At 34.5% G+C, this 68,982-nt stretch overlaps 18 protein-coding genes across 18 annotated transcripts; 9 read left to right on the top strand and 9 right to left on the bottom strand.

The window, feature by feature from the left end:
• Nucleotides 1-763: 763 nt before the first annotated feature.
• LOC119606071 (cuticle protein 38-like) lies at nt 764-1,399 on the bottom strand. Its single transcript, XM_037959456.1, has 2 exons — nt 1,359-1,399; nt 764-1,292 (listed from the first exon to the last, which is right to left on the bottom strand). Exons 1-2 carry the CDS (start codon nt 1,368-1,370, stop codon nt 831-833), a joined length of 474 nt encoding a protein of 157 aa, XP_037815384.1. The 5' UTR covers nt 1,371-1,399; the 3' UTR covers nt 764-830.
• A 2,528-nt stretch (nt 1,400-3,927) lies between these two features.
• Nucleotides 3,928-15,524, bottom strand: LOC119606106 (calphotin-like). The gene is made up of 6 exons (XM_037959491.1): nt 15,481-15,524; nt 14,977-15,414; nt 11,314-11,756; nt 7,894-7,954; nt 7,397-7,827; nt 3,928-4,355 (listed from the first exon to the last, which is right to left on the bottom strand). The coding sequence occupies exons 1-6, from the start codon at nt 15,490-15,492 to the stop codon at nt 3,992-3,994; spliced, it is 1,749 nt and encodes a 582-aa protein (XP_037815419.1). The 5' UTR covers nt 15,493-15,524; the 3' UTR covers nt 3,928-3,991.
• Nucleotides 11,240-11,891, bottom strand: LOC119606072 (cuticle protein 16.5-like). The gene is made up of 2 exons (XM_037959457.1): nt 11,821-11,891; nt 11,240-11,756 (listed from the first exon to the last, which is right to left on the bottom strand). Exons 1-2 carry the CDS (start codon nt 11,830-11,832, stop codon nt 11,307-11,309), a joined length of 462 nt encoding a protein of 153 aa, XP_037815385.1. The 5' UTR covers nt 11,833-11,891; the 3' UTR covers nt 11,240-11,306.
• On the top strand, nt 12,280-12,951 carry LOC119606070 (cuticle protein 38-like). Its single transcript, XM_037959455.1, has 2 exons — nt 12,280-12,350; nt 12,417-12,951. Exons 1-2 carry the CDS (start codon nt 12,339-12,341, stop codon nt 12,876-12,878), a joined length of 474 nt encoding a protein of 157 aa, XP_037815383.1. The 5' UTR covers nt 12,280-12,338; the 3' UTR covers nt 12,879-12,951.
• Nucleotides 15,525-15,799: 275 nt separating the features above from the next.
• LOC119606082 (vitelline membrane protein Vm26Ab-like) lies at nt 15,800-16,463 on the top strand. The gene is made up of 2 exons (XM_037959465.1): nt 15,800-15,955; nt 16,023-16,463. Exons 1-2 carry the CDS (start codon nt 15,944-15,946, stop codon nt 16,407-16,409), a joined length of 399 nt encoding a protein of 132 aa, XP_037815393.1. The 5' UTR covers nt 15,800-15,943; the 3' UTR covers nt 16,410-16,463.
• A 3,870-nt stretch (nt 16,464-20,333) lies between these two features.
• LOC119606089 (cuticle protein 21-like) lies at nt 20,334-20,921 on the top strand. Its single transcript, XM_037959471.1, has 2 exons — nt 20,334-20,453; nt 20,529-20,921. Exons 1-2 carry the CDS (start codon nt 20,442-20,444, stop codon nt 20,862-20,864), a joined length of 348 nt encoding a protein of 115 aa, XP_037815399.1. The 5' UTR covers nt 20,334-20,441; the 3' UTR covers nt 20,865-20,921.
• A 2,498-nt stretch (nt 20,922-23,419) lies between these two features.
• LOC119606087 (cuticle protein 16.5-like) lies at nt 23,420-23,860 on the bottom strand. Its single transcript, XM_037959470.1, has 2 exons — nt 23,849-23,860; nt 23,420-23,785 (listed from the first exon to the last, which is right to left on the bottom strand). The coding sequence occupies exons 1-2, from the start codon at nt 23,858-23,860 to the stop codon at nt 23,426-23,428; spliced, it is 372 nt and encodes a 123-aa protein (XP_037815398.1). The 3' UTR covers nt 23,420-23,425.
• A 610-nt stretch (nt 23,861-24,470) lies between these two features.
• LOC119606078 (cuticle protein 16.5-like) lies at nt 24,471-25,112 on the top strand. Its single transcript, XM_037959462.1, has 2 exons — nt 24,471-24,555; nt 24,628-25,112. Exons 1-2 carry the CDS (start codon nt 24,544-24,546, stop codon nt 25,021-25,023), a joined length of 408 nt encoding a protein of 135 aa, XP_037815390.1. The 5' UTR covers nt 24,471-24,543; the 3' UTR covers nt 25,024-25,112.
• Nucleotides 25,113-27,534: 2,422 nt separating this feature from the next.
• Nucleotides 27,535-28,106, bottom strand: LOC119606083 (cuticle protein 16.5-like). Its single transcript, XM_037959466.1, has 2 exons — nt 28,088-28,106; nt 27,535-28,016 (listed from the first exon to the last, which is right to left on the bottom strand). The coding sequence occupies exons 1-2, from the start codon at nt 28,104-28,106 to the stop codon at nt 27,631-27,633; spliced, it is 405 nt and encodes a 134-aa protein (XP_037815394.1). The 3' UTR covers nt 27,535-27,630.
• A 574-nt stretch (nt 28,107-28,680) lies between these two features.
• On the top strand, nt 28,681-29,265 carry LOC119606079 (cuticle protein 38-like). Its single transcript, XM_037959463.1, has 2 exons — nt 28,681-28,740; nt 28,805-29,265. The coding sequence occupies exons 1-2, from the start codon at nt 28,729-28,731 to the stop codon at nt 29,195-29,197; spliced, it is 405 nt and encodes a 134-aa protein (XP_037815391.1). The 5' UTR covers nt 28,681-28,728; the 3' UTR covers nt 29,198-29,265.
• Nucleotides 29,266-31,689: 2,424 nt separating this feature from the next.
• LOC119606086 (cuticle protein 38-like) lies at nt 31,690-32,255 on the bottom strand. Its single transcript, XM_037959469.1, has 2 exons — nt 32,181-32,255; nt 31,690-32,117 (listed from the first exon to the last, which is right to left on the bottom strand). Exons 1-2 carry the CDS (start codon nt 32,190-32,192, stop codon nt 31,758-31,760), a joined length of 372 nt encoding a protein of 123 aa, XP_037815397.1. The 5' UTR covers nt 32,193-32,255; the 3' UTR covers nt 31,690-31,757.
• A 530-nt stretch (nt 32,256-32,785) lies between these two features.
• On the top strand, nt 32,786-33,424 carry LOC119606077 (cuticle protein 16.5-like). The gene is made up of 2 exons (XM_037959461.1): nt 32,786-32,870; nt 32,938-33,424. The coding sequence occupies exons 1-2, from the start codon at nt 32,859-32,861 to the stop codon at nt 33,331-33,333; spliced, it is 408 nt and encodes a 135-aa protein (XP_037815389.1). The 5' UTR covers nt 32,786-32,858; the 3' UTR covers nt 33,334-33,424.
• A 5,399-nt stretch (nt 33,425-38,823) lies between these two features.
• On the top strand, nt 38,824-47,463 carry LOC119606107 (cuticle protein 21-like). The gene is made up of 4 exons (XM_037959492.1): nt 38,824-38,911; nt 38,989-39,335; nt 46,917-46,992; nt 47,064-47,463. The coding sequence occupies exons 1-4, from the start codon at nt 38,900-38,902 to the stop codon at nt 47,376-47,378; spliced, it is 750 nt and encodes a 249-aa protein (XP_037815420.1). The 5' UTR covers nt 38,824-38,899; the 3' UTR covers nt 47,379-47,463.
• Nucleotides 46,053-46,535, bottom strand: LOC119606090. Its single transcript, XM_037959472.1, has 2 exons — nt 46,482-46,535; nt 46,053-46,408 (listed from the first exon to the last, which is right to left on the bottom strand). Exons 1-2 carry the CDS (start codon nt 46,491-46,493, stop codon nt 46,115-46,117), a joined length of 306 nt encoding a protein of 101 aa, XP_037815400.1. The 5' UTR covers nt 46,494-46,535; the 3' UTR covers nt 46,053-46,114.
• Nucleotides 47,464-55,963: 8,500 nt separating the features above from the next.
• Nucleotides 55,964-56,346, bottom strand: LOC119606108. The gene is made up of 2 exons (XM_037959493.1): nt 56,335-56,346; nt 55,964-56,260 (listed from the first exon to the last, which is right to left on the bottom strand). Exons 1-2 carry the CDS (start codon nt 56,344-56,346, stop codon nt 55,964-55,966), a joined length of 309 nt encoding a protein of 102 aa, XP_037815421.1.
• A 483-nt stretch (nt 56,347-56,829) lies between these two features.
• Nucleotides 56,830-57,444, top strand: LOC119606080 (cuticle protein 16.5-like). Its single transcript, XM_037959464.1, has 2 exons — nt 56,830-56,899; nt 56,975-57,444. The coding sequence occupies exons 1-2, from the start codon at nt 56,888-56,890 to the stop codon at nt 57,362-57,364; spliced, it is 402 nt and encodes a 133-aa protein (XP_037815392.1). The 5' UTR covers nt 56,830-56,887; the 3' UTR covers nt 57,365-57,444.
• Nucleotides 57,445-61,133: 3,689 nt separating this feature from the next.
• LOC119606074 (A-kinase anchor protein 14-like) lies at nt 61,134-61,834 on the top strand. The gene is made up of 2 exons (XM_037959458.1): nt 61,134-61,212; nt 61,290-61,834. The coding sequence occupies exons 1-2, from the start codon at nt 61,201-61,203 to the stop codon at nt 61,722-61,724; spliced, it is 447 nt and encodes a 148-aa protein (XP_037815386.1). The 5' UTR covers nt 61,134-61,200; the 3' UTR covers nt 61,725-61,834.
• Nucleotides 61,835-65,326: 3,492 nt separating this feature from the next.
• LOC119606109 (cuticle protein 16.5-like) lies at nt 65,327-66,174 on the bottom strand. Its single transcript, XM_037959494.1, has 2 exons — nt 66,163-66,174; nt 65,327-66,082 (listed from the first exon to the last, which is right to left on the bottom strand). Exons 1-2 carry the CDS (start codon nt 66,172-66,174, stop codon nt 65,516-65,518), a joined length of 579 nt encoding a protein of 192 aa, XP_037815422.1. The 3' UTR covers nt 65,327-65,515.
• Between the last annotated feature and the right edge of the window lie 2,808 nt (nt 66,175-68,982).

A 68,982-nucleotide genomic window follows, 5' to 3' on the forward strand; every position in this document is an offset into this window, starting at 1 on the left:
TCTATAGTCTAGTCTATAGTCTAGTCTATAGTCTAGTCTATAGTCTAGTCTATAGTCTAGTCTATAGTCTAGTCTATAGTCTAGTCTATAGTCTAGTCTATAGTCTAGTCTATAGTCTAGTCTATAGTCTAGTCTATAGTCTAGTCTATAGTCTAGTCTATAGTCTAGTCTATAGTCTAGTCTATAGTCTAGTCTATAGTCTAGTCTATAGTCTAGTCTATAGTCTAGTCTATAGTCTAGTCTATAGTCTAGTCTATAGTCTAGTCTATAGTCTAGTCTATAGTCTAGTCTATAGTCTAGTCTATAGTCTAGTCTATAGTCTAGTCTATAGTCTAGTCTATAGTCTAGTCTATAGTCTATAGTCTAGTCTATAGTCTAGTCTATAGTCTAGTCTAGTTTAGTCTATAGTCTAGTCTATAGTCTAGTCTATAGTCTAGCCTATAGTCTAGTCTATAGTCTAGTCTATAGTCTAGCCTATAGTCTAGTCTATAGTCTAGTCTATAGTTTAGTCTATAGTCTAGTCTATAGTCTAGTCTATAGTCTAGTCTATATAGTCTAGTCTATTGTCTAAATTAGTCCAGTCTATCGTTTAGACTAAGTCTTGCCTATAACCTATAGTCTAGTGGAAAATTAGTTTAGTACTTTAAAACACAAACGGTACTCTTCTTGTTTTAAGTTCTACTAAAATACTATTCTAAATTTTCAAATTCCCCTGCCTGAAATAGGTCATAAAAAGTAGGAAAGACACAGAAAGACAAAGAAATTATTTTAAAAACATTAGATCAGAGATCATATATTTTAGATCGAAATATCATTAACAAAATCTAGATTTACAACAAAACGGGGGCAGCTGTGTATTTAAGAGGAGCTACGGCAGCAGCATAAGTGGCAGGAACGACGGCAGCATTGTAGTTTTGCTTAAGGTCAACACGGCTGCTGGCATAAGCGGCATCCAAATGAGCATTAGCATAAGCCAAAGGAGTGGCGGCATAAGTCAAAGGAGCGCTGTAAGCAGCGGCAACGGGAGCAGAGTAGGCCAAAGGAGTAGAGTAAGCAGCAGCGTATTTGGCTACAACTGGGGCGGTGTAAGCAGCGGCAACAGGGGCAGTGTAGGCAGCAACGGGGGCAGCTACTGGAGCAACAACGGGAGCGGTGGCAATACCATTGTAGTTACGAGCAATAACTTGGCTGCTGGTGGCGGTAACAACACCGGCGGGAGCAGTGTAAGCTAAAGGAGCTACAAAACCGGGTTTAGCAGCAGCACAGGCAATGACAGCGAAGATCACAACGGCCTAAAAGAATAAATACAAAATTATTAGTTTTCTTATTAAGTGAAAAGCAGATTTCAATTAACTTACGTATTTGAACATTTTGTTTTGATTTAGATTTACTTTAGTGAGAAATTGTTAATGATACTTTTAGCAATTGATGTAAACCTATTTATACTAAATTTGATTTGAAATTTTACATATTAATAACGGTTTAAAAGTAAAATGACCATCATAGTAGCAAAACCATGTTCTTGAGATAAAATACAAGAATTCCCCATAAAATAACGCTAAACATTAACAGCTGTTCACACTTACAACAAAAAACTAAAGCATTACTCAGTTGGAATTACTAAGCAGTATGAATAATTTGATAGTTGTATGCTTAGTGCATAATTCAAACATGTTTTATATAAAATCAATTGAAATTTTAAATGCTTATATGCAAAATGTATTAAGTAGCTTTGATGATATTATCTCTACTCCCGATATTGCTTTTGTAGCTGCTTCTATATTTCGAAAAACGAAGGGATTTACTCAAGCAAATTTTATCTGTGAGTTGGTTTAACAATTACACAGAAAAAAGTTTCAATACAAATACTATGAAATGTTGCATTGTTTCAAGTTCATACTATTTAAGAATAATTTCATTAATAGTATGAAATTTTTCATTATATAGTTTTCTTAAACTAAATCTAGAAGCCTTTTGTTGAAAAATTTTGGAAATTTTCTTTACAATAACGATTTTTTATGATTTTCACACTAAAAATTGGGACACATGAGTGTTATTTTTAGAATTTTATGAAAATTTAGATTTTCAGTTTTTGTTTTTCATCTTTTCTAGATTTTTTTCTATTTTTCTACAAAATTGCAATATATGTTTATTTTAAGAAATTATATAATCAGTTTAATATATAATGGACATTTATTGGAACTTTTTGTAATGTAATATCAAAGCAAATAAATAAATTACATACTATTTATGAAATTTTCATATTCTCAATGAAAATGTTTTGTGGGAGAAAAAGTCATGTTCTATTCGAGGTTAGATTAGGTTACGTGGGTTGCTCGCTAGCAAGCGAGTTTACTCGGAGGCCTTGTGGCCCATTGTGATACCCTTAGAATAACCATTCCCTAATACTGAGAGAATGGTTTCCCTCCCTAATTTCATTGAGTACTTGATTCGTTCGGTCTCCGTGAAAACTAGCCGGTGCTTCTAATAAAACCGATCGATCATGTTTATTAGTGACGCATCTCTGAGACAGTCCAGATCATGAAAAAGAGCTTTACCAAGATAGAGTAGTCTGTGATCTTGTAAGCCTGGGCAGTCACATAGAAGGTATTATACCGATTCCATTCTTCTTCGTCAAAGCAGCTTCTGGTAGCCCATACTTTCCGACATATGTCCAATTATACAGTGCCCAGTAATCATACCAGTTAGAAGCCTAATCGAGTTCTTAATAAGAGACAAGAGAGTCCTATCTGTTGTCCGAGTGGGACAGATCATTCTCGATATTCTACATGTGGTGATATTTGACCACCTGAGTTTCGCCTCACTCAAAGCCCATTCATCTATCAATTTTGATAGGATCGTCAGGGGAGTGTGAATATCCTTTTGCTCATGGATTAAGTCCGGGGACGATCCTTTGGTTGCGCATTCATCAGATAGTTCATTTCCGCAGATGTCCTCATGTCATGGAACCCATATCAACTCAACGTGATGTTGTGTCAGTTGTGCTTGAATGATTGAATACAATTGAGAAGACATTTCCACTTAATAACATTGGAGTTAAGAGCCTTCATTGATGCAAGGCTGTCCAAGTATATATGTATAGTCAATTTTTCAAATTTAGTTCCCGGCTTTTTCTCGCGGCTGTATAGATGACATGTATCTCTGCCTGAAGGACCGTGCGGGTGTTAGGTAGTCGCAGAGACAGTAGAAAATTTAATTTTTCGGAGAAGATTCCCAATATTTGAGCTATCAGTATAGATTGAGATCACGTCGTCCCTAAGGACAGTGTTCGCGGCCCATTCTGGTCTGGTTGGTATTAAAATTCAGTGTAGATAGAATGTAGTCTGTTTCCTGTCCCATGATTGATCTGCTTATCTTTTGTAGGATGGTGCCATGACCTATGCGGTCGTGCTTCAGTCCGTTCGACTGTTCGATTAGAACTATTTATAAAATTGAAATTTAATTTCGACTTTAGAATTTGTCTTTATGTATCAAAACAATGACATTTATATAATCATTAGGATAGGTTTAACTATGGACCGAGTTCTATAGAATTCAAAGAGTAAATTATGTATATTTTTAAGACATTTCAGAAGGAAATCTTAAACTACTCTGTCAAGCGCTGCAAGCTTCGTTTCATAATTGACCTAAGCCACCATAAATGGACTTTATTAAAAAATCTATCTGAGGCTTAAAAAATGTATGTTTAAGGCAACCTTCAGTAATGTCAATTATGGGACTTGGACCCTCATATTAAAGACATACAAAAATCACTTATGACTTTTAACAAACTTTTGGGATGTTATACGCTTTCAAATATTAAAAATCCACCAGTTTTGTCAAAACTTAAGTTATCTGACAAGATTTTCCTTACTTTCAATAGAGAACTAAAAATCGTATAATTTAGAACAAAAAAATATATTATTTAAAATTCGCTAGATCACAGATCTTTTATTTCGATTCGTAACAAGATGATTAACAAAATCTAAATTTACAACAAAACTGGAGAAGCAGTGTATTTAATGGGAGCTACAGGGGCAACTGGGGCTACGGGAGCAGCCAAAGGAGTAGCTACGGGAACAGCAGCGGCGGCAGCATAAGTGGCAGGGACGACGGCAGCGTTGTAGTTTTGCTTAATATCAACACGGCTGCTGGCATAAGCGGCATCCAAATGAGCGTTAGCATAAGCCAAAGGAGTGGCGGCATAAGTCAAAGGAGCGCTGTAGGCAGCGGCAAGGGGAGCAGAGTAAGCCAAAGGAGTAGAGTAAGCAGCAGCGTATTTGGCTACAACTGGGGCGGTATAGGCGGCAGCAACAGGGGCAGCTACTGGAGCAACAACGGGAGCGGTGGCAATACCATTATGGTTACGGGCAATATATTGGCTGCTGGTGGCGGTGACAACACCGGCGGGGGCAGCAACAACAGCAGCGGAAGCAGTGTAAGCCAAAGGAGCTACAAGACCGGGTTTGGCAGCAGCGCAGGCAATGGCAGCAAAGATAACAACGGCCTAAAAGGATAATTTAAAAGTTATTATTTGTCTTTTCTGTTTAAAGGATAATCCAATTAACTTACGTATTTGAACATTTTGTTTTGCTTTAGATTTACTTTAACAAGTTAGAAATTGTTAATGATATTTTAAGCAATTGATGTGACCATATTTATACAAAAAAAATTTAATTCAAATTAATGAATTTTCAATAAAACTAAACTAACCTCAGAAATAAGGTTTATGTTCTTGAATTAAAAATTTTAAAAGAATTTCATATAAATATAAAATAGCTGTTCACACTTACCTATAACAAAATGACTTGGTTTACATTAAATAATACTAAGCAGTATGCAGAGTTTGAGAGTGTTATGCTTAAAGCATAATTTATACATGTTTTACATAAAAATTAGCTCAAACTGTTAAATTTATTTAAAATTTTTAACCAGTACATAAATAAAGGTATTGTTATTGTTTTAATTGTAAATTATTTTATTAACAAAATCAAATTATTAGAAATAGTTTTTGTTTAAAACAAAAAAGTACCAAAGAGTTCCCTTATATATGTACATATGACTCATTCAATCGGTACCAATTATGTTGAAATTTTTGTAATTGCATTTTATACCCTACACCACTTTAGTGGGGAGGGTATGTTAGGATTATGCTGATGTTTGTAACACACAAAAATTTGTGTCCTATAAATGAATAAGAATAATTTTCTGAATAGATTTAGCTATGTCCGCTCGTCTGTGTGTCTGTCAGTCAGTCTGTCTGTCTGTCCACCCATGTAAACCTTGTAATCCAAATAAAGGTCGCAATTTTCAAGATAATTTGATGAAATTTGGCACATAAGGGCGAAGCTTATTAAAAATGGTTAAAATCGGTTCATTATTTCACCTAGCCCCCATACAATCGTACCTCCCAAATAGAGCTTTTGAGTCCATAATTATGTTAAAGGTTCTAGTATCTCTATAAAAATCAGTAAGACATTGTTTTATATAAGTCTAAATGATGCTGTCGATTTTCGTTATGATCGGGCTTCATTTGATCATAGCCCCCATAAAAAGTCCCCTTCAGCAAATGACTTGAAGTTCAATAATTAACTTATAAACACTAGTATTACGATGAAATTTTGCATAATTAACTTTAATGTTAGTGATAAATCCCTCTATGAACATTTATAAGGATAGGCTTATATTTCCCTTGTCACCCATATAACCTCTCTTCTATAAAATAGTCAGCCATGACCGACTATACATTCTGACTTATTATTACTACAAAGTCATTTGTACAAAAAGAACGTTTTTTAAAACAGGTTCCAAATTATTTACCCGAATTTGATTGGAATCGAAATTTTAAAATTAAATCCAAATTTGATCAATAAGTGAAGAGAAAGTGTTGACAAGTTTAGGTTTAGAATTTGATCCGCAAAGTAGGACACATCGGTTAGGTTACATTTTTAAAACAATCTTATTTCTTCGTTTGTATTCCGATTAAAGATATCATTTATATAATCTCTTTTTCGATCACTATAAGCAGCTATCAGTTATCTCATATAGCTTAGGAGATATTCGCATTTGAAAATTACATTTTTATACCCACCTTCTAAAAGATGTTTATGTCATTCCGTTTATTACACATTGGAATATTGGTCATAGATTAGGGGTCCTTATTAAATTCTAAGAAGATCTGCCCATGTCCGTTTGTCTGTCGTCTGTCTAGCTGTATATCTCTCTGTCCGTCTGTTTGTTGAAAGCACGATTGTGTCCGAACGGAAAGATCTAGAGAGTTGAACATTTAACACAAATACCTATTCCTTATAGGTACGGTTTGAAAATGGGCAATATCGGTCCACGTTTTCGCATAGCCCCCTTACAAATTGTTTTAACAGTCATAATTGTTTGAAAAGATGAATATGGCGATGAAATTTGACACAAATAAGTTTCATATGAGCCAAAATCTCTCTAACAAATTTTTTTAAGGAGCGGTCCATAATTGACTCTACCCCCCATATAGGGTCCCCTGCAGCAAATGACCTTAACGCTCATTTATTACCGGCTTTTAAAATACGAATGCAGAAGATAAATATAAACCAAAATTTCTGTACAAATTTTTATGAGTGCAGGTCCATTATTTACTCTACCCCCCTTGTAAGGTCCCCTTAAGAAAATAAGTCATTATTGGCTTAAAAATACGAGTACAGTTATCTTCTTACCGAATGCTAATTACTGGCATACAAATTCGATTACAGCGATGATATTCGATATAAACAAGTTTTATATGATTCAAAAACAGTCTACAAAATGTTATGGGGATCGGTCAGTAATTGACCCATCCCTAATTACTGGCTTCTAAATACAGTAAAGCGATAAATTTAGACATAAACATGTTTAATATAAACCAAAATCGGTCTATAAATTTTTATGAGGATCGGTCCAGAATTGAACCTTCCCTTCATATATACAACCAGCTGCAGATTACGACAATGAATTTCAACATAAAAAGGAACATCATTTTTCATTCCGATTTTGATGAGGATTTATCTATAACTGATCACAGACCCTATATAAGGTTCCCTTTAGGAGAGGGATTTACTTAAAATTCGAGTATTTCTTATTTAAAAAAAAATACGAGAATAGCGATGAAATTCGACATAAATAAGTTCAACGATGAAATTCGAAACAAATAAATGTTATAAATACCGAAATCTTTCTACCAAATTTTACGACTACCGGTTTTTAGTTGACCCTACCGCTCATTTATGTATGTATGGGAAGAATACAAGAAATTTGAATAAAAATACATTCATTTCTTTTAAATCGCTTAATCACAGATCATATTTTTATTTCGCTAATATCGTTTAACAAAATCTAAATTTACAATAAAACGGGGGCAGCTGTGTATTTAAGAGGAGCTACGGCGGCAGCATAAGTGGCAGGAACGACGGCAGCATTGTAGTTTTGCTTGAGGTCAACACGGCTGCTGGCATAAGCGGCATCCAAATGAGCATTAGCATAAGCCAAAGGAGTGGCGGCATAAGTCAAAGGAGCGCTGTAAGCAGCGGCAACGGGAGCAGAGTAGGCCAAAGGAGTAGAGTAAGCAGCAGCATATTTGGCTACAACTGGGGCGGTGTAAGCAGCGGCAACATGGGCAGTGTAGGCGGCAACGGGGGCAGCTACTGGAGCAACAACGGGAGCGGTGGCAATACCATTGTAGTTACGAGCAATAACTTGACTGCTGGTGGCGGTAACAACACCGGCGGGAGCAGTGTAAGCTAAAGGAGCTACAAAACCGGGTTTAGCAGCAGCACAGGCAATCAAGGCGAAGATAACAACGGTCTAAAAGGATAAATTAAAAATTTTTAGTTTTCTTATTAAGTGAAAAGAAGATTTCAATTAACTTACGTATTTGAACATTTTGTTTTGATTTTGATTTACTTTAACAAGTAAGAAATTGTTAATGATACTTTAAGCAATTGATGTAAACCTATTTATACTAAAATTAGTTTGAAATTGTTTATAATAATAACGGTTTAAAAGTAAAATGACCATCATAGAAATAAACCATGTTCTTGACATAAAATACAAGAATTCCCCATAAAATAAGATTGATTTTATTAAATCAATTGACATTAACAGCTGTGTTCACACTTACAACAAATATTGAAGCATTACTCACCTAAAATTACTAAGCAGTACGAATCGTTTCATGGTTGGTATGCTTAGTGCATAATTCAAATATGATTTACATAAATTCAACTGAAAATATTAAAGGTTTATAGGCAAAATGTATTAAGTGTTATTGATTAATAATTATAATAAAACAATTACTATAAATAGTTTAAATTTACTTGAAGTTAACATCAAACTTGTTTTAACTGTTTCTTGAAACAAATCAATCTCATAGAAAATGTTCAAAATCGTAAGTATTTTGCAAGAGTTTTGAAAATCAATATTGTTAATAATTAAAGAAAATTTCCCTAGGCTGTTGTCATCTTCGCTGTCATTGCCTGTGCTGCTGCTAAACCCGGTTTGATTGGTGCTCCTTTGGCTTACACTGCTCCCGCCGCTGTAGTAGCTGCCCCCGCCGGTGTTGTTACTGCCACCAGTAGTCAATTTATTGCCCGCAACCACAATGGTATTGTCTCCACTCCTGTTGTAGCTCCAGTAGCTGCCCCTGTTGTTGCCAAAACTTTAGCCTACACTGCTCCTGTAGCTGCTGCTTACACCGCCCCAGTTGTAGCCAAATACGCTGCTGCCTACACTCATCCTTTGTCTTATTCCGCCCCTGTTGTAGCCAAATATGCCTCTGCTTACTCTCATCCTCTGGCTTACTCAGCTCCTTTGACTTATGCTGCTGCCCCAGTTTTGTTTTAAAAACTGATGTATTGTTAAAAAATATGAGATTTTGATATGATTTTAAAGAACTAATAAATATTATATATTTATTTAAAAATTTGTTTTTTCTTGAATAGTATTGCATCAATAGTCTATATCATTTGAAGACATTTTATATTATGATTATTGTTAATTGGTTTTAACGATTTTAGAATCGGTTTGAAATATCGAAAGTTAACAAGTTGAAGTTATACTAAGTTTGGCATGAGTTCGTCGATATCTCCATGTTTTCATGATATAATTGATGTTGATAACTCGATAACCATATTATTAAAATTGGTTAATATATGAATGATTTTGTCATTCCGTTTGTAACACATCGAAATATTGGTCATTGTCCAAGTCAGTTATACAAAACCATGAGTTCAAAATATCGTCATGTCATTACTGGTCCGATTCCCAAACAGTTTTGCAATGGATTTATTCCAAGGAACGTCGTTTCAAAGCTTATGTAAGTCATAGAGTTGCGAAAATCATAAAAAATACAAAGCCTGATCAGTGGAACTGGGTTCCTACTCAACTTAATGTAGCAGACGCTGGAACACGAACAAAATACCCGCCAAAGTTCAATCCAGAAAGTAAATGGATAGTCGGTCCCTCTTTCCTGAAGCATGATGAAACCGATTGACCTAAATCCACAATTTATGTACCAAGTCACCTTATAGAAGAAGAACTGAAACCATCCCTTGTTATTACCGAAAGGAATTTTTTCAGATTTTGGACTATAACCGGTTTTCATTTTCCTAGTATTTTTACACAAGATTTTGTTTGTGTAAATTTGTTCAGAAAATTCTATTATTGAAGGGAACGGCTTAATTCTCATAGCAACACGCGTCCAATCAAACTGTTTATCAGCTGGAAGTTTGTTGACTAACTCTTCCAGTAACGTGGCATTCATCAAATGGTGGGCGCAGTTTGCAGAATTGAGAAAGGTCACAACATTCTTAACTTTTGTAGAAAATTCGATAAATTGACTCAACTTCTTTGAATTTATTGGCGGAAATTGTTGTATTTTCATCAATTGGGAACGAATTAATATGTCTGCCCTTCCATAACGAAATTCCAATTCGTCCATGACTTGTGGAACACTATCGGGATATATTAACATTGAAATAACAGCGTCTCTGGCCTGACCTTGTAGACATTTTTGTAAACGCATTAAATTTTGGCGATTGCTGTACTTATACATATTAGTAGTGTCCTTGAAATTAGCGATGAATAAACCGCAATCTTCAGCGACTCCAGAAAATTGTGACAAATCATATCATTTTTGGGCTGAATCACAAGGGACTATAGGGGATTCTTGAGGCACCATCTGTGGCTGAGGTATCTCTTCAACATTTCTATTCATGGCAGGAATTTCTGGTTCTTGCGGATTTTGATTAGCTGCTATCTGATTTCTAAGAATAGCCATTTCTTTGCGGTTATCAGCTACTGACTTGGCTAGTTCTTCAATGCAGGAAAGTATTTCATTTAACTGGCTTTGGTTTATTGCGGGCTGCTCTTCTACATCCGTTATTGTAGAATTTAGATCTTCTGCTGATCCAGCTTGGCTTCTCAAATCGTATCGTTTAGACATTTTCAAACTTTATTCACAAATCTCACGGTCATAGACCCACAAAAGTACATATATTCTGGGTCCTTATTAAATTCTAAGACGATCTAACCATGTTTGTCAGTCCGTCCGTCCGTCTGTCTGTCTGTCTGTTGAAAACACAATAGAGACGAAACGAAATGAGATAGAGGGTTGAAATTTACCCCAAATATTCTCTATAGGTAGGGCTTGTTTGGTATTGAAAATGGGCGATATCAGTTCACAATTTCGGATAGCCCCCACACAAGTGGATACCCGAAAAACCGCTTTAACGAGCATATCTGTTTTAAAAGTTCGAGCATATGAGAAAAAATCTCCCTGACAAATTTTTTGAGAATCGGTCCATAATTGACCCTACTACCCCTCATATAAGGTCCCCTTCTGAAAATGATCATAATGCCCATTTCTGGCTTAAAAATACTAGTATAGCGATGAAATTTCACATAAGTTAACCTCTTACAAGCCAAAATCTCTCTACAACATTTTGTGTGGATCGGTCCATAATTGACCCTACCCCCATATAAGGTCCGCTTCAGAAAATTACTTTAACGCTCATTAAAAATGAATGAGTAGAGCGTTAATATTCGAAACGTATAAGTATTGCACGAACCGAAACCTTTCTATCAAATTTGACGACAATCGGTCAATAATTGTCCCTATACATATACTTGATAATGAAAGTTTTTGCTGGGTAATTAACTTCTTAAAGAAGTCCTTTCAAAGAAAAATTATTTCAATAAAATAGTTAAAAATTGTGTATTAATAAATTAATTCGTTTATTTTTCAACAACATCACATCATTTCAAATTCGCCGTAAGACAGTTTTTTAAAACGAAATTGGAGCTGGAGCAGCAGCATAGGTCAAAGGTGCAGAGTAGGCCAAAGGATGAGAGTAAGCAGCAGCGTATTTGGCAACAACAGGGGTGGAGTAGGCCAAAGGATGAGAGTAAGCAGTAGCGTATTTGGCAACAACAGGAGAGGAGTAGGCCAAAGGATGAGAGTAAGCAGCAGCGTATTTGGCTACAACGGGAGCGGTATAAGCAGCAGCCACGGGAGCAGTGTAAGCAACACTCTTGGCAACAACAGGGGCAGCTACTGGAGCTACAACGGGAGCGGTGGCAATACCGTTGTGGTTGCGGGCAATATATTGGCTACTGGTGGCAGTAACAACACCAGCAGGGCCAGCTACTACAGCGGCGGGAGCAGTGTAAGCCAAGGGAGCAACTAAACCGGGTTTGGCAGCAGCGCAGGCAATGACAGCGAAGATGACAACAGCCTAAAAAAATTTAACTTTATAAACATCTTTGATACTTTTTGAAAAATCACAAAGAAAAACTTACGAATTTGAACATTTTGTTTAAGTTTGCAGAAGTGATTGGTTTAACGAAACAGATGAAACAAGTTTGATGAAAATTTTAAAAACACAAAACCTATTTATAACAAATTAATTTATTATATCTTGTACTAATTTATAAAACAAACATTGTATATACTGTATTATACGCTACTGTATACATATGTATGTAAATCATGTTTGAATTATGCACTAATCAAACAACTAATAAACGTTTCATACTGCTTAGTAATATCACATGAGTAATGCTTTAATTTTTGTTGTAAGTGTGAACACAGCTGTTATTGATTTAACGATATTAGCATTATTTCGTAGGGAATTCAATTATTTCATTTCTTTCAAGAACATGGGCATAATTTTGAGGGTTGTTATAAACTTTTCAGAAAAACCCGTTATTATTATAAACAATTTCAAACTAATTTTAGTATAAATAAGTTTACATCAATTGCTAAAAGTATCATTAACAATTTCTCACTTGTTAAAGTAAATCAAAATCAAAACAAAATGTTCAAATACGTAAGTTAATTGAAATCTTCTTTTCACTTAATAAGAAAACTAATAATTTTGTATCTATCCTTTTAGGCCATTGTTATCTTCGCTGTCATTGCCTGTGCTGCTGCTAAACCCGGTTTTGTAGCTCCTTTAGCTTACACTGCTCCCGCCGGTGTTGTTACCGCCACCAGCAGCCAAGTTATTGCTCGTAACTACAATGGTATTGCCACCGCTCCCGTTGTTGCTCCAGTAGCTGCCCCTGTTGCCGCCTACACTGCTCCTGTAGCTGCCGCCTACACCGCCCCAGTTGTAGCCAAATACGCTGCTGCCTACTCTACTCCTTTGGCCTACTCTGCTCCCGTTGCTGCTGCTTACAGCGCTCCTTTGACTTATGCCGCCACTCCTTTGGCTTATGCTAACGCTCATTTGGATGCCGCTTATGCCAGCAGTCGTGTTGACCTCAAGCAAAACTACAATGCTGCCGTCGTTCCTGCCACTTATGCTGCTGCTGTAGCTCCTCTTAAATACACAGCTGCCCCCGTTTTGTTGTAAATTTAGTTTTTGTTAAATGATATTAGCGAAATAAAAGAAAAATTATCTGTGATTAAGCGATTTTAAAGAAAAACTTTGTGATTTTATTTAAAAAATATATTTTTGTATTCTCGGTAAGTTAAACGACCTTAACCAACTATTGGTAATAGCCAAGCAGAATACAAACAAGTGAGATTTTTATATTCGGCTGTGCCGAGTCTCGTATACCCACCATCAAACCGTATGCCGAAAACGGAATGCTCCCCTGTAAACTAAAGGGTGATACTTGGAATATATCTTAAGTCAATTATTGACCGAACTCTTTTGAATTAACATAATATTTATTTTTAGAAATAAAATTTGATAGAAAGATTTCGGTTCGTGCAATACTTATTCGTTTCAAATTTCAACGCACTACTCGTATTTTTAATGAGTGTTAAAGTAATTTTCTGAAGGGGACCTTATATGGGGGGTAGGGTCAATAATGGACCGAACCACATACAATTTCGTAGAGAGGTTGTAGCTCGTCAGAAACTTACTTATGTGAAATTTCGCTATACTAGTAATGATTGTTAAAGTAATTTTCTGAAGGGGACCTTATATGGGGGGTAGGGTCATTTATGGACCGATCCACATAAAATTTGGCGGTGAAGTTTTGGCTTATCAGAAAATCAGTTATGTGAAATTTCATCGATATACTCGTATTTGTAAGCCAGTGATGAGCATTAATGTAATTTTCTGAAGGGAACCTTATATGGGGGTAGGGTCAATTATGGACCGATCCTCAAAAAATTTGGCAGGGAGATTTTTTTTTCATATGGAACTTATTTATGACGAATTTCATCGTTATATTCGAACTTTTGAAACAGATATGCTGTTTTTCGGTTGTCCACTTGTATGGACCTATAGCGAATATTTGTGGAAAATTTCAACCCTCTATCTCATTCTATTCGGACTCTATCGTGTTTTCAACAGACAGACAGACGGACATGGCTATATTAATATAGATGATAGATGTGTTACAAAGGAGATATCGTCACCTAAAGCATGATATAACAATAAATAGACAAAAACTGATTTTTTTTGTACATTTCTGCTGTAATTGCTGAGAGGGTATGATACCTGAAGTTGATGGACGGACAGACATCGTTAAATCGAATCGGAAAGTGATTTTGAGTAGATTGAAACATAGGTGTGGATCCAGCAGTTTTGTTCGTTATAAACTATATTTATAAAGCATAATATCCTTCGCACTATAGTAGTGTAAACTCTACAGTGTAGAGTATAAATACAATGAATACCGAAAACTATGAGATTTCAAGCTTTAGGTGAAGATATCTCGAAAAACAAAGATGATATGTCTGATGTTAAGGCTTTATTTGAAAGTTGACAAAATTAACTTTCTGATGGTATACAACATCTTGGTGCTGTAATAACGTCTCAAAAAGGGTCAAAAATGGATTTTTTTTTTTTAATTTCAAATCCCAGATGTAATGGAGAAAATCTGATTCGGATTCAGCGAGGCTTTCGATTCTATTCTTTCATTTTGCACACAACGTATGGTTTTGTGACTAAACATTCGCGAATAATCCCGGAGTTATTTTTGGCAAAAAAAATTTTAGAACATTTTTGTATTTAGAATCGAAGAAAAAAACTGCTCGTCTTTTGAAGTCAAGAACGCATCGGGACTATTTCAGTTTCTTTCTTCTTAAGTTAAGCTTATCCCAGACAGAGTGTTCTGCATCGATTGCAGAAATATATACTATAGTCGTCGGATGGGGCAAGGTCTGAACTATAGGGCGGGTGAAGCAAAGCTTTCCAATAACTTCATGTGCCTAACTTTGTCATAATGTTATATTACTTCGTAATGATTACTACTCCCAAGATACCAACGTGTTAAATTAATGACTAAAATGCTATTGTATAAGTAAATGTTCGCATTTGAACCCCTTACTAAGCAATGAAAGCTTTTGATGGATAATAAACTTTTTAAAAGAAGTTATTTTAAAGAAAAATTATTTAAATAAAAAAGTTAAAAATTGTATATTAATAAATTAATTCGTTTATTTTTCACAACACCATTTCGAATTCGCAATAAGACAGTTTTTTAAAACAAAACTGGAGCTGGAGCAGCAGCATAGGTCAAAGGAGCAGAATAGGCCAAAGGATGAGAGTAAGCGGCGGCGTATTTGGCAACAACAGGGGTGGAGTAGGCCAAAGGATGAGAGTAAGCAGTAGCGTATTTGGCTACAACGGGAGCAGAGTAAGCCAAGGGATGAGTGTAGGCAGCAGCATATTTAGCTACAACGGGAGCGGTATAAGCAGCAGCTACGGGAGCTGTGTAAGCAACAGTCTTGGCAACAACAGGGGCAGCTACTGGAGCAACAACGGGAGCAGTGGCAATACCATTGTAGTTGCGAGCAATAACTTGGCTACTGGTGGCAGTAACAACACCAGCAGGGGCAGCTACTACAGCGGCGGGAGCAGTGTAAGCCAAAGGAGCAACTAAACCGGGTTTGGCAGCAGCACAGGCAATGACAGCAAAGATGACAACAGCCTAAAGTAAATCAAGTTAATTAGTAAAGTAAATTATTTCAAAATTCTTTCAGAAATATGAACTTACGAATTTGAACATATTGATTTGTTTAACGAAACAGTTGTAAAACGTTTGATAAAAATTGTAACTAAACTCAAACTATTTATACAGATTTTATGCTAAAGTTAATAATTTCGCCAATATACGTAAATATTAACTATAACTTAAGGGTTAAAGCAATTTTAGTATTCAAATTTATGTCAAACATGTTTCAGTTATGCGCTAAGCATACCATCAAACCAGCTAAAGCATACAACTTAGTATTTGGCTGGTAAGTACTGCTCGCGAGTGTATAAATAATTGTAAACTTAATTAGGTATTTTTATGGAATTCTTTTTTAATTTCAAGAACAGGGTCAATTTAAACAGTTAAACCGTTATTCAAAATCCAGATTTTGAAACTAAATTTAGTATAAATATTAAGTTTACTGGTACCTAAACTATCATTAACAATTACTTACTTGTTAAAGCAAATCAATTCACTAAACAAAATGTTCAAATTCGTAAGTTATTTCAAAATTTATGAAAATTAACAATTTATTTAAAAATCTTTAATAATTTTTTCTTCAGGCTGTTGTCATCTTCGCTGTCATTGCCTGTGCTGCTGCCAAACCCGGTTTTGTTGCTCCTTTGACTTACACTGCCCCCGCTGCTGTAGTAGCTGCCCCTGCTGGTGTTGTTACTGCCACCAGTAGCCAAGTTATTGCCCGCAACTATAATGGCATTGCCACCGCTCCCGTTGTTGCCCCCGTAGCTGCTCCTGTTGTTGCCAAGACTGTTGCCTACACTGCCCCTGTTGCTGCTGCTTATACCGCTCCCGTTGTTGCCAAATACGCTGCCGCTTACTCTCATCCTTTGGCTTACTCCGCCCCTGTTGTTGCCAAATACGCCGCCGCTTACTCTCATCCTTTGGCCTACTCTGCACCTTTGACCTATGCTGCCCCAGCTTTCTTTTAAAAACTCTTATACAGCGAATTTGAATTGATGTGAAAAAATAAACGATTTAATTTATTATTACAAAATTTCTAAGTATTTTTTTGTTTAAATAATTTTTCTTGGATTTTTCTTAGTTAATTAAAAGCTTAGACTTATCGCTTACTATTTCTGTGTAAATAAGAGGTTTACATGAGTTATCAGCAGTTTGTCTACAATTAAGATATATCGTCGGTCATTGATCCTTTACTAATCTGGATAAAACCCGTTAGAAAAGTAGCGAAATTGATACAACCCGCTGTGAAAAGTAAGCTTACCACGTTTGTTAACATTTAGACAACGGATGTGCATAAAATATAAATAATTTTGACAACGCATTGTTGTCATTGTAAAAACGCATTGTTGTCATCTTGATTAAGCTATGTGTCATTTCGGCGATGCATTGTTGGGATTTCGACAGCTCATCGTTGGCATTTCGTCAATGAAACGTTCTGTTTGACAATATAGCATTGTAACTTTGATAAGATTTTTGTTGTTGATTTGACAACTATCCGTACATACTTTGACAACGTCAACGTGTCAATTTGGTACCAGCGTGTATAATTTTAAAACGTATTTTTTTCCTCTGTGTACTTGTAAATATTGTACTATGATGTTGCAATTTTTGGAACAAAATTCTTATTGCATCGCTAGGGTGAGAAAAAGTACCAAAAGGGCCGTGGTGTAAATATGAAAATTTTGTGCAATTATGGGCGGATAAGAAATAGTGGACGTGACACTCCCTACACAAAGCTATTACCAAAATTCATATATCAGGAAAACTATAAAATTTGGAGTGATAAAATATCGTTCGAACTATGGGCGAATTAGAAAAAGAGGCGTACTACTTCCCATATGAATTAAATAAAAAAATTCGTATATCAGGGAAACTATTGAAGCTAGAATGCTCAAAATTTTCATAAAATGGCCGATCACGCAGTCCCTCCCATAAGAATTAAATAATAAATATTTCCGGAATAACATCACTTCCAAGATACTTGGATCTAATTCTACGAATGCTTGACAGTGGCAAAGAAAGTGCTCCAGAGTTTCACTGTCCTCTCCACATGCTCTACATTTGTCTGAATCCGCACGGCCAATATTGAGATGTGCTCGTAATCCTGTGTATCCACTCAGAATACGTACTATCATACTAACTTCAGACTTGCTTATTTTGAGGAGATTTCTCGTCTTGTTCTCATCAGGATCTTTGTGGTTCTACCCACCGTTTCATTATTCCAAGAGGTCTTATGGGATTCTCTCACCCATATTTTTAATTAGGCTTTTGTTACGTCGAATGGTTTTGCGTTTGTCAGCTTAACTACCTCGAGCTTCCTTCCCTTTAAAGCTATTACATTCGCCCTTTCGTTGCCGACTACTCGCGAGTGGTCTGGTACCCATATGATGTAAACCTTACCACTGGGAGAGTATTTAGTTAAAGCTTTCCTACAATCCAATGCGGTCTTAGATTTAATTCTATCACCTGATATCGCCCTAATTGCCTTCTGGCTGTCGGTAAATATATTAAGGGCTGTGGGCTCCATATTTATTCTAATTCAATTTACACATTGCGTTATTGCTCGGACTTCTGCCAGGAAGCTTGTGTTATGATTAGGTAAACGGAGGTATATTTCTGTTTCTGGGTCTTCAATGTAGAACCCCAGGCCCTTTGATGAATGAAAAAGTACCAAAAGACCCTTTCAGTAGATTGTCATTCACTAAGGTCCCTATATTTTAAATTTTATATTTTTATGTTCAATATCGTAAAAATATCAAAAAGTATCGGAAAAACGAAAAAGTACAAAAATCTCTCTCAATAAATTCTTATTTAATAAGGATGTGTTCCGGTTAACCATTATAGAGAAACCAAAAGGTACCATTTTAAGAATGGAAAAGTACCAAAGAGTACCCACTTACAAAATATTATTCAGTCAAGACCATGTATGTTAAAATTTATGTTCCTAGGTTAAATATTTTAGAAAATTCAAAAAGTAACATTTATGAGATAAAAAGTGGAGGACCGTGTATGTTTAATAATCATGTGTTTTGAATTCATATTACTGAACATACAAAGAGTATAATTTGAAGAAAGAAAAAGTACCAAAAGTGAAATAAATTTTACCTATGTGGAAAGTACTAATAAAAAGAGTACAATTTTTCCCCTTTTCGCTTAGAAATATACTTTTTCGAGAATTAAGTTTACAAAATGTTCCGTATTTAAATCTATATATCACAGAACAAACAATATACACGAATTTGGTCCTATATAGTGCTCGAATTCCAAAATAATATACCAAAAGCTTATTTTGTGTGAGTAAATAAAGTACTTTTTCAAATTTTATAAAAATTGGCTCAACGAGTTTGAATAAAATTAAATTTCCCGTTTTTTCCCTTTTTGGTACTTTTTTCCCCAGTGAAATTGCAAAAATTTTATTACAATAAATATTACAGAGTTAGTCGTAATTTAATAGGAATAATTCAATAAACCAAAAAAGTTTTCTTAATGTGCTAAAAAATAATACCATAAATACAGTTTTCTCCCTTTTACACCCAAAAAGGACTGAATTTTAAAAAAGTACGAAACAGGTGTCTCATAATTTTGGGAGATGCATCCAAAATATTTATAAAAATTTTATTATGTTAATTAGTTCAAAAGTTATATAGGGCCGAAAAAGCTACCAAAATCACCTTTGTTACACATTTTTACCTCTTAAAAGTACGAATTTCAAAAAAGTGCCAGACACCCATCTGCTCATTTTAAGAGTAGATACAGGTGCATTGAAAATTTTTCTTGTATCACTAATATTGTGTAAGATAATTAAGAAAACCTGTTTTATCCGTTTTTCCCCCTTTTTACCCGTAAATGTACAAATTTCGAAAAATCCCTACTTAGTGGATCTACATAACCAAAAACACATCTACTGTCAAAATTTAATGATTCTAGGTTCAACAGTTTGGGCTGCGCGATGATGAATCAGTCAGTCAGTAACGCTACTCTTTTATATATATAGACTATAAAAACTCATTTTTAATTTAAAGTTATTTCACAGAATGTCATTCCGATCGGAAGGTAATTAATTTTACTTAAAAATTTTTTTACTTAAAAATTTGCAATTTAGTATTTTTTTTATATTTCCTTTTAGAAATAATAAATTTGCAAAAGATGACGGAATTGAAACCATTCTGACAGCCCTCTTGGTATTACAAAATTATTCTCGAAAAGATATTTCCACATTTATGGTTAAGGAAAAATTTAAATGTAATATTAAACATTGGATGAGTATGTTCAGATAGTATTATTTGGAAGCTATCTGGGGTCTTCAGAAAATTGATTTTAACAAATATACGGACATACTGAGGCAAAAAAGACAAGTTTCTGTAAAAATAGTATTTTCTTCGATTTTCTATAAAAACTGATTTTATAAAGAAAAATCAACATTTTTACAAAAAATTGATTTTCCAAATAAATTTCAACAAAAACCTCGATTTTTACGAAATGTTGCTAAAAAAAACATTTCTCGCAATATTTAAAAAACATAAAATTTTGTATCAAAAAAATTTTCTGTCAAATGATATCACTGTTATGTCAAATTTTTTAACTTTCAGTTTTATTTAAAAAAAAAATCTTAAAATTCCCACACATTTAATAAAACTATTTTAACGATCTACAACTAATATGTAAAATAACAAGTACATATGTACTTTAATAGTGTCTTTGGTAAAACCCTAAGAACTATCAGTAATTTCAATAACTACTACTCCCATTATTGAAAAAAAATGAACTTGAAAACTATACAACTAAATACTCCATAGCGTTAAAAAAAGTCTTTAAATGCATTCCAAGCACGTACTGCCCAAAACTACTCTTACTACCAACTTTAACCGTAAACAAGAAGCAGCTCTAAAACTTAAGTCTTAACATTTTGCTATAAAACTTGTTGGAGCATTAAACCGAAAACATATTTCAATAACTGTCTTACAACAGCAAACAAGAAATTTTTAACAAACCACAACAAAATGGCCAAATTCGTAAGTTTTATAAATTTACAACATTTTTTTTAAAAGAACATTATTAATTTAAAATCCTTTTTTTCCTAAAAACAGATCATTGTATTGTGCGCTTTCATTGCCTGTGCTGCTGCTAAACCCGGTGTTGTAGCTCCTTTGGCTTACTCTACCCCCTTGGCCTACTCTACCCCCTTGGCCTACTCTACTCCCTTGGCTTATTCTGCACCTTTGACTTATGCTGCCGCCGCCCCTGTAGCTTATGCTAATGCTCATTTGGATGCCGCTTATGCCAGCAGCCGTGTTGATATTAAGCAAAACTATAATGCTGCCGTTGTCCCTGCCACTTATGCTGCCGCCCCTGCTGTTCATGTAGCTACACCTTTCGCTGCTGTAGCTCCTCTTAAATACACTGCTGCCCCCGTTTTGTTGTAAATTTCTTGTTTGTAATTGTTGTTAGAAAAAAATATTAAATAAACTATAAAATCTGTGATTTATTTTTAAAAAAAGGAAATTTTGTTTTTCTTGTTATGAAATAGTTAAGCAGTTAACTGCTTCAGTTTGCCCGTCTGCTCGTGGGCCTGTCCGTCTGTCTGTCTGTATGTTTGTTCAAATCAATTTTCTATAGACCCCAGATATCTTCGGGACCCAAATCTTCGCCAAATCTGTCAGACATGCTTTCGAGAAGTTTCCAACTTTCTGGTAATTTTTCGTTTTGAATTTTCTATAAAAGGGGACTATTTGGTACTTTTTCTTTCTTCAAAGAAACTTTTTGAATTTTCTATAATATTGAACCTGAAACATTAATGATGTCTGCAAAAGTATCGAAAATTTAGTCATCTATTTTCTCGAATTTGTCTGCAACATATTTGCCTATTGAATTCTATTATCCCCAAACTGATACGAGTATGACGGTTGAATAAGTTGCTATGTTATCTAAGGATCCCCTGTACTAATCTTCTGTTCTATGCACTGTAATGCTAAAAATTATCTTGATTCCGTAATTCATGGTAAAGTTGAACCACTACTCGCTTTCTACGTTGGAACACTAAGTGACTTGAATTTTTCGAGAGTGGATTAAGTTACGTGGGTTGCTCGCTAGTAAGCGAGTTCACTCGGAGGCCTTGTGGCCCATTGTGATACCCTTAGAATAACCATTCCCTAATATTGAGAGAATGGTTTCCCTCCCTAATTTCGTTGGCTACTTGGTTCGTTCGGTCACCGTGAAAACCAGTCGGTGCTTCTAATAAAACCGATCATGTTTACTAGTATGCATCTCTGAGACAGATCATGGAAAAGAGCTCTACCAAGATAGAGTAGTCTGTGCTCTTGTAAGGCTGTGCAGTCACATGGAAGGTGTTGTACCGATTCCTCTTCTTCCTCATCCAAACAACTTCTGCAATAGCTATAACGTGGGTAGCCCATACGTTCCGACAAATGTCCAGTCATACTGTGGCCAGTAATTATACCAGTTAGAAGCCTAATCAAGTTTTTACTAAGAGACAAGATAGTCCTAGTCCTATCTGTTGTCAGAGTGGACTAGAGTAGTCTCGATATTCTACAAGTGGTGATATTTGACCACCTGAGTTCCGTCTCACTCAAAGCCTATTCATCTATCACTTTTGATAGGGTCGTCAGGGGAGTGTGAATATCCTTTTGCGCAAGGGTTAAGTCTAGGGACGACCCTTTTTGGCTGCTCATTCAGCAGATATTTTATTTCCCCGGGTGCCCTCATGTCCTGGAACCCATATCAAATCAACGTGATGTTGTGTCAGTTGTGCCAATGATTGAATACAATTGAGAAGACATTTCGACTTAATAACATTGGAGTAAAGAGCCTTGATTTATACAAGGCTGTCCAAGTATATATGTATACGAGTAGTCTTATTTTCCAAATTTAGTTCCCGGATTCTTCTCGCGGCTGTATAGATGGCATATATCTCTGCCTGAAGGACCGTGCAGGTGTCAGTTAGTCGAAGAGACAGTAGAAGATTTAATTTTTCGGAGAAGATTCCCAATTCCATGCCCCTTTCTGTCTTTGAGCCATCAGTGTAGATTGAGATCACATCGTCCCTTAGGACAGTGTTAGCGGCCCAATCATCCCTTGTCGGTATTCTAGTCTTGAATTACATATTAAAATTCAGTATAGATAGAATGTAGTCTGTTTCCTGCCCCATGATTGACCTGCATATCTTTTGTTGGATGGTGCCATGCGGTCGTGCTTCAGCCCGTTAGACGTAGGGCAGATTTAGCAGAAATGCAAGAGGAGTTATATTTATCACCGTCTCTAGACTAGCCTGAGGGGTGGAGCTCAAACAGCCAGTGATTGCAAGACATGGTAATCTTTGTACCTTGTTTAGAATAAAGAGGTAAGTCTTGCTATCCACCGCTCTTCACCAAACAAGAGCTCCGTAGGTCAAAATAGGTCTTATAACCGCGGTGTTCAACCAGTGCGCCATGTATGGTTTAAGACCTAATTTTTCGAGTGTACAATAATCGATATTTCCTGAGGAACTTGAAAAGCCCTTTTTAATAGTTATTCTCAAACCATTAAGGTTTTTGTGATTATATTTATACCCTACACCACAATAGTATTATGCGTTTGTGATGATGTTAGTAACATCCAAAAACATTGGTCCTACACCCACCTTGAAGTGTACTAATCGGCTCAGAATCACGTCTGTCCGTCCGTCTGTGTGACCATGTAAACCTTGAACGCACTCTACAGGTCGCAATTTCAGAACATTGACAAACAATATATAGTTTGTGTTTCTGTTTAGTGACTCCATAAAATAGAATTGACTTAATAAAACTTTGTGGTTATACTTGCTCATGTTTATCAGTTTAAGGGAGTTAGATGAGAGAAGAATGATCTATTTCTGATCTATGACGATCATCTGTCATGACTAAATCGGAGCTTACAAATGGAACCCAATCAATAAAAAAGTATTTTTTTAATTTTAAATAAATATTTTTTTATTTCGCAAAAACAGTTTTTAGAACAAAACTGGAGCTGGGGCAGCGGCATAAGTCAAAGGAGCTGAGTAGGCCAAAGGATGAGAGTAAGCGGCAGCGTATTTGGCAACAACAGGGGTAGAGTAAGCCAAAGGAGCAGCATATTTAGCTACAACTGGAGCAGTGTAGGCAACAGTCTTGGCAACAACAGGTGCAGCTACTGGGGCAACAACAGGGGTGGAGACAATACCATTATGGTTGCGGGCAATATATTGGCTACTGGTGGCGGTAACAACACCGGCGGGGGCAGCTACAACGGCGGCAGGAGCAGTGTAAGCCAATGGAGCAACAAAACCGGGTTTGGCAGCAGCGCAGGCAATGACAGCGAAGATAACAACGGCCTAAAGTTAAAGTTTTCATTATTTTTACGATAATTTTAAAAAATTTCTTTTGATAAAACTTACGAATTTGAACATTTTGTTAACGTGGGAGGGAGTTTGATCTACTTTAAGAATTGGATAATGAGTGAATGATAACATACAACTTGCTAGTAGACAATATTTATAGCAGAACTTTAACCCAATTGGTAAATTACAATAACACACACGTAACAGTTATTTTCAAATTTTATATAAACAAAACATCCTTCGGATTTACATAAAATTTAAATTCTTGTAGATTTTCTTAAAGAAGTTAACCATTTTAAAAAATAATAATTATTATATATGTATATATATAACCTAAAACTCCATATAGAAATGTTTTTGTATGTAAATCATATTTACTAAACAGTAAGTTAATTTCAGTGTTAAACTATACATATATATAAAAAATCCAAGAGTTTATAATAAATTAACATTTTTATTTAAAATTCATAATGCGTGCGTAGTTAAACTAAATTGTCAGTTTAAATCATGAAGTTTAAACACTTGTCTTTAAAGTTACAAACATGTTAATATCTTAAGCTTATATTAAAGCTTTGATATATGTTTAATAAAGATTTAAAACACTTTATAGTACGTGCTTTTTTTCAAGCTCTTTAATTAGTTCATTTTACAGATTTATTACTATAAATAGTTTAACGGTTTATCAAACGTTTAACAATTACAATTTAACTGTTTTAACAAACAAGTCTAAATCACAAACAAACAAAATCAAAATGTTCAAATTTGTAAGTTTGAAGTTTGTCTTTTAAAATATCCTTTAAATATTAATTAATAATCTCTATAATTCTATCCAATAGGCCGTTGTTATCTTCGCTGTCATTGCCTGTGCTGCTGCCAAACCCGGTTTTGTGGCTCCTTTGGCTTACACTGCTCCTGCCGCCGTTGTAGCAGCCCCCGCTGGTGTTGTTACTGCCACCAGTAGCCAATATATTGCCCGTAACCACAATGGTATTGTCTCCACCCCTGTTGTTGCTCCAGTAGCTGCCCCTGTTGTTGCCAAGACTCTTGCCTACACTGCCCCTGTTGCTGCAGCTTATACTGCTCCTGTTGTAGCCAAATACGCCACCGCCTACTCTGCTCCTTTGGCCTACTCCACCCCAGTTGTTGCCAAATACGCCGCCGCTGACTCTCATCCTTTGGCCTACTCAGCTCCTTTGACTTATGCCACTGCCCCAGCTCCAGTTTTGTTTTAAAAACTATTTAGTCTGGTTGCAAAAATTATAATAGCGCAATAATTGTGATTTTAGGAAAATAATAAAAAATTTTAATATAATTTTTAATTTAAATTTTTCAAAAGTTTTATTTTTTAAACAATTTACGGAAGAACATTTTTCACAAAGAGGAGGAATATTTAGGATTAAAAAAAGGGGAAAAACGGGTAAAACAGATTTTCTTGATTACACAGATCAACAAATTTTGAAACCAGAGACCAAAGTATACTTTTCTAACGGCTATAGACGTCATTTGCATCTACGAGCGACCGTGCTCGACGTCTGGTACCAAACTTACACCAAACTGTTTATAATTTTTCAATACCATTCGTTGTCAAAGTATACAGATAGGTACGACAACACTATGTAATGTTAACAACTCAACGTTGTCAACATTGCAACAATTCGTTGTCGAAATCTAAATTTTATACACATCCGTTGTCTAAATGTTAAAAAACATGATAAGCTCACTATAGGCAACAGATTGTTTTATCAATAGTGATCTTACCACGTTTGTTAACATTTAGACAACGGATGTGTATAAAATTTACATTTCGACAACGAATTGTTGCAATGTTGTCAACATTACATAGTGTTGTCGTACGTATGTATATACTTTTGACAACGGATGGTATTGAAAAATTATAAACAGTTTGGTGTAAATTTGGTACCAGGAGTGTATATTTATTTTTCCCTCTGTGAAGGATGGAGCAGCGCTGAATCCGAATACGTTCAAAAACGGGGTCTTTAAATACTTCATGACACGATATTTGTCATGAAATTATGATTACTAGTACTTTTTCGAAATTCGTACTATTGTTAAGAAACTATTGGACTTAGCTCTAAAAATTTTTAGACAACTCTTTCGTACTTTTTTTGAATTCAGTTCTTTATTCCCTAAATGGGAGAAAACTGTATTTTGGTACTTTTTTTGTTTGTACTGACACTGCAATATTTTTTCAAAATAAATTGATTGCTATTTCAATGGGAAGTAAAAAGTACCAAAAAGGGGAAAAACGGAAATTTTAGTTTTATTCACATTCATTGAGCTAATTTACATAAAATTTGGAAAAGTTCTTAGTTAATCACCCCTATCGCCAATAGAAGTGAAATTTTTGTTCCCTTGAAATTTTCATTCCCCTCGAAAGGCAACAGCTGTTCAAAATTCCGTCAACAAATCTCACAACAGGGGATTTTTTTCACGACAAAAAAGTTAGTGAACGAAAAAAGTGAAAAGGGAACATATTTCAAGTGAAATATAAATTGGCGATAGGGATTAATTTATTCACACAAGAGATGCTATTGGTGTGTTAATTTGAATTCAGGTACTGAAACCTCTAAAGGGACAAATTCGGGACAATAGTTTTTTAAATACAGAATTATTCTTGACCAAACGAATGCATATTTGTAGTGACACTGCTAACTGCCAAAAAATACACATTTCGCCTGTATCGTTATATTAATGTAATTTTCGTAAATACTACGTACAATTTCCTATCATCGACGAAACTTTTCATTGCATTAAGGTAAAAGTTTCATTAGGGTTACGAAGCGTTTTTCTTTCAGTGTATCGTTTAAGTTTTTTCGTTGACATAAACTTTTAAAAATGGAGTATTTTGAAAACTTAATGCACGAAAAAGTCTGTTCTTGGAGCGGAAAGGGAAAATTGTACAATTCGTATTAGTACTTTCCTCGCAGGAAGAATTTATTCGTCCCTAATTGAATAAAACCCCTAAAGAGGGAATTTTTTGATACTTTTCATTCATCAAATGGTACTTTTTGAATTTTCTTTAAATATTGCATATAGAAACATAAAATTTAACATGATTGAATGAGAATCTAAAGGAGGTGATGTTTAGGTACTTTTTCGTTCTTCATATGAAAATGGTTCTTTTGGAGAAACATATATTTTAACCGCAGGGTCCCGACTGAATAAGATTTTGTAAAATTGGTTACTTTTTAAATTTTCTATAATGTGGCAGAGAAAAATGGCCCTTATTAAATGAGAATTTATAAGAGGGAGATTTCAGGTACCTTTTCGTTCTTCAAATGGTACTTTTTGTATTTCTATAATATTCAACCTATAAAAACTTTAACATATAGGGACTTGAGTGAATGATATTCTATAAAAAGGAGCAATAAGGTACTTTTCGTTGAATTTTTTTATAGCATTAAAGATACCTTATGGTATTTTTCATTCTTCAAATGATACTTTCGTAATGTTCTATAAAGTGTCACCAAAACACATGAAATTAATGAGAATTTATTCATGTGATACTTTTTGAATTAATTATAATATTGAAACTAAACTCACACAGTCCTGATTGAATCAGATTTTGGTACTGTATTGTTCTTCAAATGGTACAAATTAATAGAGGACTAACAAGCTCTACAGCGCTAGTTCGAACATTACATCGTAAAATGGCGACAAGCGAGCATAGTATTGACTTATTTAACTCCTTATTTGTAAGCGAGCTGTATGAAAGTAATGAGTTTTTTAACTTTAAATTATACTAAACATTTATTAACATCTTCATTAAATCAGAATTATTTAATTAACATCAATTAAGCAACCAGATTAAACAGTTTTTAGAACAAAACTGGAGCAGGGGCAGCGGCATAAGTCAAAGGTGCAGAGTAGGCCAAAGGATGAGAGTAAGCGGCGGCATATTTGGCAACAACAGGGGCGGAGTAAGCCAAAGGAGTAGAGTAGGCAGCAGCGTATTTGGCTACAACGGGAGCGGTATAAGCAGCAGCAACAGGGGCAGAGTAGGCAAGAGTCTTAGCAACAACAGGGGTAGCTACTGGGGCGACAACAGGGGTGGACACAATACCGTTGTGGTTGCGGGCAATATATTGGCTACTGGTGGCAGTAACAACACCAACAGGGGCAGCTACAACGGCGGCAGGAGCAGTATAAGCCAAAGGAGCAACTAAACCGGGCTTGGCAGCAGCACAGGCAATGACAGCGAAGATGACAACGGCCTAAAGGATTTAAACAAAATTATTATTAATATTTAAATGATATTTTAAAAAACAAACTTCTAACTTACGAATTTGAACATTTTGATTTAGTTTGATTGTGATTTAGACTTGTTTGTTGAAACAGTTAAATTGTAATTGTTAAACGTTTGATAAACCACTAAACTATTTATAGTAATAAATCAAGAAAATGAACTAATTAGGTGGGCGTGCATAAAAGGCACGTCCTAAACTGTTTTAAATATTTATAAAACAAATATCAAAACTTTAATATGTGCTGGAGATATTAACATATTTGTAACTTTAGAGACAGGTGTTTAAACTTTATGATATAAATTGTAGTAAATTTATATTAAGTATGTTCAAGTATGCACTTTGAATATTTAATAAAGGTTTGAACTCTTGAAATTTTTATGTATAATTTAACACTCGATTTTTATTATTATATATTTGGTGGTAAATCTACAAATAATAATTATTATTTCAGAAATGACCAATTCTTTAACAAAATGTACAAGAATTCGAATTTTATGTAAATTTGGAGGATTTTTAATCGATAATATTTAAATAACTGTTTTGTATATGTACCTGTAATTTCCCAAATATGTTAAAGTTCTGGTATATATATTGCCTACTAGCAAAGTTTTTGTTATCACTCACTCATTATCCACTTCTACAAGTAGACCAAAATCCCACTTTAGCAAAATGTTCAAATTCGTAAGTTTTATTAAAAGCTAATTTTTTAAAATTATCATAATACTAATGAAAAATGTAACTTCAGGCCGTTGTTATCTTCGCTGTCATTGCCTGCGCTGCTGCCAAACCCGGTTTGATTGGTGCTCCTTTGGCTTACACTGCTCCTGCCGCCGTTGTAGCTGCTCCCGCTGGTGTTGTTACCGCCACCAGTAGCCAATATATTGCCCGCAACCACAATGGTATTGTCTCCACCCCTGTTGTTGCCCCAGTAGCTGCACCTGTTGTTGCCAAGACTGTTGCCTACACTGCTCCTGTTGCTGCCGCTTATACTGCTCCCGTTGTGGCTAAATACGCTGCTGCTTACTCTCATCCCTTGGCTTACTCCACCCCAGTTGTTGCCAAATACGCTGCTGCTTACTCTCATCCTTTGGCCTACTCAGCTCCTTTGACTTATGCCGCTGCTCCAGTTTTGTTGTAAAAACTGTTTTTGATATGTGCTTTTGTGTTGATTAGTGCGAAATAAAAAATAATTTATTTAAAACTTAATCTTCTGGATTTTTATTTACTCATCTATTTGATTACTTTGATTCTTAATGTCTGTAACACATGGAATTATTAGTGCTAAGAACTAAGTAAAGTAATCGGTACAATTTTCTGCGATGGTTGATATACATCCGCTCATGTAATTTTCAATCAAGCGAAACATCCGACAGTTTCAATTTCTCTTCGGAATTTTATAATATAAAACTTCGTAACTAAAATATTAATAAGATGTCAAGAGTACAAGATGTCGAAGTGCTTTACTTGAGCACCTGCCGTGTCTGCAATCATCACTCATCACCGACCCTTGGTGTATCTTATACACAGGTAGCAATTTTTGTACATGTTTTGCCGGTCCAAGAAAACAAGAAAACCTCTATGGTGTCACCTGTATGAGATATCTTTCATCCATTATCATTCAACCTAGCACACTTCTCATTCATTCGACAAACCCACAGAGAACAACATCCGACACACTCATTCATTATGTATCATATGAACTTTCCACCAACTCATTTCCACTCTCATTTGTGCGGTATTTGTTGACTTCGGCAACAGCACCGAACTTATCCAGTATTATAGATTTCACCGTGCATCAGTCTTTTTACCCACATTCTCTTCCCGCGAATATGGGTTTAAACCTTAGCCACCACGCGCACCCCGAAGGGACCTCTCCCATAACCGGGACAAGAAAAAGTCCGAAACTCTGACCTGCGAGCCACCGATTATGTGGTTCTCTGGTTCAATCCCATGTCAAATCATTCCAAGGAAAGGCGGAGGATACATTTGATTTGTACTGGTACTGGTAGCACCTCTTTTCCCCGAGATTGCATATCGTCTAGTCTATAGTCCAGTCTATAGTCTAGTTTATAGTCAAGTCTATAGTCTAGTCTATAGTCTAGTCTATAGTCTAGTCTATAGTCTAGTCTATAGTCTAGTCTATAGTCTAGTCTATAGTCTAGTCTATAGTCTAGTCTATAGTCTAGTCTATAGTCTAGTCTATAGTCTAGTCTATAGTCTAGTCTATAGTCTAGTCTATAGTCTAGTCTATAGTCTAGTCTATAGTCTAGTCTATAGTCTAGTCTATAGTCTAGTCTATAGTCTAGTCTATAGTCTAGTCTATAGTCTAGTCTATAGTCTAGTCTATAGTCTAGTCTATAGTCTAGTCTATAGTCTAGTCTATAGTCTAGTCTATAGTCTAGTCTATAGTCTAGTCTATAGTCTAGTCTATAGTCTAGTCTATAGTCTAGTCTATAGTCTAGTCTATAGTCTAGTCTATAGTCCTAGTCTATAGTCTAGTCTATAGTCTAGTCTATAGTCTAGTCTATAGTCTAGTCTATAGTCTAGTCTATAGTCTAGTCTATAGTCTAGTCTATAGTCTAGTCTATAGTCTAGTCTATAGTCTAGTCTATAGTCTAGTCTATAGTCTAGTCTATAGTCTAGTCTTATAGTCTAGTCTATAGTCTAGTCTATAGTCTAGTCTATAGTCTAGTCTATAGTCTAGTCTATAGTCTAGTCTATAGTCTAGTCTATAGTCTAGTCTATAGTCTAGTCTATAGTCTAGTCTATAGTCTAGTCTATAGTCTAGTCTATAGTCTAGTCTATAGTCTAGTCTATAGTCCTAGTCTATAGTCTAGTCATAGTCTAGTCTATAGTCTAGTCTATAGTCTAGTCTATAGTCTAGTCTATAGTCTAGTCTATAGTCTAGTCTATAGTCTAGTCTATAGTCTAGTCTATAGTCTAGTCTATAGTCTAGTCTATAGTCTAGTCTATAGTCTAGTCTATAGTCTAGTCTATAGTCTAGTCTAGCGTCTAGTCTATAGTCTAGTCTATAGTCAGTCTAATAGTCTAGTCTATAGTCTAGTCTATAGTCTAGTCCTATAGTCCTAGTCTATAGTCTAGTCTATAGTCTAGTCTATAGTCTAGTCTATAGTCTAGTCTATAGTCTAGTCTATAGTCTAGTCTATAGTCCTAGTCTATAGTCCTAGTCTATAGATCTATGTATATAGTCTATTAGTTATATCTAGTCTAATAGTCTAGTCTATAGTCCTAAGTCTAATAGTCTATTCTATAGTCTAGTCTATGTCCTAGTCTATAGTCTAGTCTATAGTCTAGTCTTAGTCTAGGTCAGAGTCTCGTCTAATAGTCTGTCTAAGTTAGTCATAGTCTAGTCTATAGTCTAGTCTATAGGCTAGTCTATAGCTAGTCTATAGTCTAGTCTATAGTCTAGTCTATAGTCCTAGTCTATAGTCTTAGGCAGTCCTAGTCTAGTCAGTCATAAGTCTAGTCTATAGTCTAGTCTATAGTCTAGTCTATAGTCTAGTCTATAGTCTAGTCTATAAATTTCCTGGAATTGTACATAATCTAAAGGAACTTCTATAGCGTAGCTATAGTTAAGGGTCATATTCCCAAATAATAAAATTATAAAAATAACTTTTTTCTAAAAATATTTTTTTTATTTGGCACTACTTAAATCAATAACACAGCAAAAACAGTTTTTAGAACAAAACTGGAGCTGGGGCAGCAGCATAGGTCAAAGGAGCAGAGTAGGCCAAAGGATGAGAGTAAGCGGCGGCGTATTTGGCAACAACGGGAGCAGAATAAGCCAAAGGAGCGGTGTAAGCAGCAGCAACGGGGGCAGTGTAGGCAACAGTCTTGGCAACAACAGGGGCAGCTACTGGGGCAACAACAGGGGCGGTGGCAATACCATTGTGGTTGCGGGCAATATATTGGCTACTGGTGGCGGTAACAACACCAGCGGGAGCAGCTACAACAGCGGCAGGAGCAGTGTAAGCCAAAGGAGCAACAAAACCAGGTTTGGCAGCAGCACAGGCAATGAGAGCGAAGATAACAACGGCCTAAAGATAGAATTTGATTTTAGTGATTTGATGATTTTCAAATTTTGTTTTATTTATACTTACGAATTTGAACATTTTGTTTAGGTTAGAGTTGATTCTACTTTGAAGAAGTGGATAAGAGTGAGTGATAACAAAAAACTGTCAAACAGCCAATATTTATACTAGAAGTTAAGTTAAACTTGTGAAAGATTAAATAATAAATAAAACAGTTATTTTGAAATTTTATGTAAAAAAATCCTTCAGATTTACATAAAACTCTTATTCTTGTATATTTTATTAAAGAAGTTGACATTTTTAAAATAATAATTATTATTTGTAGTTTAACTAAATAATTTAACTAAAACAAATAAATCTATGTATGTAAATCATAACAAACAGTTAGTTAAATTCAGTGTTAAATTGTACATAAAAATTCCAAGAGTTCAAATAAATAAATATAAAATAAATTTAAAATTCATAACGCATACGAGAAGCTTAAACTCAATTTTCAGTTCAAATCAAAAAATTTAAACACTTGTCTTTAATTTTACTAAAATGTTAATATCTCTACTACATTTTAAAGCTTTGGGATTTGTTATGATTCAAATCAAAACTTTATGACCTGCTTTATATTCACGCCCCTTAATTAGTTCATTATATTGAATTATTACTATAAATAGTGTAACGATTTATCAAACGGTTAACAATTACAATTTAACTGTTTTAACAAACAAGTCTAAATCACAATCAAACAAAATCAAAATGTTCAAATTTGTAAGTTAGAAGTTTGTCTATCAAAATATCGTTTATATATTAATATAATTATGTTTAAATCCTATAGGCCGTTGTCATCTTCGCTGTCATTGCCTGTGCTGCTGCCAAACCCGGTTTTGTAGCTCCTTTGGCTTACACTGCTCCTGCCGCCGTTGTAGCTGCCCCCGCTGGTGTTGTTACTGCCACCAGTAGCCAATATATTGCCCGTAACCACAATGGTATTGTCTCCACCCCTGTTGTTGCTCCAGTAGCTACTCCTGTTGTTGCCAAGACTGTTGCCTACTCTGCCCCTGTTGCTGCTGCTTATACCGCTCCCGTTGTAGCCAAATACGCTGCTGCCTACTCTACTCCTTTGGCTTACTCCGCCCCTGTTGTTGCCAAATATGCCGCCGCTTACTCTCATCCTTTGGCCTATTCAGCTCCTTTGACTTATGCCGCTGCCCCAGCTCCAGTTTTGTTCTAAAAACTGTCTAGTCTGGTTGCTTAATTGATGATAATTAATTAATTGTGATTTAATGAAAATGTTAATAAATTGTTAGTATAATTTTAGTATTTAAAATTTTAAGAGTTTTTATTTCGAAAACCGGATTTAGATTAGTATCATATGTAAAACCGATTTTTCGGTAAAAACTAATTTTTCATAAAAAATGGGGTTTGCATTATGTTTGTAATCAGAAAGTGCAACATTAGAATACAATATCGTCTTTATTTGGGACCTATAACGTTTTCGTTGAATATGGATGAATAGATCGAACGATCAAGTGTTTCGATTAAAAAGATCGAATTGCATTGGGTGTAGACAACAAAGCTTTCTCTCCATCGAAGTCGAAGTTTGTGTCCTCAAAGCTTTAGCTTTACTTTTTTCATTTGGAAAATTATATGAATGTGTTCAATCGGTTTCAACGTGCGAAAAGTGGTTTCTGCAGTTCAGAAGTGGTGATTTTCATACGAGGAACAAATATCGTCCAGGCCAACCAAATAGGTTTGAAGATCAAGTCAAACTCAACAAGAACTTTCAAAATAATTGGATTTTAAAACGATTGCAAGGATTCATCCAAAAGTAAGGAAATTGAATACCAGACGAATTTAAGCCGAGTGACCTAGAATGTTAATTCTGCATGTCCGAAATGCAGAAAGTCAGTTATGGATCGCTCTGTGTTTGGTGGACCAAACCATTAGTGGCTGCTGAAATCTATCACAGGGAACCTTCTACGTCAAATGCAACTGATTCGTTGGAAGCTTGACTGAAAATCGCCCACGGTATACATCTGTTGAAATATATTTAAAAAGTGTTTGGAAAGTTTTGCCTCACCTCCTCACCTTTTCTGAAACTCCGTTTCCTGTTCGTAGTTCCTGAGATTTTTTATTTTTATTTGGAATAACATTGTTTCCAAGATATATGGATCCAATTTCGACAAAAGTCTGGCAATGACAGAAAGAGTGTTTCACCGTTTCATTGACCTCTCAGCTTGCTCTTCATACGTAAGAATCCGTTCGTTCAATTTTGTATAGTTGTGTATGTCCACTAAGAATATGTACCATCATACTTAACTCAGACTTATACATTCTAAGAGGGTACATTTTCGTCCTGCTCTCGTTGTTATTAAACCAAAGGATTTTCGTTCCATCGTTCCATTATTCTATAAGGCTGAATGGAATACCCTCGTCCATGATTTTGATTCTGAATTTTAATTTCGTTGCCGTCAGCTAAACTTCCCCAAGTTCCCTTTCCTTTCAATACCTCTGAAAGAGTATTCGGTTGAGATTCTCTTAGAGTTCTGCATTAGATTTAAAGTTATCAGCTGATATCGCGCCGATCGGATGGTCCGGTCGAAATTAAATTTCACATGGGCGTAGCCAAGCCGAACGCTCTAGAAACGGCGCTATAGGGGCTCTAAGTTGGATACCTTTGAAATTTTTAACTTCTATAATTTACGAGTTATAGGCATTTGAAAATTAATATGTACAAATTTGCTTACACTTAGATCCGCATCTTTTTACATAGCACATTCGGGAACGGAAGTTTCCTTCAAGCTTTCTGACCAATGTAGCGTTCTTCAGGCTGAATTGTCTGCCATAAAACGGGCTGTAAACTGGATCAGGTTTTACCGAATATATGGTGTTAATATTCAAATATATACCGATGCCAGGCAGCTCTTAAGGTTCTAAGTGGTGTCTACACAACATCAAACTTAGTCCTAGAATGTCGGACATCCCTTAATGAGATGGCGAAACATTCCACAATAGGACTGTACTAGATTCCAGGACATCAACAAATTTCTGGTAACACCATTGCGGACTCTCTTGCCAAGTAGGGTTCCTCACTTGCAAGAAAGCACACCGACCCTTTCGTCGGCATACCGCTTTCAACCTGCAAATGCTCTATATGTGAAAAATTATATGAGCTTGCGAAATGCAGATGGTCGACAGAGGCCAAGTGCAGGCAAGGATCATGTGGCCATTATTCAACCCAAAAAGATCACAAGCCTTTCTCCATATTCAATCTACGGAACTTAACGGCGATGGTAACTGGCCACTGGCCAGCAAGAAGACTAAACTTAGCCAGTAATGACTTCTGCAGGAGCTGCCAGGATGAAGAGGAAGAAGAGAGTATAACTCACTTCCTCTGTCATTTTCCTGCCCTAGCAGATCATAGAATTAGTCTGCTAGGTAGCTACTTCTTGCATGACTTAGCGGATCTATGGGAGGTCGACATCCGACAGATAGATTCCTATATTCGTGCGACCAACTAGTTCGGTTTAGGAAACCAGAGTAAGTAGGTTGAAGTGTAATAATACGTTGACCGTTTTCTCTCGTTTCAGGTATCACAAAGGGATCAATATACTGGACCTAAGTGTGTCCCCAGTGAAGACATCGTGAGGACGACCTGCTATCCTAACCTATGTTTTTCTGAGAGTTATCTTTACATGAAAAAATCATGGACTATTTTTATACCCTACACCACTATAGTGGGGAGGGTATAATGCGTTTGGGCAGTGAGTCCGTGTAAAGTGTGTGCGCACGCTGTAGGTCGCAATTTACGAGATAGTTTTATGAAATTTTGCACATACTCTATTGCACTATTCAAGGGATACGGTTGCGTGGGAGCTATATGAAATAATGGACCGATTTTAACCATTTTCAATAGGCTTCGTCCTTGGGCCAAAAGAAGAGTATGTATCACAGACGGACACACAGATGGATATAGCTAAATCGACTCTGAAAGTGATTCTGGGCCGATTGGTATACTTTAAGGTGGGTATAGGACCAATATTTTTGGGACCAATATTTTGACGAAATAATAGACAGATTTTAACCGTTTTCAATAGGCTTCGTCCTTGGGTCAAAAGAAGAGTATGTATCACAGATGGATATAGCTAAATTGACTTAGAAAGTGATTCTAAGCCGATTGGTATACTTTAAGGTGGGTGTAGTACGAATATTTTTGGGTGTTACAAATATTAGCACAAACGCATAATACCCTCCCCACTCTAGTGGTGTAGGGTAAATTAATCCAAAATGTTAACATACTCACTGGTATAGGGTATCATATGATCGGTCATGCCCGACTATACATTCATATTTGTTTGAATATGTAGCCCTTATGCCCTCGCATCCTTTCGAATTTGACCTTTTTTTTATCAAACTTTTAACTTTGAGCCACATGTTCTAAAAGCCCAAACTGAGAGGTATTTATAGACTAAAAAAGCACAATTTGTATTTCTAATGTAAATCCAGAATGGGGCAGAATTTCGCCAAATTCCAACTATTCTTTGTTTTGAAATAATATGACGTCTGCGGAAGTATATTTCGTATAGATTTTATAATAACAATTTTTCTAGTTTATCAAGCCTATTTTTGTTTTCTTAAAGAACTATTTTAAAAGACAATATTTGTATGCAAAAGATGTTTAAATTGCAAAAACTAAATAAGAAATAAAATTTAACAATTTATTTATATAGATAAAATCAATTATTTATGGCAATAATCGTTTCAAACTCTAAGACACCCTACAGTTAAAGGAAACCGCTATTCTTCATTGTTAACAGACTTGTTAATCTACCTAAACTTAGAGTGTAAAAGAGCTAAGTCTAATTTTTATACAAACTAAAGAGTTAAATAAGGAGTATAAATTAATTTATTTTAAATTTAAAACTTTTTTATTAAAGGATTTTATTTGCAAATTATACAAAGTCTAGAAAATTTGGATTTTAGTTCTGTTTTGGGAACTTAATACATTTTGATTTAAAGACGATATGGTATAAAAAGGTTTTTAGTATTTTTTAATAAATCTAGTAAACTTTTCTCTCGAATTTATATTAAAACTAGCAATACCCAGTGTGCTTTGCTACCCTAAAAGCAATATAAATAAAAAATCTTCTTAACAATTTTGAAGATTCTAACTGTAATGTTTTCCAGAGATGCATTTTTTCCGAACGTTAATTAAGATTTTAATGTAATCGATGACAAATTAAAAAAAAAATCTAATATTTTCCCAGATATACGAAATTCTGTATTTAATTCATATAGGGGGTGCCAAGACCCCATTGAAAGTCCGCCCGTTATTCTCTAAATGTCAAAGATCTTCATGTAGAATTTGAAGATTCTAGCTCTAATAGTTTCTCAGATATACGAATTTTTCTATTTAATTCATATGGGAACTCACAGCCCCCAGATGAAAGTCCGCCCTTTTTTTCTCCAAAATGTTCATAATATGAATATGTATAATAAAGTTCTTCTTGCTATATTTGAAGAATCTTGTTCTATTAGTTTCCCAGATAAGCGAAATTTTGTATTTAATTCATATGTGAGGTGCCAAGCCCCCCATTGAAAGTCCGCCCGTTATTCTCTGAATGTTCACATGAATATCAAAGTTCTTCAATTAAAATTTGAAGATTCTAGCTCTAATAGTTTCTCAGATATAATAATTTTCCTATTTAATTTATATGGGCTCCAAGCCCCCCATGACGAAAGTCCGCTCTTTTTTCTCCAAAATGTTCAGATGAATATTTAAGTTCTTAGTGCAAAATTTGAAGTATTTAGTTCAATTAGTTTCCCAGAATCTGGGACCCAGATAAACCAATTTTTGTATTTTATTAATATGGGAGGTGCTGCTCCCCCCATGGGTAGTCCGAAAATTTATTTCCCAAAATGTTTACATGGATGTTAAAGTTATTCGTGCAAGTTTTTAATATTCTAACTATAATAGTTTCCAAGATAAACGAATTTTTGTATTTAATTTATATGGGAGGTACCAGGCCCCCTAATGCTTATCCGCCCACTTTTTGTCTTAAGTAATTATATTGATACTAAAGTTGTTCCGACAAAATTTGAAGACTCTAACTATTATATTATCTCAGATATACTAATTTAATATTTTCTTAATATGGGCGTGGCACGTCGCCCACATGAAATTTCAACATAAAAAGTAGCCTATAGTTCCTTCCAGACATACAGGAAGAAAATTTCAGGAAAATCGGTCCAGCCGTTTAGCAGTCTATAAAGCACAAATAAACAAACATACATACATACAAACACACTTTCATAGAAGTATCGGAAACTTTAAGAACTTGACCTAAAATTTCAAAATTGTTCATAAAAATTAGTTGACATTACTTTTTAGCAATTTACTCAAAATGGTTACAAATCAGTTAAAGTAACAAAAATTTCTTTAGCTGCACTTTTCATACTCAAAAAAAAAAAAGTTTCGCAATACCAAAATTTAAAATTCAAATATCATACCAACCCACACATTTTAATTTAGATTTAAAGGAATTCAGTAAAAATAAAAATTCTTGTATATTTCCAAAATATTTAAAAATTTGCAAGGCTATGCATTCAATTTGACTTATTTCTTATGCATAAAACGTCATAGTCATAGACTACCCAAACAATTGTTAAGAAAACTTAACACGTTTTATTTAAATGTGAATTAAATTTAATAACTAGAGTATAAAAAGGGTAGCACAACACAGCAGCATTATTCAGTTTTATTCAAAACAAAACAAGAAAATCAACTAAACAACAAAATGGCCAAATTCGTAAGTAGAATTAAGAAATAATCTTAAAACAAAAAGTCCTTAGAGTCCTAATAAAGTGTGTGTGTTTTATTGTTCAGATCATTGTTTTGTGCGCTTTCATTGCCTGTGCTGCCGCTAAACCCGGTGTTGTAGCTCCTTTGGCTTATACTGCTCCCGTTGCTGCTCCTTTAGCTTACTCTGCTCCTTTGGCCTATACTGCCCCTGTTGCTGCTTATGCTGCCGCCCCTGTAGCTTACGCTAATGCTCATTTGGATGCCGCTTATGCCAGCAGCCGTGTTGACATTAAGCAAAACTACAATGCTGCTGTAGTTCCCGCCACCTATGCTGCCGCCGCTGCTGTCCCCGTTGCCACTCCTTTCGCTGCTCCCGTAGCCCCCGTTGCTCCTGTAGCTCCTCTTAAATACACCGCTGCCCCCGTTTTGTTGTAAATTTTTGGGTTTTTCAAGTTTTTTTTTTTTGTAAATAAAATGAATAGTTTTAATTGAAAGTTTAAAGGATGTTGTTTTTCATTCTCATTCAATATAAAATGATTTCAATTCTCTTAGGAAGTACTATTCGAAATTAGTACTTTGTACTAATTTCTATGATTTGTTAGTTCTTTAAAAATCCTTACCAAGCTCATGGTAATAGGGGAATCCGAAAGGTACAAAAAGGGGAAAAAAGTAGAACCCTTAGTGAACCTTAGTCACAATCAACAAAACTTCGTATTAAACTCGTACCAAATATTTCCTCAAAAAATAAAATTGAATAATTTTTTGGTACTTTTTTGAAATTTATAGTGTTAATTTTTGTCAGTTCAGCTAGGGGGATGAAAAAGGCACCAGAACAGAAAACCGAAAGAACTATATCCTATTGTTAATTGAAAAATAAAACAAGTTCGGCTATAAAGAATCTTAAAGTACAAAAAGTCCCTTTCATTCGATTCTCATTCAATCAGTTTCCTATATATAAAATTTTATATTTCTGTGTTCAATATCGTAACAAATCAAAAAGTACCACCTGAAAAATGAAAAAGTACAAAAGTCTCTCTTTATAAAGACCGTATGTCATGTGTTTCGGTTCTCCATTATAGAGAATCCAAAAGGTACCATTTAAAGAATGAAAAAGTACCAAAGAGTCCTCACTTACAAATTATTATTCAGTCAGGACCATGCATGTTCAAATATATGTTTCTATGTTGAATATTCAAAAAGTACCAAACAAATTTTATAAATTAAATTTCCCGTTTTTCCCCTTTTCCTTTCCCCTAGAAAATATTTTGTTTCAATAAATATTACAGAATTTGTACGTAATTTAATAGGCATAAGTCAGTAATTCGAAAAACTTTTCTTAATGTGCTGCAAAAAATGTACAAAAAATACTTTTCTCTCCCTTTTACATCCATAAAGTACTGAATTTTAAAAAAGCTCGAAATAAGTATCTCATAATTTTGAAAGATATATCCAAAATATTTACAAAAATTTTATTATCTTTATTAGTTAAAAAGTTCAAAAGGGCCAAAAAAGGTACCAAATTCACCTTTGTTACACATTTTCTTCCGTTAAAAGTACGAATTTCAAAAAGTACCAGACACCCATCTGCTAATTTTAAGAGAAGATACAGGTGCATTTAAAATATATATCGTGTTAGATTTCCCCTTTTCTTGCTCTAAATGTACAAATTTCCAAAAATCGTTCCTTAGTGGATCTATATAACCAAAAACACATCTGATTCTAGGTTCAGCCGTTTGGACTGTGCGATGATGAATCAGTCAGTCAGTAACGCTACTTCTTTATATACATAACTAGCTATACCCAGTGTGCTTCGCGACCCTGATCGTATATATATCTGCAATATCAAAAAGTCCCCCTTTTAGAGATTTCAAGTTTCTAGGATCAATATTATAAAAAATTCAGAAAGTATCGTTCGAAGAACGAAAAAGTACCAAAAAGTCTCCTTTGATATGTTCCCACTTACTCCGGACTCTACGTGTTTAATTTCATGTTTCTAGATTCAATATTATAGAAAATGCAAAAAGTACCTTTTGAAGAATGAATACGTACAAAAAAGTACCCTTTTATAGATTCTCATTTACTTCGAGCTCTACATGGTTCTAGCTTCAATTTAATAGAAAACTCAATAAAGTACCAGTCGAAGTATGATAAAGTACCAATAAGTTCAATGTAATAGAAAACTCAAAAAGTACCAGTCGAAGGACAAAAAAGTACAAAAAAGCCCCCTGTTATAGATTCTCATTTACTCCGAGCTCTACATGCTTAATTTCATGTTTTTAGGTTCAATATTATAGAAAACTCAAAAAGTACCAGTTAAAAAAACGAAAAAGAACGAAAAGTGAGCAAAAAGTCCCATTTTATACGATCTCATTTACTCCGGACTCTACATGCTTAATTTCTTGTTTCTAGGATCATTATTATGGAAAATTAAAAAATACAACTTAAAAAACGAAAAAGTACCAAAAATTTCCCTTTTATAGATTTTAAAATAAAGTACCAAAATACAGTTTTTATCCGTTTGTTCCCTAAAGGGGCCGAATTTGTAAAAAGTACCAGACACCTGTCCGCTTATTTTTTAAATGAATGACAATAAGCTTTAAACTGTTCTAGTTTAGGAGATATGAGGTTACCGAATTTAGCCGCTTTTACCCTTTTTTTACCCCCTAAACATTCGAATTTCCAAAAATCTTATTGGATCTTTTTGGTGGGAAAATTTCAGCTCTTTAGCTTCAACCGTTTAGGCTGTGCGATAATGAATCAGTCAGTCAGTCAGTGAGTCAGTAACGTTAGAATTTTATTGATTGATATAGAAGATGATGAAGCTGAAGATGAACATGAACCGTTTCTAATGTTAATCTCTAGCCAAAAGAAAAGACAAATTTGCTGTAATATCTGCTATAGTTTCTGAAAAAAACTTATCAATAGCGATAAAACAAGTAATAAATATTTTATGCACCGATTTTGCCGAAGATTAATTTCAATATACATACAGACAGACAGTTTGACTGACAGACATACATCGTAAAATGATTCCCCTATCTATAAGGTCTCGGAATATATAAACTTTACAGGGTCGTTAAATTATATTATAAAAATGTCGAGAAAGTAACGGGTATAAAAGTAAAGATTTTGTTAAGGTAATAAAACATTGCCTTGTTAACCTTGAAACTAAAGAAGATAGCATCCGAAGTTCTCGTTTTGTTGTCCTAATCAGTGTTTACAAAAACTACATTTCCTACCAAGTTTGATGCAGTATAGAGGCCTTACTAAAGGCATTATTTTATAGACTCAAGTACACGCAGTCACATTTCAAAATCGTTTCAATTTTACATGTTAATAGAATGCTTATTTAAAAAGGGCCTGTAGAAGGTCTTCCGTTAAAGGCCTCTATTGGAAGTTCTTTTGTTGAAGTCTTTTAAGGTCTTGCACTTTAAGGCTTATTAGAAGATCTTCAGTTGAAATAGAATGTCCTCATAGGAAATTACTTTAATAGTTATATTGACTTATTCATTAGAACTTTAAATGTTTTAAATCATAATTAAATTAAAAAATCACTTACCTTATTTAACACTTATTTTCCTTTTCGGCAACAATTTTATTTCAGCTTTTTTACAAACTTTTAATTAGCTTTTTATTTATTTTTTTATTTCAAAGCTTTTTTTATTTATTTTCACCACATTTTTTTTAATTTCTTAGCTTTTTTCTTGCTTTTTCCTTCTCATTTCCTTTATTATAATTGAAAGCTTTTGACTTATTTGAAATTATTTTACTTCTTTATCTTAACTTTACAAAACTTATAAAAGCTTTTCTTTTCTCATTAACAAGCTTTTTTTATTCACTTTCCAAACAACCAACTAACCAAGAAACTTAACACACTTTCCTAACCACACACCTACATACACACACTTATTAACAACGAATGGCCAAACTAAAACAACAAACCGACAAACCGAGCTCAGCATTTTATTTTTTTCCAAACAATTTTTCCTTACTTTTTTTACTAATTTACAAGTTATTTTTTAACAATATTTTTACACGGAAATATTAACAAACATTTAAATTTTATATTTATGCAAAAATATTAATAATTTATTAACTTTTAACCAGATTTATTAATAAATTAAACGAGCACTAATCACCAAACAACCGAACACTTGCAAAATTTCTAGAAAACTAAAAGAGAAAAATGCAAGTAATGATTGCTATTGTTGTTGTTGATGCTGCTGCTGTCATTATTTGATTTGTACTAAATTGTATGTAATATGTTTGTTGTTATTGTATTTTGTTGTAGAGAGGGGGATTATAGTAAAAAGTGCGTAAATAGCTTAAGAGCAAGAAGATGTTCAGCAGATTTATTAGTGAAATGTCAAAACGGAAATATTTAGTAAAATATTATTAAACTAATAATGACAGGGTTGGGAATTTGTATAGTATGTGGTATTTATTAAGGCGAATGCAAATGCAAATATCTATATACAATTCAACGTTACTGACTGATTCACTATCGCACAGCCTAAACGGTTGAAGCCAATATGCTGAAATTGGAACATGAGGTTGGTCTCCCACTAAATAGGTCCACTAAGACGGGATTTCTAATGTTTAGGTGGTAAGAAAGGGTAAATTCGGTAACCTCATATCTCCTAAACTAGAAAAGATTCAAAAACAGTTTAAAGCTTATCGTAGTTCGAAGTCTGGTACTTTTTTCAAATTCAGCCCCTTTAGGGAATAAATGGCTAAAAACTGTATTTTGGTACTTTTTTTTGCACCCCATGTATATTTTTAAACAGTGAACAACATTCAACAAATATTTTTGACTCCTTCATAACTTAACAAAAAAAAAAAAAAAAAAATATGAATTTAGTACTTTTTGAATATTCGGACGTTTAAGGGGTGAAAATTGTACCTATTTATGTAGACTTTTTTCAAACAACATTGTTTTTTGGTTTATTAACTTATACATATGAATACATAATAACGGACTCCCACTATGATGTTGCAACTTTTTGGAATTGCATTTTTATTTCGTTAATGGGGAGGAAAAAAGTACTAAAAGGGGTAAAAATGGGGAAATTTAATTTATTCAAACACAATAATCCAATTTAGATAACATTTTTAGATTTAAAAACACTAAATATGCTAATGGAACCCCATTACCAAGTAGTATTTTTTTGTTACTTTTTCATTCTCCAACTTTTCGCTACTTTTTCGTTCTACATAAGTACTTTTTTAAGATTTATTTAAAATTAAACCTAGAAACATGAAATTAAGCATGTAGAGCCTGAAGTAAGTGAGAAACTATAAAAGAAAACTTTTTGGTACTTTTTCGTAATTCGACTGGTACTTTTTTGAGTTTTCTATTAAATTGAACCTAGAAGTTAACATGTAGAGCCCGGATTAAATGAGAAACTATAATCTAAATAAACATACACGGTCCTTATTGAATAGCATACTTTAAGAGAGAACTTTTTAGTACTTTTTATCTTTCAAAAGGTACTTTTTGAATATTCCAAATAAAAACATACATTTGAACATGCGTAGTCCTCTGAATAATAATCTGTAAGTGTGAACTCTATGGTACTTTTCCATACTTCAAATGGTACCTTTTAGATTCTCTATAATGGGGATCCAGAACACATGACATACGGTCTTTATTAAATAAGAATTTATTAAGAGAGATTTTTGTACCTTTCCTTTGAAAGCCTGTTGGGAATTCTTTCGCTGAAGTCTTTTAAGAAGGTCTTTCGTTGAAGGCTTATTAGAAGATCTTAAGTAGACTGTTCTATAGTCCAGACTATAGAATGTTCTACAGTCAAGACTATAGACTGTTCTATAATCCAGACTTTAAAGAGTTCTATAGTCCAGACTATAGACTGTTCTTTAGTCCAGACTATAGACTGTTCTTTAGTCCAGACTATAGACTGTTCTATAGTCCAGACTATAGACAGTTCTATAATCCAGACTATAGACAGTTCTGTAGTCCAGACTATAGGCAGTTCTATAGTCCAGACTAAAGACAGCTCTATAGTCCAGACTATAGACAGTTCAATAGTCCAGACTATAGACAGTTCTATAGTCCAGACTATAGACAGTTCTATAGTCCAGACTATAGACAGTTCAATAGTCCAGACTATAGACAGTTCTATAGTCCAGACTATAGACAGTTCTATAGTCCAGACTATAGACAGTTCTATAGTCCAGACTATAGACAGTTCTATAGTCCAGACTATAGACAGTACTATAGTCCAGACTATAGACAATTCTATAGTCCAGACTATAAACAGTTCTATAGTCCAGACTATAGACAATTCTATAGTCCAGACTATAGACAGTTCTATAGTCCAGACTATAGACAGTTCTGTAGTCCAGACTATAGACTGTTCTATAGTCCAGACTATAGACAGTTCTATAGTCCAGACTATAGACAGTTCTATAGTCCAGACTATAGACAGTTCTGTAGTCCAGACTATAGACAGTTCTATAGTCCAGACTATAGACAGTTCTATAATCCAGACTATAGACAGTTCTATAGTCCAGACTATAGACAGTTCTATAGTCCAGACTATAGACAGTTCTATAGTCCAGACTATAGACAGTTCTATAATCCAGACTATAGACAGTTCTATAGTATATAGTACTATAGACAATTCTATAGTCCTCACGGAATATCTCATGCGAAAAATAAAGAGAAATGATTATCGCCTCTTTATAATATGTAAATATGACTTTTAAAAGGCCCACGAATCGAAGTCCTTTTTTTATAAATGATCAAAAAGTCGGTCCGAAAAGGGCTATATACATATAAGGACAGTAAACCACTTGAACAGCTTTTTCTCACAATAAAATAATCACAAAATACTTCTATATATATAATCCTTGTGAAGTTTGAAATTGAAATCAAAGCGATTAAGCCGCGCTGTATCCAAATCTGGCCTCAGAATTTCTCTATCATAACAAGTCCTCTAGAAAAGTAGCATAAAATAGGGGTACTGATTTCAACTTTTATTTTCAAATTTTGTTGCGCTGTGTTATTTTTAACTTTGAGGAATATTTAGATCCTAGGATGAAGAATACTATAGACCAAATTTGTGACCTGTGAGGCGTATTATATTCAGCTAGATCTAATTAAAATAAAAACAAATAAATAGCAGTTTTTGTTCTTAGGAATTCAATTTATTTTTTGGCATCATGTATCAAAATCATTTCGCAGTTTTTACAACAAAACTGGGGCGGCAGCATAAGACAAAGGCAAGGAAGCGGTGTAAGCCAAGGGAGCAGCAACTGGGGCAGTGTAAGCAACAGTCTTGGCAACAACAGGGGCGGCTACGGGGGCAACAACGGGAGCAGTGGCAATACCATTGTGGTTGCGAGCAATGTACTGGCTACTGGTAGCAGTAACTACACCGGCGGGGGCAGCTACAACAGGAGCAGTGTAAGCCAAAGGAGCAGCAGTCAATAAGCCAGGCTTAGCAGCAGCACAAGCAATAAGGGCAAAGATAACAAAGGCCTAAAAATTTCAAGCAATTCTATATTAGTTAAGGGAACACTTAAAGGATATTGAGTATGCAAAAAAAACTTACGAATTTGAACATTTTTGCTTAAGTTGTGAAAGACAAGTTTAAAACTGAACTGTTGGTAACAATAAAAGGCAACAGTATTTATAGCAAACTAAACAATTTTAGTTGAAAGGTCAATTATAATATATTCCTAAAGAACTTTCGGTTACTATTTATTATTTTTTCAAATAAACACTAATCAAAATTCTTTAAACAAAATCGTTAAAAACAAACTTCATTGTCAATTTATAAAAGAAGGTTTAGAAATTCCAAAAATACTGTTAATAACAAAACACAAGGCACGTACTAAATTAATACGAAAATGTTAAAATGAATACCAACTATCCATTTACTTACTCAAATTAGATAGGAAAAGTAAATACTAATATATTTGATTAAAGTCTTTACTTAAATTAACACGCAATTAATGACTGGTTTTAACTAGCTATATAAATAAAGGTTTAAGTCTGAAATCAGCATTAGAAAACAAAAATTCGTTAAGAATAAACCCAACATCTTCAACATGTTCAAATTTGTAAGTTAACTCAACTATTTATTTAATTTAATTCGAAATAAAACTAAATTTATTTATATTTCTTGCATTAGGCCGTTGTTATCTTTGCCTTCATTGCCTGTGCTGCTGCCCAGCCTGGTTTGTTGTCCGCTCCTTTGGCTTACTCTGCTCCTGCTGCTGTTGTTGCAGCTCCCGCCGGTGTTGTTACCGCCACTAGCAGTCAATTTGTTGCCCGTAACCACAATGGCATTGTCTCCACCCCAGTTGTTGCTCCAGTAGCCGCCCCTGTTGTTGCCAAGACCTTTGCTGCTCCTTTGGCTTACTCTGCTCCAGTTGTAGCTAAATATGCTGCTCCTTTGGCTTACTCTGCACCTTTGTCCTACGCTGCTGCTCCAGTTTTGCTGTAAATTTTCCAAAATTTTTTGGCCAGAAAAGGATGTGCGATTTGAAGACTGTTATTAAATAAAGCTAAATTATTTTAAATATTAAAAAGTAACGTTTTATTAATTTACATGGGAGTATGTTCAAAAACGCTATGCCAAATCCTCAAATCCTTTTGAACTCTTCAAATATTTATAAAAATTGAAACTTTGAAAACTTAAATTTTAAATATAGTCTATTCTATAGTTCGGAATATAAACAAGACTAGTCCATAGTCAAGTCTAATCTAGTCTATAGTCTAGTCTATAGTCTAGTCTATAGTCTAGTCTATAGTCTAGTCTATAGTCTAGTCTATAGTCTAGTCTATAGTCTAGTCTAGTAGTCTATAGTCTAGTCTATAGTCTAGTCTATAGTCTAGTCTATAGTCTAGTCTATAGTCTAGTCTATAGTCTAGTCTATAGTCTAGTCTATAGTCTAGTCTATAGTCTAGTCTATAGTCTAGTCTATAGTCTAGTCTATAGTCTAGTCTATAGTCTAGTCTATAGTCTAGTCTATAGTCTAGTCTATAGTAGTCTATAGTCTAGTCTATAGTCTAGTCTATAGTCTAGTCTATAGTCTAGTCTATAGTCTAGTCTATAGTCTAGTCTATAGTCTAGTCTATAGTCTAGTCTATAGTCTAGTCTATAGTCTAGTCTATAGTCTAGTCTATAGTCTAGTCTATAGTCTAGTCTATAGTCTAGTATAGTCTAGTCTATCTATAGTCTAAGTCTAGTCTATAGTCTAGTCTATAGTCTAGTCTATAGTCTAGTCTATAGTCTAGTCTATAGTCTAGTCTATAGTCTAGTCTATAGTCTAGTCTATAGTCTAGTCTATAGTCTAGTCTATAGTCTAGTCTATAGTCTAGTCTATAGTCTAGTCTATAGTCTAGTCTATAGTCTAGTCTATAGTCTAGTCTATAGTCTAGTCTATAGTCTAGTCTATAGTCTAGTCTATAGTCTAGTCTATAGTCTAGTCTATAGTCTAGTCTATATAGTCTATAGTCTAGTCTATAGTCTAGTCTATAGTCTAGTCTATAGTCTAGTCTATAGTCTAGTCTATAGTCTAGTCTATAGTCTAGTCTATAGTCTAGTCTATAGTCTAGTCTATAGTCTAGTCTATAGTCTAGTCTATAGTCTAGTCTATAGTCTAGTCTATAGTCTAGTCTATAGTCTAGTCTATAGTCTAGTCTATAGTCTAGTCTATAGTCTAGTCTATAGTCTAGTCTATAGTCTAGTCTATAGTCTAGTCTATAGTCTAGTCTATAGTCTAGTCTATAGTCTAGTCTATAGTCTAGTCTATAGTCTAGTCTATGTCTAGTCTATAGTCTAGTCTATAGTCTAGTCTAGTCTATAGTCTAGTCTAGTCTAGTCTATAGTCTAGTCTATAGTCTAGTCTAGTCTATTCTATAGTCTAGTCTAGTCTATAGTCTAGTCTATAGTCTAGTCTATAGTCTAGTCTATAGTCTAGTCTAGTCTATAGTCTAGTCTATAGTCTAGTCTATAGTCTAGTCTATAGTCTAGTCTATAGTCTAGTCTATAGTCTAGTATAGTCTAGTCTATAGTCTAGTCTATAGTCTAGTCTATAGTCTAGTCTATAGTCTAGTCTATAGTCCAGTCTATAGTCTAGTCTATTGTCTAGTCTATAGTCTAGTCTATAGTCTAGTCTATAGTCTAGTCTACAGTCTAGTCTATAGTCTAGTCTATAGTCTAGTCTATAGTCTAGTCTATAGTCTAGTCTAGTATAGTCTATAGTCTAGTCTAGTCTATAGTCTAGTCTATAGTCTAGTCTAGTCTAGTCTATAGTCTAGTCTATAGTCTAGTCTATAGTCTAGTCTATAGTCTAGTCTATAGTCCAGTCTATAGTCTAGTCTATTGTCTAGTCTATAGTCTAGTCTATAGTCTAGTCTATAGTCTAGTCTACAGTCTAGTCTATAGTCTAGTCTATAGTCTAGTCTATAGTCTAGTCTATAGTCTAGTCTATAGTCTAGTCTAGTATAGTCTATAGTCTAGTCTAGTCTATAGTCTAGTCTATAGTCTAGTCTATAGTCTAGTCTAGTCTATAGTCTAGTCTATAGTCTAGTCTATAGTCTAGTCTATAGTCTAGTCTATAGTCTAGTCTAGTCTATAGTCTAGTCTATAGTCTAGTCTAGTCTATAGTCTAGTCTATAGTCTAGTCTATAGTCTAGTGTAGTCTATAGTCTAGTCTATAGTCTAGTCTATAGTCTAGTCTATAGTCTAGGTCTATGAGTCAGTCTATAGTCTAGTCTTAGTCTAAGTATAGTCTAGTCTATAGTCTAGTCTATAGTCTAGTCTATAGTCTAGTCATTAGTCTATTCTAGGTCTATTCCTATAGTCTAGTCTATAGTCGAGTCTATAGTCTAGTCATAGTCTAGTCTCTATGTCTAGTCTATAGTCTAGTCTATAGTCTAGTCTATAGGTTCTAGTCTAGCGTCTAGGTCTATAGTCTAGTCTATAGTATAGTCTATAGTCTCGTCTATAGTCTAGTCTATAGTCTAGTTATAGTTCTAGTCTTATAGTCCTAGTCTATAGTCTAGTCTATCGTCTAGTCTATAGTCCAGTCCTATAGTCTAGTCTATTGTCTAGTCTATAGTCTAGTCTATAGTTCTAGTCTATAGTTCTAGTCTACTAGTCTAGTCTAAGCTGTCTATAGGTCTAGTTCTATAGTCTAGTCTCTTAGGTCTAGTCTAGTATAGTCTAGTCTATAGTCTAGTCTATAGTCTCGTCTATAGTCTAGTCTATAGTCTAGTCTATAGTCTAGTCTATAGTCTAGTCTATAGTCAGTCTATAGTCTAGTCTATAGTCAGTATATAGTTAGTCTAGTCTATTAGTCTAGTCTATAGTCTAGTCTATAGTCTAGTCTATAGTCTAGTCTATAGTCTAGTCTATAGTCTAGTCTATAGTCTAGTCTATAGTCTAGTCTATAGTAGTCTATAGTCTAGTCTATAGTCTAGTCTATAGTCTAGTCTATAGTCTAGTCTATAGTCTAGTCTATAGTCTAGTCTATAGTCTAGTCTATAGTCTAGTCTATAGTCTAGTCTATAGTCTAGTCTATAGTCTAGTCTATAGTCTAGTCTATAGTCTAGTCTATAGTCTAGTCTATAGTCTAGTCTATAGTCGTCTATAGTCTAGTCTATAGTCTAGTCTATAGTCTAGTCTATAGTCTAGTCTATAGTCTAGTCTATAGTCTAGTCTATAGTCTAGTCTATAGTCTAGTCTATAGTCTAGTCTATAGTCTAGTCTATAGTCTAGTCTATAGTCTAGTCTATAGTCTAGTCTATAGTCTAGTCTATAGTCTAGTCTATAGTCTAGTCTATAGTCTAGTCTATAGTCTAGTCTATAGTCTAGTCTATAGTCTAGTCTATAGTCTAGTCTATAGTCTAGTCTATAGTCTAGTCTATAGTCTAGTCTATAGTCTAGTCTATAGTCTAGTCTATAGTCTAGTCTATAGTCTAGTCTATAGTCTAGTCTATAGTCTAGTCTATAGTCTAGTCTATAGTCTAGTCTATAGTCTAGTCTATAGTCTAGTCTATAGTCTAGTCTATAGTCTAGTCTATAGTCTAGTCTATAGTCTAGTCTATAGTCTAGTCTATAGTCTAGTCTATAGTCTAGTCTATAGTCTAGTCTATAGTCTAGTCTATAGTCTAGTCTATAGTCTAGTCTATAGTCTAGTCTATAGTCTAGTCTATAGTCTAGTCTATAGTCTAGTCTATAGTCTAGTCTATAGTCTAGTCTATAGTCTAGTCTATAGTCTAGTCTATAGTCTAGTCTATAGTCTAGTCTATAGTCTAGTCTAGTAGTCTATAGTCTAGTCTATAGTCTAGTCTATAGTCTAGTCTATAGTCTAGTCTATAGTCTAGTCTATAGTCTAGTCTATAGTCTAGTCTATAGTCTAGTCTATAGTCTAGTCTATAGTCTAGTCTATAGTCTAGTCTATAGTCTAGTCTATAGTCTAGTCTATAGTCTAGTCTAGTCTAGTATTCGTCTAGCTCTATAGTCTAGTCTATAGTCTAGTTCTAAGTCTTAGTCTATGTCTAGTTATCGTCTAGTCTATCGTCTAGTCTAGTATAGTTATTCTATAGTCTAGTTCTATAGTCTAGTCTATAGTCTAGTCTATCAGTCTAGTTCATAGTCTAGTCTATAGTCTAGTCTATAGTCTGTCTATAGTCTAGTCTTCTCTATAGTCTAGTCTATAGTCGTCTAAGTCTATAGTCTAGTCTAGTCTAGTAGTCTAGTCTAGTAGTCATATGTCTAGTTTATAGTCTAGTCTATAGTCTAGTTTAAGTTCTAGTTTTATAGTCTAGTCTATCGTTCTAGTCTATAGTCTAGTCTATAGTCTAGTCTATAGTCTAGTCTATGGTCTAGTCTATAGTCTATAGTTCTCTAGTCTAGTCTATAGTCTCGTCTATAGTCTGTCTATAGTCTAGTCTATTAGTCTAGTCTATAGTCTAGTCTATAGTCTAGTCTATAGTCTAGTCTATATTATAATCTATAGTCGTATCTATAGTCTTATCTATTGTCTAATCTATAGTCTAGTTTATAGTCTAGTCTATAATTTAGAATATAGTCTAGCCTCTCGTCTTGTTCTGTTGTCTAGTCTATAGTCTAGCCTATAGTCTAGTCTATAGTCTAGTCTATAGTCTAGTCTATAGTCTGGTCTATCGTCTAGTTTATCTGTCCAATGTGGAGCAATATTTATGGATCTACAACCGTTTTTATGTTATTTACATAAAATCCATTTTTTATGGGAATTATGGGTGATCTCAGATTTTCGCTATTTTCTAGATCAACATCACATTTATGGAAGTACAGCCTATTGTAGAATTTTCATATAAAATCATTTGTTTTTCTTTTAAAAATTAATTTAGGATTTTTAATAAAATAACTTACACATTCAAAAATATTAATTTCATCATTTACTAATCATATTAAAAATCATATACATACATACTACAAAATGCAATAACAGTTCAAAATTGGTTGTCCCCCATCATAGACAAAATGACTCACATTTTAACCCATGTGCCTTGTGTTCGATTTGCTACTGGTTTTATTAAGTTAAAATAATTGATATATTTTACATTCAAATTAAACAGTTTAATGTTGTTAAATTTACTACGTGATCTGATTTATCATGGAAATTTGTGGGAATTTTTGTATTTGAATAATTTCTAAGACTTTGACACTGAAATTTTATTTGGATTGTTTTGATTTGAAAGTTAACTAAAGCAATAATGAAATTTTTAAAAAATAATGTGTTGAGATTATATATTACATGAAATGATATGCGATTTTGTATAAAGGAACAACTAATGGTTTTATAACCTTTAAGATTTTTTTAAGAATAGATTAATATAACAGTTTGTAATCAAAGAATATGTTTAAAGTAATTAGGTCGGTATTTTGGATGTTAAAAATATGTAAATAATTGATTTTATTATTAAATTTAGTTTGCCCATCTACATTCGATTCAATTATAAATAAACCGTTAAAATTTTATTTATTTATTACGTGCACTGATTCATATAGGGCTTTTATTTTTGGGTTGAGGTAGGACAGGTTTTATTGCACAATTATAACATTTAATCAATATTTTTAAATCATTCTTTTGAAATACTTTAATACGAAACAAAATTATCAAACAAATTGGTTATAATTGGTGACGAAAAGAAATGTATTGGTTTTTCCGAAACATGCGCGATAAGAGAATTATTTAAGGATCTATAGCCGATTTTAAGTTTTTCATATTAAAATGTATACATCAACTACGTCATTCCATTTGTAAATTCTGTAAAATAATTTTCCGACTCCTATAAAGTATATGTATGTCCGTCTTTCCATCTGTCTGTCTATGCGTATGTTGAAATCAATGTCAGAAGACCCCAGTTATCTGCGAGATCTGAATCTTCTATTATTCTATCAGATATGCTTTCGTGAAGATCGCTATTTAAGAGCAATAGTCCGATACATCCTCCGAAAAATTTCATAAAAATTAAAATAAAACAAGTAAGAGTGTTAAATTTTAAGCCATTAATGAGTGTTGCAGTCATTTTCTAAAGGGGACCTTATATGGGGGGTAGGGTCAATCATGGACCGATCCTCATAAATTTTTTAGATAGATTTTGACTCGTATGAAACTTACTTATGTCGAATTTCATCTATATACTAGTATTTTTAAGCCAGTAATGAGCGTTAAAGTCATTTTCTGAAGGGGACCTTATATGGAGGGTAGGGTCAATTATGGACCGATCCTCATAAAATTTTGCATAATGATTTTGGATCATAAGAAACTTACTTATGTCGAATTTTATCGCTATATTCGTATTTTTAAACAAGTTATGGCTGTTAAAGCTGCTTTTCGAGGGGCCACTTGTATGGGGTATCAGAAAATGTGGACCGATATTGCCCATTTTCAATACCAAACAAACCTTACCTGTAAGAAATATTTATGTGAAATTTCAACCCTCTAGCTCTTTCCATTGGGACTCTATCGTGCTTTCAACAGACAGACAGACAGACAGACGGACGGACGGACAGACATGGCTAGATCGACTTAGAATTTAATGAGGACCCAGAATATATATACTTTTGTGGGTCTATGACCAATATTTTGATGTGTTACAAACGGAATGACAAAATCAATATCCCCCATCTTTTTTGATGGTGGGTATAACAAGTAGGAAAGTATAGTCGGACATGGCCGACTATATGAAACCCTACCTGAAAAACAAAATTTCTAAAAGAGACTTTATATGGGAGTTAGGATCAAATTTGGGCCGATCCGCAACAAATTAGGAGGAGGGATATATTTTTATATAGAGATTAGTCAATTCTTGGACGTTTATGATATTTTTAAAGGGTGGTTTGTATGGGGGCTAGGGTCAAACAACTATATAAAACTTAGTTGTGCCAGGAGGGATAGTAAAGTATATTTAACTTAGTTATGAGTTAAAAACCCCAAATCGGAAGGTCAGGTTGTATGGGGGGCTAGGTGAAATAATGGACCGATTTCAACCATTTGCCAGCCAGCCGGACAGACGGACGGATATTTCTTAATCGGCTCAGAAAGTGATTCTGAGTCGATCGGTATACTTTATGGTGTATACTAAGGGTGCAGGACCAATATTTTTGTGCGTTATAAATATCAGCACAAACGCATAATACCCTCCCCACTATAGTGGTGTAGGATATAACAAAGCAAGAACAACACGTTACTTATGTAGCTCAGAGATACAAGCCGTCTCGGCTCAACTCGGCGGCGGCTGGTCGACGGCCAAATTTTGACAAGCAGCGCCGCCGCCGACTCAAAAACTTATGTTTTTCTTAAAAAATTTTAACTGAGTTGCCATTTTTTTCAGACAAATTGAAAAGAGTTGCCACATCATTTTGTCTTCATGTATAAAAAACGGTTACAAACAATTTTTCATAAAAATAACTGTAATAATGGCAATTTTCTATAGAAAATACTTATATAGAGATACTTTTCTATCTAACAAACCAAAATAAACACAGTTTTCTATATAACAAACAAGCATATATAGAAAATATTCTGAAAAGAACAGAATATACCACAGCCGGTATATTTTATAATAAGCCGCCGCCGCCGATCATTTTGCATCGGCTTGTAACTCTGGTGTAGCTGTTGGACAATTGTATAAAAATTAAAATGGGATGTTATTTGTAACTTTAGTACCAAGAAACTTTTTTGGTACGTTTTCGTTCTTTAACTGGTTATTTTTAAAGTTTTCTATAATATTGAACCTGGAAACATGAAATTAAGAACGTAGAACGGGAAGTAAATAAGAACCTATAAAATAGGACATTTTTGGACTTTTTTTGTTCTTCAAAAGATACTTTATGACTTTTCTATAACATTCAGAATCCTGTACGAAATCTGTAGAATAGGATTTTTGGTACCGTTTCATTCTTAAACTGGTACTTTTTGAAACATACATATAATCAGACATATGGCATTCTGATGGAATAAAAATCTATAAGAGTAAATTTTTTGGTACTTTTGTTTTTCAACTGGTACTGGTTTTTCAACCGGATAATGAGATTTTCACAGATAAATCGATGGTTACTCATATCTCCTTGTTACGTGATCTCTAAAATTTCCTAGAAAAAATTACCAACTTAAAACTATGGTAGAATGATGAAATCGAGAAAATGAAAATGAAAATTATTAAGCATGTTTCGAATTGATTTTCAATAACTCTCAAATCAAGCAAACAGCGAAAATCTGTGATCATTCATACTATATATGATCTAATCAATAAAATCACTCATTTTTCATGGGAAACCAGAATTACCTAAAATCAACTTTAGATCCTTAAACATTAATCCAATTAGAAAGAAAATTCTGCAATCATTCAAATTTTATGTAAAACCAAAAATCGGCTATAGAACCTTAAATAATACCTTAATCAGGGTATAGCGGGAAACTTCGATATTCTATCAAGAAGTTTTTTTTTTTATATAAAACACAAAATTTAAAGTTAAATGTTCCTTAAATTACCATTTATTTTGGTATTAATTCTAAATTGTTTAAATTTTTACAATAAAACTGGAGCAGCGGCATATGACAAAGGAGCAGTGTAGGGCAAATGGGCGGAATAAGCTAAAGGAGCAGAGTAAGCTAAGGTTTTGGCAACAACAGGGGCGGCTACGGGGGCAACAACAGGAGCAGTGGCAATACCATTGTGGTTACGAGCAACAAATTGACTACTGGTGGCGGTAACCACGCCGGCGGGGGCAGCTACAACAGCAGCAGGAGCAGTGTAAGCCAAAGGAGCACTCAATAAACCAGGCTGGGCAGCAGCACAGGCAATAAAGGCAAAGATGACAAAGACCTATAAGCATAATACCACAAAATTCTTTTAAGCTTAGGATTTAAAGTTTTTTAAACAAAAATTTTAAAACTTACGAATTTGAACATTTTAGTGTTTCCTTTTGTGGATTTTCTATAAAAGAACTTATGTTTAAACTAATTTTAACCCTTATAAGGTCTAGTATTTATAGTAAATATAGCGTTAACAAGAGTTAATAACCTTTAAACTATAAACATTTGTAAAACATAAACAACACCACAATAACACTATTATTATTAAGCAACAATACGTGTTAGGCCCTTTTAAATTAAAGAAAAATTTCATTGTCAATGTTAAAAAATTTAAAAAAAAAAATAAATAAAATTTATATGTTGACCAAAAACTTAAAAAATTCCCATAATATGGGATTAGGTTAAAACCTAGGCACGTACCAACATTAAAATACCTTTAAACGTAATTTGTAAAAATTAAATTAAATTCAAATAAATTTTGAAAAATCAAACCAAAACAGTAGCCATTGAGAATGAATCATAATTATTAGTCACGAGTGTAGATTTCAGATATAAATAGTGTTTTAAATCGGCAACCAATATCAAAAACAATTTAATCTTTTAGAAATCAACAACATTTCAAAAAACACCCTACAACATGTTCAAATACGTAAGTTTTGAATTTAAATAAAGTTGAGTCCTTTATAGATTAAAATAAAATGTTTATGATATCCTTTATCAACAGGCCGTTGTTATCTTCGCTGTAATTGCTTGCGCTGCTGCCAAACCCGGTTTAATTGGTGCTCCTTTGGCTTACACTGCTCCCGCCGCTGTTGTAGCCGCCCCTGCTCCCGTAATTACCGCCACCAGCAGCCAAGTTATCGCCCGTAATTATAATGGTATTGCCAGCGCTCCCATTGTTGCCCCTGTTGCTGCTCCCGTCGTTGCTAAGACTGTTGCTCCCGTAGCTGTAGCTGCTCCTTTGGCTTACTCTGCCCCTGTTGTAGCTAAATATGCTGCCGCTGCTCCTTTGGCTTACTCTGCCCCTGTTGTAGCTAAATATGCTGCCGCTGCTCCTTTCGCCTACTCTGCTCCTTTAACTTATGCTGCTGCTCCAGCTCCAGTTTTGTTTTAAATATTAAGGACAATAGATGGTGGAGTTTTGAATGGAAGACTGACATGTTGAAATAAATTATTTGAAATAGTTATTAAAAAGTTTTGGTTTCATTATAATTATTATGATTTCAATTTTAAAATCACAAAAGGTTGATTTACTCGGGCTATTCCAAAGTAATGTATAGTCCATATAACTTTAGAATTGACATCACATTTTCTTGTTTCAGCCGACAGTCATAAGTACTCTTGATTTCTACTCTATATTTTATATAATTCTCATTTAGTTCATAATAATTTGAATTTATGAAGTAATATTGAAAGGATTTCCATCGAAAAATTTCAATTCCTGGGGAGAGAATGTTGGTTTAAGGACTGATATATCCAAATGCCATATATGTCTGGATTATCTCTTCGGTGCTGTTGACATCTCAACAGATGTCACTGGTTGATGTGACAGAGCAACTTATGCTAGATTCCTGAACCCGTTGAGTATCTCTTACTCTTTGCGTAGTAGGGCGCCAGTATAGGTTGGGGAATTTTCAGATTGATACTTGGTAGTTGCCTGTCATTCCGTATATCGTTCTTTATGGCCTGAGAATGGAACTGATGTAATTAGGGTTCTATAGTTGTAACGAAAAGTCGACTTTTCGACTTTTTGCATTTAGTTAAAAGTCGACTTTTTGAATTTTAAGTCGATTGTTCGACTTTTCGACTTTTTTCATTTAATTGAAAGTCGACCTTTAGACTTTTTGACTTTTAGTATTTTATAAATAGTCGACTTTTCGACATTTTCCGACTTTGCCATTTTTTTCGACTTTTTGGCTATTTTCGACTTCTTTCGACTTTTGTTCGAATTTTTTCGACTATTTTTTGACTTTCTTCGAGTTTTTCCGACTATTTTAGAGTTTTTGACTTTTTTCCACTTTTTTCAAATTTTCGACTATTTTTGATTTTTTTTTTACTATTTTCCAGTTTTCGACTTTTTCCGACGATAGTCGAGTTATCGACATTTTTGGAACAAAATAGTCGACTTCGACTTTTCGACTATTTTCGACAAAAAGTCGATTGTTCGATTATTCGAACCCTAGATGTAATTGGTGAGCGATCGGGAAAGACTCCTCTGACCGACAGGAGACTAGTACTGATTTAGTAGACTTTTTACTTCTCTAGGTGCTGTTGCTGAATCAACAGAGCCATCTCAGTAGTATGGTTGCGCGGGCTTTAAGAGGTTAAGGAATGCACTGGAATGGGTCATTAGTTGATGGGGATTGCACTTTAAATAATGCAATCTTTCATGACATCATAAGGGTGGTCACCTTCCGGTATACCGAAAGATTGATTTCACCTGATGTTGGGGTAGTCGCCCCTTCTATTGACTTTAGAGCAGTGATGGCTTTTTCCTTGTCGGGATTTGCATTGGGATAGATCCCATGCTGCCTGTCATTCTGCTAGCCCCGTTGCAAGAGATTAGATAGTTCGAGTACTTCAGCAAAGTGCTTGTACATGGACCGGCTCAGCCATGCAGTTCTTCATAGAAGGATTCAGAGGCGCGTGGTAGGCCGTCTCTAGTCGTGAAGGCAGTTGTTCAAAAAACCTGCACTCGACATTCGTGCCACTTTTAGTTCCCCCCGGGGCATGTTTCCTTGATGTCCCTTTTCATCTTGGTGTTATTGCAACCTTGGGAAAAGAGGGGCTCCAATACCTCTAGTCTGTCGGAACTATATACTTGTGATGATCAAATGTACCCTCGGCCTTTTCTTGGAATGATTTGACATGCGATCGAACAAGAGAATCACAAAAACTGCTACTACGGTAACCGTTAGCCCGCAGAGCAGAGTTTCGGACGTTCTATTGTCCCAGTTATTGGACAGGTCCCTTCGGTCTATGGTCTAAACCCGGACTGATGCACGGTAAAGTCTCCAAATCTGGATGATAAGTTTTATGCTGTTGCCGAGACAACAGACACATAGAGGAGTAGCTGTGGGACTAAGCGTTGGAAATGAGTTAGTGTTAAGTGTATATGATACAGGATGAATGCGGACCTTAACCACCCGTATACCTATGGTGAGTGTGTCGGATGCCGTTCTCTATGAGTGTGTCGAATAAATGAGAAGTGTGCTAGGTTGAATGATGATGGATGTAAGGTATCTTATACAAGTGATACCATTGAACTTTCCTTCCTTGTCCGGCTATGTTCTGAGTTTACTCTATTCATACCAGATTTACCATAGTGTGTTCTCTGTGAGTAAGAACAAGTCATCGGTTTATTTAATGGATTCGTTATTCGGTCTACCGACTACGTCTCCGATGGTCATCCCATCAGTGTATTCTCTGTGAGTAAGAACAAGCCATTGGTTTATTTAATGGATTCGTATTTCGGTCTACCGACTACGTCTCTAGGTGTTGTTGCCGATTCAAAAGTGGTCATCTCATCAGCGTGGTTGTAAACGGGAGTAATTTTTTTGTATCTCAGAAGTTAAGCAACGGGACAGCAATGGTCTAAGATTATATAGCTTCAGTGCTTTAACATGGATAGGCAGAGTATTGGTTTTGAGTCATCTTATCAGCTCACACTGTGACTGGAAAAGTACCACCGTGAAATAAGGCCAACACGGCAGGTATTCGTTTAAAGCACTTCGAGTTCTTGTCACTTTTAGGTTTCCCTTGTTATCGCGATGAATTTTCCCTAAGAAGTACTACCAATACCTTCGAAAACTAGGGGAGTCAATTTATTCCTCGGATTCGGAGCTTAACCAGAATGTCTATCTTATCTGGTACAAGGGGAGCCACTCGCCCACATTACGTGTCCTTTAAAGGTTATTTGTGAGGTACCTTCGGGATACACGTGGTGGCTGTTTGTTAAAGCCTACATCATGGGAAGAGGATATTTATTAAAGGATGTGTCTTGATTTTGTTTTAACAGATGCCACTGGGCGATGTTGCTGCGGTATCACGTCTCGAGAATGCACTGAACCAATTGAGTGGAGGAATAGTAAGGCTAATACTTGCTTAAACGTAGAGCTTAGTGGTCCAAATCTGTGTTTACTCCAAGGCAATTGTAACGCATTAGGAGTTTTACTCATGATTTCACAGTAAGTCTCTTAAGATATTAAATAGCTCGATTACTTCAGAAAATTTTTCTTGAAACTCCAGCGAAAAATCGTGTCCGTAAACCCAAGAAAAGTTTCGACAAATAAAGAAAACTACCTTGATAGTTAATCGTTAACTTGATCGGCTAACAATAAATTCTAGAAAAATTGATAAATCCATAAACTATACTATCACACATTTAATCTCGAAAGTTGGCGCCAACATATTTAAAGGTAGAGCCAAGCAATGCACTCTTTTTCGTCAAAATCCTAGCAAATTGCAACAATAAATCAACATGACCTACGTTTAACATTAACCTCCTCGTTTAAATTTTAACCAAAATTGTAAACCGTTAAAAATTAAAATTAAAATATTGTAAAATTAATAAATTACATTTTGTGTATATTATCTTGAACTAACTGTGTAAGTACGTAAGATTTGCCATAAAAACCCACTGAAAAAGCATACGACATTACTACGTGAAATGCATTAATAATTAGATATATAATACCACCTACAACTTGTTAGTTATTTGATTTTTTACAGAAAACCCTAAAAACTAAAAACAAAATAAACGAAAAAAAAAATGTTAAACCACAAAACAGTAAACTAAGTAATATTGTTAATATTGACTAAGGTCAGTTAAGTCCAAAATAACAAAAATTTTTTATATAAAAAGTCTTAGAGCTGAGTGGAATATTATCAAAAGTCATTTACACTTCAATCAGTTCATACGACACGTTAAAGCAACTCTTCTAAAACAAAATGTTCAAATACGTAAGGATTATTAATTGAATTAATTAAAAGTTAATTAAAAAAAAAACTAATTTTACAAATTTATTGTCTACTTTTAGGCCGTTGTTATCTTTGCCTTGATTGCCTGCGCTGCTGCTAAGCCACATTTAATTGGTGCTCCCTTAGTGGCTGCTCCTGCCCCAGTAATTACCGCCACCAGCAGTCAAGTTGTGGCCAGAACTTATAATGGCATAGCTCATGCTCCCATTGTGGCACCAGTGGCACCTGTTGCCCCCGTTGCTAGAGTAGTTGCTCCTGTAGCTCCCGTTGCTAGAGTAGTTGCTCCTGTTGCCCCCGTTGCCAGAGTTGTTGCTCCTGCTCATGTTGCTCACGTAGCTGCTCCCTTCGCTGCTGCTTATTCAACCCCAGTTGTTGCCAGATACGCCACTGCTGCTTATGCCCATCCTTTTGCTGCTAGATATACTGCTCCTTTGGCCTACAGTGCTCCTTTGGCTTACTCTCATGCTCCCTATGCTGCTTCCTATGCTTGGTAAAGAATCAACAGTATTTAGAAAATATTTTTGTTTAAACTTTTATTGTTATCCGTAATGGACTGATTTAGTTGTAATAAAAAAAATTTTATATAATTATTTAACGAAAAAAATCCAAAGCCTCAGTCTCTGTAATTGGTGGTTTTCCGCTTTGGAAACGACTATGATTTAGTTTATAGAGTCTTTACGATTCTAATTGAAAGGATTTGCATCGTAGTGAACTTTCTACTCACTCAACTAATGAAAATACCTGAGGATCTGTAACTTATTGATGAAATAAGTATTAGCTTTTTCTTGGTATCTTAAGATCTCTCAACTAATCCAAAGTAGACAATAAGGAGTTTAATATAAATACTTCAATTGATCGTGATACCAGATTACAAAACACATATTGCACATCACATTTTCAATACCTATCACTTAAAGATCTCACGGTTACCTGAGAGACTTTTTGGAATACCACCAAGAATATTCGTACATATTTCCGAAATACTTTTTAAACTAGAGAGTATACATAAGGATTCCAAGGCAAAATTCGTTTAACCACTTATCTGTGGAGCAATGACCTAAGGAAACATAATTGATCTTTCAAACCCACTGACCTAAGACGAAATAAAGAGAGAATATGTATTCTAAATTTTCCAAAATCCAAACATGAGTGCAAGTAAATTAGTCAAAAGCGAACCTAGTGGTTTTCAAAATGTAATTTTGGAACACTATCAAAGATATCTGAAAACATTTGAAAAGGACATTTCGATTACGTTTCCGTATTCAGTTGCGCAGTTGGTATTCTAGCAAGATACGTAACGGAGCTTTTGATTCGAATTAAAATGTAGAATAGAGAAGCTTTTTAGTTAAAGAATAAGCTTACACATACTAACCCACTAATCTTTGATACGATTAAAAAAGTGCTGATTCCCAACTCTATGAAAATAATCAATTGTCTTCCAAATCCCGCTAATCTATGGAACAATGAAGAGAATAAGTTCTGATGCCAATTTTTAAAAAAACTTCTGAGAAAAATTCAAGGCTCAATGAAGAAAATAAAGTTCAGCTGGCCATTTCTATGAAATCACCAAAACCAACTAATCACTTTTGTAATCTAGGAAACTATAACTCATTTTTAAGTTGGCAAACATCGTGGAACTCCCAAACCCACTAAATTATAATGTTTGTGCATTTTAATGAAGAAATTTCAGAATTTTATGGAACTAGCAGCATTATGATGATCAACGCAGAAAAGGATCGCTAAAGATGTATCGCAGATTGCCAATGCGTATGTAAATGCTTCCAGCGTATTCCTGGTATTTGTGGGACTCTAAAGTGTGATAATATTTGGTGTTTCCAAAAAGGAACATCTATAGTAAAAACATTAAAACAAGAAGTTTTTGGATCAACAGTTTATTAGACTTGTGATTTAAAAAATTGTATAAAGGGAGGGTTATGCTTCCCATTTCTACGAAAAAATCTTCGATTTGTCAAAGTAATTACAAAATGTGAAATGTGTTCTCCAAAGTGATAGAAGACAGAACTTGTTAGTTTTATTGACCGGTAAGTTATTGAAACTGCAAAGTTCAAAATCAAAATGGATCATGATCGAGATATGAGGATCTAGTGAATACCAAAATGTAAAGTTTGTGCATTTTAATGAAGAAGTTCCAGGATTCTGTGAAACTACAGCAGCATCATAATATAATAAACACAGAAAAAGATCGCTCAAGCTGTCATAGAGTACCTGAGTCTTGTGATTTAAAGAATTGTATATAAGATGATCTGCTGCCCATTCTATAAATAAAGATGATCTGCTTCCCATTTCTAAGAAAATATGTATCTTCGTTTGTCCAAAGCTATTTCAATATGTGTAATGATGTTATCCAAAGCTATAGAAGACGGAATTAGTTAACTTTCTATCCCAATAAGTTATTAAAATGGCAAGCAGTTTGAAATAAATCAAAATGGATCATGATCGAGATATCAGAAGAGGACCTTGAGACTACCAAAATATCATGTTTGTGCATTTCAACGAAGAAGTTCCTGGATTCTATGAAACTACAGCAGCATAGTAATGATCAACATCCGTCAATGTTTATACAAAAATTTGGGACTCCAAAGTGTGGAAATTTCGAGACTCTCCAAAATGGATCATTGAAAGCAAACAAGTTATAGATCATCAGTTTATTTGTTGATTTTAGGCATTATAGAACTTGGCGCAGAAAACACACCAATACCGTCATGTATTGAGGAAAATGTTCTGTTTCCTACTTCTATGGAAATATCTTCGATTGTCCAAAGCAATTCCAATATGTGAAATGATGTTTACCAAAGCGATAGAAGATAGAACTTGTTAACTTACTAGCCCGGTAAGTTATTGAAAGTACCAGCATTTTGAAATAGATTAAAATGGATCATGATCAAGATATGAGATGAGGATCCCTTGACTACCAAAATAGAGAGTCTGTGCAATTTGTTAAAAAAAAGTTCCAACGTTCTATGTATCGTTAATTACAACAGAATTATGATGATCAACCAAGATAAAAGTCGTTAAGGTTGTATCGCAGACTATCAATGAGTACCTATTGCAATACCGGTTTAAAGAGGTCTTTCCAGCGTCTTAGGTTTCTGAATGTCTTAAACTGGACGATTTTGAAATGTCTTGAAAATTATATAATAGTCATCGGCGAAACTTCTACTAAGATTATAACATTTCAAGCTTGGTGCACGTTACACACTTTAATGCTATTACAATACCGGTTTAAAGAGGTCTTTCCAGCGTTTTGGGTTTCTCAATGTTTTAAACTGGAGGAGTTCTTATCTAACGGCTTAAAAGAGTTCCTCATCGACTACCATGAGAACTTGTATCAAGTCTTGTTCTGTTCTATAGAATTTCGGTTAAAACTAGAATGTATGTATGTGCTAGTGTCGGGCTACCAAATATGCCTCTTGTTGCGGAATCACCAGATGTTATCTAAGAGTTATAGCTGAGCAGCGTTATTCGAGGAATGTACTAAAGATATTAGTTTATCCGGAATGCTATGTAGATCATTGCTAATAATGGCCTATTGAGTTGTCGATCTGAAAGTTCCTTGTTCAGGGCGATAGAGCGCTGTACATTATCCAGCCGGTAGTTGGAAAATACTACCGTGTAATTGAGTACTTGCAGACAGGAACACAAGTTAAACTTTGACTTTAGCTGCACTGTATTATTGAAAGTTTAAATGCCTTTTTTTTGAAAAGCTTAACCGGTATTTCGAACATTCCATCTTCTAGAACATTTGACGTTTATCATAAGTTTTAAAAATCTTTAGATCTATTTAGATTTAGTACTTATTTCTTGATGTAATTTGAATTGCAAATGCATTTAACTTGTCAACAGCAATCAAGATGTCGGTTGTAATCAGAGTTTTGGACCGAAATTAATATCGAAATTCTCAAGACCTCATCTTCAGGAACATTTGACATTATAAGGAACTTAAGCTCAAAAAAACACATTTGATCTTTAGATCCTATGAAGTATTTCTTGATATAACAAGTATTGGAGATGTAGCTATTCTTTTTCTAATTTATGAGCATCTATCAAGTGTTTTGGACAGCAAAAGGAACCGATATTCCTTCGGAATAACAGTGAAAAACATTCGCAAATTTATTGCAAAGAAAATATATCTTGTATTTTTATTAAAACTTAAACTATAATAAAATGTGTTCGTGAAGAATAAAGCCATTTACACAGAATGAATAAGAAATGTGTATTTGTATCATGATGATCTGAGGTGCAGCAGGAGATGATCGTGAAGAAATCAATATATAGCAGCAGTAGGTGCCACTAATCTAGCAGGAGCAGAAGCAACAAATTTAGCAGGAGCAGCTGGAGCAACATAAGCTGCAGGAGCTGAAGCTATTAATTTAGCAGGAGCAGCTGCTACAGCAGCTGGAGCCGCAAAGGGAGATGCCACATAAGCAGCTGGAGCTGAAGCTATTAGTTTAGCAGGAGCAGCAACAACAGCAGGACTATATTTGTTATAGATATCAACACGGTGACTGTGTGAAGTGGAGGCTAAAGGAGCTGTAAAGGCAGCAGCATAGGGGGCTGTATAAGCAGCAGCATAGGGAGCAGAGTAAGCGGCAGCATAAGGAGCTGTATAAGCAGCGGCATAGGGAGCAGTGTAAGGAGCGCTATAGGCAGCTGTATAAGGAGCAGAATAGGCAGCGGCATAAGGAGCAGGATAGGCGGCAGCATAAGGAGCAGAATAGGCAGCAGCTATTGGCGCTGTATAGGCAGCAGCATAAGGGGCAGCAATAGGAGCAGCCGCTAGATGGCCAGGAGAAGCCAAAGCACAAGCCAACACAGTAAGTAATACAATGCACTTTAAAGTAATTCAGATAATTTAAATTAATATTGATTAATCATATCAATTAAATAGTTTTTTATATTTCTAGTCCTTACCAATTTAAACATTTTTAAAAAGTTTTTTTTTGTTTTTCGTTTAAAATCTTAATTCTGTGAATTTGTTACGCAATATGTAATATGTCTTAACACTTGCTGGTTAACTGATTGTAATTGTTATGAATATTAAATGGCCAAAAACAGCATTTTATATACTTAACTAGTAATTGGAATAGTTTCCAATAAAATAGTATAGTGTCGCAGTTGGCAAAATGCCTTTTAGACTTTTTGGCTGTGAGTTTTTCTTTGGTATTTTATTTTTAATTTGGTTAATAAACAAATATAATTTATTAGCAGATTACCTTCAGTGGTTAAATAATAATAGACCTATAAAATGCTTTAAAATTTCAAGGTTATGTGATAAAAATCTAAAATATTTGAATTTCTTATCTAAAACAGAAATCTTTACTTTAATTATATTGGAAATTTCCTTCCGTTTGCTACCAAACATTACAAATCTTATATTTTTACAGGTTTCCTCTGCGCCATTGCGTTATAAATCTTGTATGTCTTTGACTCTTTGGTAAAATGTACTTATCGCTGGCAAAAAGAAATATTTACAAAATATTCAATTGGTTTTTTACAAATTGCTCTTTTTAAAGTTCTTTTATGGCTTTGGAAAGAGGAGTAAAAGAAAAACTTTAATAAATTTCAGTTTTACAAAGCAACTACATACTACTACTTACAATTTGTGCTGTTTTTATTTGCAACATAAAAATTGGGGTAAAAGTGCCACCACATTATTATGCACAAGAAGTTTAAGAAGTTTGTGGCACTTACTTTGACTGCCATATTTTAAACATTTGATCAATTGACATGTGTGGTTATTACTTTTAAGTAGTTTTACTTCTATTTTTTAACAATATTAAAGCTTAATAGTAAATTTGAGTAGAAGTTTTTAGTAGACCATAACTTTGTACATAAGGAGTTAATTGAGATTAGAAGTTGAACTAAACTTGAAACTAAACACTAATATCCAAACAAAAACAAATTTTTTAGTCTACAGTCTAGTCTATAGTCTAGTCTATAGTCTAGTCTATAGTCTAGTCTATAGTCTAGTCTATAGTCTAGTCTATAGTCTAATCTATAGTCTAGTCTATAGTCTAGTCTATAGTCTAGTCTATAGTCTAGTCTATAGTCTAGTCTATAGTCTAGTCTATAGTCTAGTCTATAGTCTAGTCTATAGTCTAGTCTATAGTCTAGTCTATAGTCTAGTCTATAGTCTAGTCTATAGTCTAGTCTATAGTCTAGTCTATAGTCTAGTCTATAGTCTAGTCTATAGTCTAGTCTATAGTCTAGTCTATAGTCTAGTCTATAGTCTAGTCTATAGTCTAGTCTATAGTCTAGTCTATAGTCTGGTCTATAGTCTAGTCTATAGTCTAGTCTATAGTCTGGTCTATAGTCTAGTCTATAGTCTAGTCTATAGTCTGGTCTATAGTCTAGTCTATAGTCTAGTCTATAGTCTAGTCTATAGTCTGGTCTATAGTCTAGTCTATAGTCTAGTCTGGTCTATAGTCTAGTCTAGTCTAGTCTATAGTCTAGTCTATAGTCTAGTCTATAGTCTAGTCTATCTCTAGTCTATAGTCTAGTCTATAGTCTAGTCTATAGTCTAGTCTATAGTCTAGTCTATAGTCTAGTCTATAGTCTAGTCTATAGTCTAGTCTATAGTCTAGTCTATAGTCTAGTCTATAGTCTAGTCTATAGTCTAGTCTATAGTCTAGTCTATAGTCTAGTCTATAGTCTAGTCTATAGTCTAGTCTATAGTCTAGTCTATAGTCTAGTCTATAGTCTAGTCTATAGTCTAGTCTATAGTCTAGTCTATAGTCTAGTCTATAGTCCAGTCTATAGTCTAGTCTATAGTCCAGTCTATAGTCTAGTCTAGTCTAGTCCAGTCTATAGTCTATAGTCTAGTCTAGTCTAGTCTATCTCTAGTCTATAGTCTAGTCTATAGTCTAGTCTATAGTCTAGTCTATAGTCTAGTCTATAGTCTAGTCTATAGTCTAGTCTATAGTCTAGTCTATAGTCTAGTCTATAGTCTAGTCTATAGTCTAGTCTATAGTCTAGTCTATAGTCTAGTCTATAGTCTAGTCTATAGTCTAGTCTATAGTCTAGTCTATAGTCTAGTCTATAGTCTAGTCTATAGTCTAGTCTATAGTCTAGTCTATAGTCTAGTCTATAGTCTAGTCTATAGTCTAGTCTATAGTCTAGTCTATAGTCTAGTCTATAGTCTAGTCTATAGTCTAGTCTATAGTCTAGTCTATAGTCTAGTCTATAGTCTAGTCTATAGTCTAGTCTATAGTCTAGTCTATAGTCTAGTCTATAGTCTAGTCTATAGTCTAGTCTATAGTCTAGTCTATAGTCTAGTCTATAGTCTAGTCTATAGTCTAGTCTATAGTCTAGTCTATAGTCTAGTCTATAGTCTAGTCTATAGTCTAGTCTATAGTCTAGTCTATAGTCTAGTCTATAGTCTAGTCTATAGTCTAGTCTATAGTCTAGTCTATAGTCTAGTCTATAGTCTAGTCTATAGTCTAGTCTATAGTCTAGTCTATAGTCTAGTCTATAGTCTAGTCTATAGTCTAGTCTATAGTCTAGTCTATAGTCTAGTCTATAGTCTAGTCTATAGTCTAGTCTATAGTCTAGTCTATAGTCTAGTCTATAGTCTAGTCTATAGTCTAGTCTATAGTCTAGTCTATAGTCTAGTCTATAGTCTAGTCTATAGTCTAGTCTATAGTCTAGTCTATAGTCTAGTCTATAGTCTAGTCTATAGTCTAGTCTATAGTCTAGTCTATAGTCTAGTCTATAGTCTAGTCTATAGTCTAG

Source organism: Lucilia sericata, unplaced genomic scaffold (assembly GCF_015586225.1).
Source record: "Lucilia sericata isolate MDLA Ls3-8-SP2 unplaced genomic scaffold, ASM1558622v1 Contig000551F_arrow, whole genome shotgun sequence".
In the NCBI taxonomy this organism is placed as follows: Eukaryota; Metazoa; Arthropoda; class Insecta; order Diptera; family Calliphoridae; genus Lucilia; species Lucilia sericata.

Coding starts and splice junctions, on each gene's coding strand:
- LOC119606106 (XM_037959491.1), bottom strand. Junction 7,828..7,893: donor AAAACAAAATGTTCAAATAC/GTAAGTTAATTG, acceptor TTATCCTTTTAG/ACCGTTGTTATCTTCGCCTT. Junction 4,356..7,396: donor GCTGCCGCCGTAGCTCCTCT/TAAATACACAGC, acceptor TAACCATAATGG/TATTGCCACCGCTCCCGTTG.
- LOC119606107 (XM_037959492.1), top strand. Junction 39,336..46,916: donor ACCGCTGCCCCCGTTTTGTT/GTAAATTTTTGG, acceptor ATATAAATAAAG/GTTTAAGTCTGAAATCAGCA. Junction 46,993..47,063: donor TCTTCAACATGTTCAAATTT/GTAAGTTAACTC, acceptor TTCTTGCATTAG/GCCGTTGTTATCTTTGCCTT.